We start from the raw sequence: 72,089 nt of genomic DNA on the forward strand, positions 1-72,089 counted from the left end.
GACCATCATGCCCTCGCGGGGCTTCTAAGCAATTATGGGCAAGATAAGGTACCTTCCCGAGGAAGCATCTAGCACCCAAGCCAATGGACTGCGCGTTGAACAATGGTTACAGTATGTGTAAAAAGAAAAGATAACAAGGGAAATGCCTGGCAGGGTCCAGAGGTGCATTTAATCGGACATGGGATTCCATATTTTACACCATAGAGTATGTGAACATAAAAACAGAATACAATCAAGCGCTTAGTGTTTACATAAAGGGCCCTAACTGAAGATATGAAACGCAAGCAAGTCCCTCTCCGCCAAATAAGATCATATATCGTCGTTAGGGCCGCCCTGGTGAATCCTCTGAATGAAAAAAGCACAGAGTTGGCAACCTAAACCCGCCGCTCTAGTCCGAATAGGAACTTCCGTCCAACGAGAACCTTTTGACAACAAAAATAAATTAATTCAGTACTGCATAGTCCGCAATTTCAATTAGATAAACACGAAGATTAAGATAGGCGCATGTATCACCTGTCGATGCGAACCCAGATAGTCAGCTCCGTGCACGGTTGAAACCAGCTCAACGACCACTCTAGTTCCGACGCTTTGGCGGCGCCCGGCGTCGTCGTGCTGTTCGCCAGAATAGTGGCCGTTTGGTTGGGGCCCATGAAACCGATCTCAGAGCGATTAGGTGATGGCTTGCCGTGCGACGACATACTCACCTTGTACTCCGGCCACACGCACGCCGCCGACCTAACGCACTCAACGCATAGGCTGGCCATGATACGTCTCCGACGTATCGATAATTTCTTATGTTCTATGCCATATTATTGATGATACCTACATGTTTTATGCACACTTTATGTCATATTTGTGCATTTTCTGGAACTAACCTATTAACAAGATGCCGAAGTGCCGATTGATGTTTTCTCGCTGTTTTTGGTTTCAGAAATCCTAGTAACGAAATATTCTCGGAATTGGACGAAATCAAAGCCCAGGGGCCTATTTTTCCACGGAGCTTCCAGAAGTACGAAGACGAGACGAAGAGGGGCCACGGGGTGGCCAAACCCTAGGGCAGCGCGGCCCCACCCCCGGCCGCGCCGGCCTATGGTGTGGGCCCCCGTGCCGCCTCTTGACTTGCCCTTCCGCCTACTTAAAGCCTCCGTGACGAAACCCCCGGTACCGAGAGCCACGATACGGAAAACCTTACTGAGACGCCGTCGCCGCCGATCCCATCTCGGGGGATCCAGGAGATCGCCTCCGGCACCCTGCCGGAGAGGGGATTCATCTCCCGGAGGACTCTACACCGCCATGGTCGCCTCCGGAGTGATGAGTGAGTAGTCTACCCCTGGACTATGGGTCCATAGCAGTAGCTAGATGGTTGTCTTCTCCCCATTGTGCTTCATTGTCGGATCTTGTGAGCTGCCTAACATGATCAAGATCATCTATCGGTAATTCTATATGTTGTGTTTGTCGGGATCCGATGGATAGAGAATACTATGTCATGTTAATTATCAAGTTATTATACATGTGTTGTTTATGATCTTGCATGCTCTCCGTTTCTAGTAGAGGCTCTGGCCAAGTTTTTACTTTTAACTCCAAGAGGGAGTACTTATGCTCGATAGTGGGTTCATGCCTGCATTGACACACGGGACGAGTGACAGAAAGTTCTAAGGTTGTGTTGTGCTGTTGCCACTAGGGATAAAACATTGATGCTATGTTCGAGGATGTAGTTATTGATTACATTACGCACCATACTTAATGCAATTGTCTGTTGCTTTGCAACTTAATACTGGAGGGTTCGGATGATAACCTGAAGGTGGACTTTTTAGGCATAGATGCAGTTGGATGGCGGTCTATGTACTTTGTCGTAATGCCCAATTAAATCTCACTATACTTATCATGTCATGTATGTGCATTATTATGCCCTCTCTATTTGTCAATTGCCCGACTGTAATTTGTTCACCCAACATGCTTTTATCTTATGGGAGAGACACCTCTAGTGAGCTGTGGACCCCGGTCCATTCTTTTAATACCGAAATACAAATCTGCTGCAATACTTGTTTTACTTGTTTTCTCTGCAAACAATCATCTTCCACACAATACGGTTAATCCTTTGTTACAGCAAGCCGGTGAGATTGACAACCTCACTGTTTCGTTGGGGCAAAGTACTTTGGTTGTGTTGTGCGGGTTCCACGTTGGCGCCGGAATCTCCGGTGTTGCGCCACACTACATCCCGCCGCCATCAACCTTCAACGTGCTTCTTGGCTCCTCCTGGTTCGATAAACCTTGGTTTCTTTCCGAGGGAAAACTTGCTGCTGTGCGCATCATACCTTCCTCTTGGGGTTGCCCAACGAACGTGTGAAATACACGCCATCAAGCATATTTTCACGGCGCCGTTGCCGGGGAGATCAAGACACGCTGCAAGGGGAGTCTCCACTTCTCAATCTCTTTACTTTGTTTTTGTCTTGCTTTATTTTATTTACTACTTTGTTTGCTGCAATATATCAAAACACAAAAAAATTAGTTGCTAGTTTTACTTTATTTACTGTCTTGTTTGCTATATCGAAAACACAAAAAAATTAGTTTACTTGCATTTACTTTATCTAGTTTGCCTTATTTGCTATCGTTAAAATGAGTAATCCCGAAGTTGAAGTTTGTTCATTTAAACAACAAGGGGGAGAATGTTTAAAAGATGCTTGGTATAGAATTAGTGATGCCCATAATAGGTGCACTAAGAAACACTCCACTACTATTCTACTCAGGAATTTTTATGTTGGTATCTCTAGCTGGAATAGATATGTTCTTGATTGTCTCGCGGAGGTAACTTCCTAGGTGCTCCCGCTTTAGAAGCTAGCTGCGTTATTGAGAGTTTATTTGGAACACCACCTGTTAATGAAACTAAAAGTGAAACCTCCCTTGAGGATGTGATGAAAAAATTGGAAACCATAGAGAAAAATTGTAGCGTTGAAACTAAATTGGAGATATTACTTGATAATACTGATAAACTTGATAAAATCCTAGGAGGAATTAATGAAAGGATTGCTACTCTAGAAACTTGTGCTATCCATGATAACCAAACCCATAGAATTGGTAAACTTGAAGAAGCTATGAGAAAATTGGGTTCAACTTTTTCTTCTCTTAAATTTAATGAGAAAGCTTATGTGGGTAAGGAGCAAAAATTCATGTATGTTTCTAAGGTGCCTAAACCAAAGAATTACTATAGGCATAAAATTGATAAAACTCCCAACACCGCTGGTAATGATGTTGATGCTTCGTCTCTTGATGTTACTTGAGTTACACTTTCGCGCCTAGCCGAAAGGCGTTAAAGAAAAGCGCTTATGGGAGACAACCCATGTTTTTACCTACAGTACTTTGTTTTATATTTGTGTCTTGGAAGTTGTTTACTACTGTAGCAACCTCTCCTTATCTTAGTTTTATGTTTTGTTGTGCCAAGTAAAGTCTTTGATAGAAAAGTAAGTACTAGATTTGGATTACTGCGCAGAAACAGATTTCTTTGCTGTCACGAATCTGGGTCTAATTCTCTGTAGGTAATTCAGAAAATTATGCAAATTTACGTGAGTGATCCTCAGATATGTACGCAACTTTCATTCAATTTGAGCATTTTCGTTTGAGCAAGTCTGGTGGCCTAATAAAATCCATCTTTACGGACTGTTCTGTTTTGACAGATTCTGTCTTTTATTTCGCATTGCCTCTTTTGCTATGTTGGATGAATTTCTTTGGTCCATTAATGTCCAATAGCTTTATGCAATGTCCAGAAGTGTTAAGAATGATTGTGTCACCTCTGAACATGTGAATTTTTATTATGCACTAACCCTCTAATGAGTTGTTTCGAGTTTGGTGTGGAGGAAGTTTTCAAGGATCAAGAGAGGAGTATGATGCAATATGATCAAGGAGAGTGAAAGCTCTAAGCTTGGGGATGCCCCGGTGGTTCACCCCTGCATATATTAAGAAGACTCAAGCGTCTAAGCTTGGGGATGCCCAAGGCATCCCCTTCTTCATCGACAACATTATCGGGTTCCTCCCCTGAAACTATATTTTTATTCGGCCACATCTTATGTACTTTGCTTGGAGCGTCGGTTTGTTTTTGTTTTTGTTTTGTTTGAATAAAATGGATCCTAGCATTCACTTTATGGGAGAGAGACACGCTCCGCTGTTGCATATGGACAAATATGTCCTTAGGTTCTACTCATAGTATTCATGGCGAAGTTTCTCCTTCGTTAAATTGTTATATGGTTGGAATTGGAAAATGCTACATGTAGTAACTCTAAAATGTCTTGGATAATTTGATACTTGGCAATTGTTGTGCTCATGTTTAAGCTCTTGCATCATATACTTTGCACCCATTAATGAAGAAATACTTAGAGCTTGCTAATTTGGTTTGCATATTTGGTTTCTCTAGAGTCTAGATAACATCTAGTATTGAGTTTTGAACAACAAGGAAGACGGTATGGGGTCTTATAATGTTTACCATATGTCTTTTATGTGAGTTTTGCTGTACCGTTCATCCTTGTGTTTGTTTCAAATAACCTTGCTAGCCTAAACCTTGTATCGAGAGGGAATACTTCTCATGCATCCAAAATACTTGAGCCAACCACTATGCCATTTGTGTCCACCATACCTACCTACTACATGGTATTTATCCGCCATTCCAAAGTAAATTGCTTGAGTGCTACCTTTAAAATTCCATCATTCACCTTTACAATGTATAGCTCATGGGACAAATAGCTTAAAAACTATTGTAGTATTGAATATGTACTTATGCACTTTATCTCTTATTAAGTTGCTTGTTGAGCGATAACCATGTTTACGGGGACGCCATCAACTATTCTTTGTTGGATATCATGTGAGTTGCTATGCATGTCCGTCTTGTCTGAAGCAAGAGAGATCTACCACCTTCATGGTTGGAGCATGCATGTTGTTAGAGAAGAACTTTGGGCCGCTAACTAAAGCCATGATTCATGGTGGAAGTTTCAGTTTGGACGCATATCCTCAATCTCATATGAGAATAATAATTGTTGCCACATGCTTATGCATAAAAGAGGAGTCCATTATCTGTTGTCCATGTTGTCCCGGTATGGATGTCTAAGTTGAGAATAATCAAAAGCGAGAAATCCAAAATGCGAGCTTTCTCCTTAGACCTTTGTACAGGCGGCATGGAGGTACCCCATTGTGACACTTAGTCAAAACATGTGCATTGCAAAGATCCGGTAGTCCAAGTTAATTAGGACAAGGTGCGGGCACTATTAGTATACTATGCATGAGACTTGCAACTTGTAAGATATAATGTACATAACTCATATGCTTTATTACTACCGTTGACAAAATTGTTTCATGTTTTCAAAATAAAAGCTCTAGCACAAATATAGCAATCGATGCTTTCCTCTTTGAAGGACCATTCTCTTTACTTTTATGTTGAGTCGGTTCACCTATCTCTCTCCACCTCAAGAAGCAAACACTTGTGTGAACCGTGCATTGATTCCTACATACTTGCATATTGTACTTGTTATATTACTCTATGTTGACTATTATCCATGAGATATACATGTTACAAGTTGAAAGCAACCGCTGAAACTTAATCTTCCTTTGTGTTGCTTCAATACCTTTACTTTGATTTATTGCTTTATGAGTTAACTCTTATGCAAGACTTATTAATACTTGTCTTAAAGTACTATTCATGAAAAGTCTTTGCTTTATGATTCACTTGTTTACTCATGTCATCACCATTGTTATGATCACTGCATCCACTACATATGTTTACAAATAGTATGATCAAGGTTATGATGGCATATCACTTCAGAAATTATCTTTGTTATCGTTTTACCTGCTCGGGACGAGCGAGAACTAAGCTTGGGGATGCTTGATACGTCTCCGACGTATCGATAATTTCTTATGTTCTATGCCATATTATTGATGATACCTACATGTTTTATGCACACTTTATGTCATATTTGTGCATTTTCCGGAACTAACCTATTAACAAGATGCCGAAGTGCCGATTGCTTGTTTTCTGCTGTTTTTGGTTTCAGAAATCCTAGTAACGAAATATTCTCGGAATTGGACGAAATCAAAGCCCAGGGGCCTATTTTTCCACGAAGCTTCGAGAAGTCCGAAGACGAGACGAAGAGGGGCCACGGGGTGGCCAAACCCTAGGGCGGCGCGGCCCCACCCCTGGCCGCGCCGGCCTATGGTGTGGGCCCCCGTGCCGCCTCTTGACTTGCCCTTCCGCCTACTTAAAGCCTCCGTGACGAAACCCCCGATACCGAGAGCCACGATACGGAAAACCTTACCGAGACGCCGTCGCCGCCGATCCCATCTCGGGGGATCCGAGGAGATCGCCTCCGGCACCCTGCCGGAGAGGGGATTCATCTCCCGGAGGACTCTACACCGCCATGGTCGCCTCCGGAGTGATGAGTGAGTAGTCTACCCCTGGACTATGGGTCCATAGCAGTAGCTAGATGGTTGTCTTCTCCCCATTGTGCTTCATTGTCGGATCTTGTGAGCTGCCTAACATGATCAAGATCATCTATCGGTAATTCTATATGTTGTGTTTGTCGGGATCCGATGGATAGAGAATACTATGTCATGTTAATTATCAAGTTATTATACATGTGTTGTTTATGATCTTGCATGCTCTCCGTTTCTAGTAGAGGCTCGGCCAAGTTTTTACTTTTAACTCCAAGAGGGAGTACTTATGCTCGATAGTGGGTTCATGCCCGCATTGACACCGGGACGAGTGACGGAAAGTTCTAAGGTTGTGTTGTGCTGTTGCCACTAGGGATAAAACATTGATGCTATGTTCGAGGATGTAGTTATTGATTACATTACGCACCATACTTAATGCAATTGTCTCGTTGCTTTGCAACTTAATACTGGAGGGGTTCGGATGATAACCTCGAAGGTGGACTTTTTAGGCATAGATGCGGTTGGATGGCGGTCTATGTACTTTGTCGTAATGCCCAATTAAATCTCACTATACTTATCATGTCATGTATGTGCATTATTATGCCCTCTCTATTTGTCAATTGCCCGACTGTAATTTGTTCACCCAACATGCTTTTATCTTATGGGAGAGACACCTCTAGTGAACTGTGGACCCCGGTCCATTCTTTTAATACTTGAAATACAAATTTGCTGCAATACTTGTTTTACTCGTTTTCTCTGCAAACAATCATCTTCCACACAATACGGTTAATCCTTTGTTACGAGCAAGCCGGTGAGATTGACAACCTCACCTGTTTCGTTGGGGCAAAGTACTTTGGTTGTGTTGTGCAGGTTCCACGTTGGCGCCGGAATCTCTGGTGTTGCGCCACACTACATCCCGCCGCCATCAACCTTCAACGTGCTTCTTGGCTCCTCCTGGTTCGATAAACCTTGGTTTCTTTATGAGGGAAAACTTGCTGCTGTGCGCATCATACCTTCCTCTTGGGGTTGCCCAACGAACGTGTGAAATACACGCCATCAGGCCAGCACGGATCCATTCTCCGGATGGACTTGCGTATATGTGTGCGAGACGAACACGGTACCATCGTTCCCGTAGAAGATGACCGGACGTCTTGGCTCTGGCGGTGCCAGCACCTGGATGATGAACTCCATCGCGGTGCCATACGGGATCATGTCCACACAAATCGAATGGATTTCTCTGAGGTGGGCGATGAGCGCTGCTGGCGAGGCGGCGAAGTCGCAGCCTGCCTCTGTGCAGTCGCACGGGCCGTGAGGGCACGCGAGCTCGTGGTCGTGGAACCCGTTGTAGGCTACCACGCTCCCGCACCCGTCGTGGGGGCACTCCATCCTCTTTAATCTGCTTTGAAGAGGATATTGATGGGGAGGGGAGGGGAGGGGAGGGGTGAGTGGAGAAGAACGATGGTGGTGGCTTTATTAATTCGGGCCTCACCGTCCCACCAGTTTGGCTAAAAAAGGTGACGCTGAATGTTTCACTGTCTATGTTTTCACACGCAGTACACCTTATATGATGGCCAAAAATGGGATATGAAGATTTTCTCGAATTATCAAAAAAATAGATTTATGTTTGACATATGTGTGATGTTACTCAAAATTGAACTACATATTACGAATGGACATTCGGCAGTTTTGAGGGAAGAAAATGAATTTTAAATATTGAAATACTTTGAGTGTCTGTGTGAAGCCTTGCACTAAGATCATAGAAATTTCCATAACCCTTGTACGGATGGTGGGTCCTAAAAGTTGAAGTAATTTGACTGCAACAAAAAGAACTTCAATGAAAATAAAAATGTGGACTAGCTTGTGTCGTCATATGAGATATAGATGCTATAAAAATAACAAACTACAATCCTAAGGGTGATTTATATAAATCAAGTTTGATTTCTTGCTTTCATGTATGAGTTAATTTATTAACATGGCTTTCTACCCCCCCCACCCACCCCCACACACACTCTCTCTCTCAAATGGGGGTGAGAGGAGAAGAAGGATGTTCGTAACTCAGGCCTCACCATCCTACCAGACTTTGGTCGATGCCCAAGACATCCATGACCTAAAAAGCTGATGTTGACTATTTCATAGTCTACATTTTCACAAGCATTATACCATATATATTGGCCAAAATGTGATATGTAGATTTTCTCGAATTGTACCGTATTTGGATTCATGTTTGACGTATGAGCGGTTTTACTCAAAATTCAACTACATGTTCAAATTTCTAGGTCGGAAAATTTGAATGAAGAAAATATAGTTTAAATATTGAAATAAGTGTGTGTATATATATATATATATATATATATATATATATATATATATATGTGTGTGTGTGTGTGTGTGTGTGTGTGTGTTTTGTGCACTACGATACGTAAAATTGTCATTACCATTTTACGAATGTGGTGGGTCCTAGAATATTGAAGCTAATTCAAAAAAAAAGTGCTAGCTTGAGTCATCGTATGAGATAAAATTGCTATACAAATAACAAACTTACAACCTTAAGGTAATTTAAAAAAGATTTATTTTCTTGCTTACACATGTGTGGTCATGGTGATTGCATTGTATATTAGTATGAACTTACTAATAATTATCCCAAATTTTGGCAGCAATGTGCATCTTACCGTTCACATATATTTTATTCAACTTCATTTCACACAAAAATAGATTCTAATTTATTAGTGTAAAATAAGAGCTTTATGTGAGCTTTATTGTGAAGTGGCTACCTGAGAGAAGGCCAAATTTTCAAGGTAACAATTTCGAAACATGACATACTTCATAAGATGACCATTCAGGTGATATATATGTTGATTATTTCTCGAGTTTGTAATATATGTGGACTTATGTTGAGTTTTAACCAATTTTGGTCAATTTAAAATTGCATGTTGTTTAAAGTTCGGCATGAGTTTTGGTAGAAAATATGCAGATTTTACCATGGTAGGGTGTTATGCTCCATGCATGGCAAAACTACAAAGAAAAGATGAACAATTTGTACGAATGGCGAAGCCGGTGAATTTGAAGCAAATTGAATGCAACCAAAGGAAATTCATTAAAACTAAAAAAAGATGAAGAGTTCACGAGGAAATGGTATGGCGATTTGAAAAGAAAATGAATCACTACATATGTGAATCTGGTCATAATAAACGAAAATGCCAAGTAGAGTTTCCAATTTTGTTCATAAAAATAGATCAAATTTGAACTAGATTTGTGGTGTAGATTGGTCATAGAAACCGCTATAAGCCATCGCAATGTACGGAAGTGAATGATTCTAGGCATCCATATTTTAATTACTTCATGTAATGTAATTGAACAAGCTAGATTGGGTATTGCCCCATGAAATTGTACCACACATGCCAACAATAGTAAACCTGATTGCTTCCAAGTACGCCAACATTATGTGGCTTGATTAAATGTGCATTAAACTTAAAATGCATGTTTATTTATTTTGTTTTAGTAGTCGTATGACAGTGAAGGATCCAGAGTTGCATTATTCGGCAAATTGGTTTACATATTACATAGACTAATTCATGGTAAACATAAAATACATCCAATCCCACAACATTTTTAGATAAAGGTCTAAGTAGTAAAGATTGGAACATCAATCAGGTCCTTCCCCACCGAAGTAGATGACCACCTCCAACACTACGGCCGTCCTGACAAGAACCATCAGCAAAACGTCTCTTTTAGCCCTTGTACTGAGTACTTTGAAGCCGGAAGCCCCAGACACACCCTTCCTGTTACGGTGATGGAGCAATATAAACATCAAAAGAAGAGGCAGAATAAGATCTCCTACTCAGGGACACTTGGTGGACGCCGAGATATAGGTCACTAGCTGTGCACGGAGATCCTCTTCTCCTTGCTAATCGCCCTGTCACAAGAAAAACAAATTAATTCAGCATTACTTAAATACGCATTAGCATCGTCCCAATAAGATTGAGGGTAGTGTTATGTTCACTCACTCCTTATCGATGCGCAAATAGATATTCAGCTGCTTCGATGATTCATTGCCGCACAGGTACCGCGACGGCACCGAGAGGAACGAAGTGACATCTCCCAAAGAAACTGTGCCCGGAGTCGGGCTGCTCGTCGGCTCTAATACCGCCTCCACCACGTCAAACAAGTGTTCCCCGGTAAGCTTACGCGGCCCCGGCATCGGCGGGCCGTTCGCCCACATCGTCACCCTATACCGGGGCAAGTTGCACGCCGCCGAACTAACGCACACGAAGGATACCGCGGTGTCCATGCCGCAAGGGTGGATGTGCAAGGCGAACACTGCGCCATTCGTCCCGTAGCGGATGAACTATCATTTTGGCGAGCCCGGTGCCGACACCTTCAGATGAATCAATCTGAAGTCCTCGTCATACGGGAACCTATCCACAACGGTCAAGTGGGCTTCTCTGAGGTGTAGGATGAACGGTACCTGCGAATCGGCGAATTCGCAGCCGGGGTGCGTGCAGAAGCAAGTGCCGTGTGGGCACACCATCATGTGGTTGTCTTCCTCGTTGTAAGGGAACTCCCTCCCGCACCAGTCGTTGATGCACTGGATCGTCGGCTTCAGAGGCTGCTTCTTCGGCACAGGCAACTCCATAGTCTAAGATCTGATGAGGGATCGGAAAGGGGCGCGGGGGGTTGTGGCGGCGGCGCGAACGAGGGGGAAGCAGTGAGAAGCTGAGAACTGAGATGGGAGATTGATGTTTATGGAGATTGATGTTTCTTTATAGAGGGCTCTTCTTTTAACTGGAGCCTCTAGACTGGTGGACACATGACCTGTACTCACTGAAGTGTGGGACCTCACGCATGGGAACCACACGTAAGTGACAGACCAGTTGGTGTACTCGGGTGATTATTATAATGTATTACTACTCCATAGTTTCCTATGGATCCAAGGGTAGGAAAGCCAAGTTATCTCATTTAAAAGAGATTATTTTTTCCATGAAGCCAAGTTAACTCATCAATCAATTGGTATATTTTGGTTATATTCATACTTTTACTTGAAACTAGTTGGTCATGCCATTCTACTACTCGCTTAAAACTTTTACTGCGGGAAGGGAGGGGGGTGATGCTACCCTGAGTTTGTGGGACCCAAAAAAAACTCGGAAATACGAGCGATGCATCAAAAGGAAACATATTCATCCCCCTCCCCCAGTGATTTGACCTAGATTTGAAATCAAGGCACACGTGATTCAAAAAAGGCAATCTAAAAACATGGATTATTCATCATTTTGTACATATATATAGGGAAAATACCAAACATGCCGTACCAGTGTTTTAGAGAAGAACCCTCAATTAGATTGGCACCATGTTGGACTTCGTTGTAACATCCCAAATTTCAATAAAAAGAAAGAAGAAGAATTCCGGAGATCAAAATTTCAAACCAACAAAAACTTTTCTTTTGCATATAGTACCCTGCATAGGACTTGTGCATTTGAGTGATATGCCATGATGATTGTTAATATGTGTTTGTGCTATGCTCTAAAACCATAAGGTGATCATGTGAAGATCACCAACCAAATAAATCAAAAAGAGCAAGAAATCAAATAAAAGAAAAACCCTAAAACCCTCACATATGCTCTATGGCATTTTTTATAAATTTTGACCCTAGACCATTTGGCCTTCACCATTAGTTGAATAATATTACTAAACACTTATTACAACTTTTGGAATCAAAGTTTCACAAATCAAATGGTTTTCAAATGAAAAACTTGCTCACATATGATAATGGCCAAAACTGCCATTTACAATCTGGTCACCACTTTGAGCCCTTGTAATTCGAAATTTTCCAACTAAACTTTGTCAACTCTTTGCACCTCATCCAAGTCAACATCAAGGTGAACACTTTTTGTAAAGATCACCATGCCAAATTATTTCTAGATCAATAGCTATGCTCATCCAAACTTGCAACTTTTTGTTAAGTTCAACAATCCCACACTTGTCAACTTTTGCAATTCTTTGAATTCAAAAATTCCACCACCACACTCCATCACCTCTGGTCATTTCTAACTCAATGAAACCCTCACTTTTCAAAACTTGCAACCCTTTGAATTGAACCAAATTTGGACAAATTTTCACAATTTCCAAATAGGGAACTATTTGACACTATTTGAAATAGTGATCTAACCTAACCCTAACTACCCCATTAGCTCCCTACCGGTCCCCTTGTCCCCTCTCTCACTTAAACCCCCACAGCAACCCTAGGGAGGCAAGCCCTAGCTTGCATGGCATGGCCATGCCGGCCATGTCGAGCCACCCCTCTCTCCCTTGCTCTCCAACCCTGGCCACCATGCCATTGCCTGCCACCTCACTCTACTGGAGCTACTGGAGCACGCCGTGGTCGAGGAGGAAGCCTGCCCTAGCCGGACTAGCTCGCGCCCGTGGTGGCCACGCCATGCCGCTCGCGTCGCGCGTGGCGCGCCGCAGACACACACTTGCCACGTGCAACGCCACCGCCTCGAGCACCCCCTGGACCCCCTGCGAGCACGTTGAGCACCTGCGTGACACCGCGACGCCGCCCGACACGCGCGCAGCCCAGACCCGTGCCCGCCGCCGCCGGAGATGGCGACACGATCCCGTCAACGCCGCGGCAGACACGGACGCAACACGACCAAACCAGCCACCGCCCGACCGTGTCGTTGCCACCTACAGATTCGCCTGGACGAGGAGAACGTCGTAGCACCCTCGCCTAGCCCAACCGCTCGCCGGAATCGCCGCGCCATGGTCGACTTCTTCACGGCCCCGCAGCACCCTCGCTCGCCTATAAATAGAGACCTCCCCTCGTCGATCTGAGCACCCCATCACCTTCCTCTCTTCTCACTCGACCACCAGAGCCACTCCACCGTCAACATTACCCACTGACGCCACCCAATCGAAGCCTCACTGCCCGTGATCGCCGCCGAAGCTCGCCGTCGATTGGAGCCGCCCCAGGACAAGCCGCCGGTACCAGGAGCTCCGCCGTCGTCCACATCTACCCCGAGCACACTGCCAAGCCTTGCTGGAGCCACGGTGAGCGCTCCCACCCCCTAATGCCGCCGCGCCAGTGAGCTCCTCTCGCCGGAGAAGAGGATGGCCCTGTGCCGTCCGATTCGCTTCTAATCCAACGCGCCAGATTAGCTCATACCGTTTCGGGTTTGAATAGCCGCCGACATGCGGGACCCACCCTCGTCAGCACGCCGCGCGTCTGTGGACCGTGGCTGCGCTGGACTGGGCCGTTTTAATTCGAAGTGGCCCAGTTTAGTTTTCCCGCCGGCCCTATTAATTCAAATTTCGTTTTAATCCAATTTCAATCTTTTTCAATACTGCCCAAACTTTGAAATCCATAGATTCAAATTGGCTTAACCAAATTCAGTGAATTTTATATGGTTGGAAAGCTATGAAAAAAGATCTCCACAATGCCACTGGTCCCTTGTCAAGTTTAGGTGTAGATTTAATCTGATAAAAAGAAGAAGGCAGGGACTTTTTCCTATTCAAATAATTCTTAAAAATCAACCAAAATAGATATTTAGTTCTTTCCAACTCCAGTAGCTCACATTTGACTTACACTAAATGTTTCTGCAAGAAAATGGTGTGGTCACTTTGCATGATCATGCCCTAGATTAATTAGTGGACAATATGGCTATTTTCTCTAAGTGATATTGTCCAAAACTATTATGCAAATTATATGAGGTGTTATACTTCATTTAAATCTTGTCCCAAATGAATTCATGTGATGTTTGGACCCCTGACCAAACTCACCTATATGAAATACTTGGAGATTTAAATCATTGGTAGGATTGATAAATAGTATGAGGTGGTCTACCTCATTTAAATCATTTTCTCAAATGATGATAATTAATGGTTGACTTAGGTCAATACAAATTCATGTATGATTGTTTGAGAAATTAAATCTTAAGAAGATTTCAGTGAGAGGAAATTATTTCTCAAGAACAATATGGAAACTATCATTTACATATGTAATGGGAGGAAATTATTTTTCCTCAAGTAACACAACCAATGCACCCTAATTGAATTACTTGTGTGCTTAGAATAGTTGTGTGCATATATGTGATGTTTGGAATAGCCATTGAATTAGTGAGTGATTATACTCGTATTCAAATTTAGACGCTAGCACCGGAGAATACCAAGAGGAGGAAGGATTCTACCAGGAGGAAGAGGAGGAGCCCCTTGAGAACTATCAAGGCAAGCTAATATTCTTGCAAAGTGCAAAGCCCCTTGGGGCATGGCACCATGATTCTTACCTTTCTTACCATAAGCCTATCCCAAGTTTCTACCTTACAAAGCTTTACTTATTTATTCAAAGAGTTACTTTTATAGTTAACTTTGGTCAAAATTTAAAGAGGTTACTAGAGTAGCAAAGTGAGTCTCAAGCTAGCCAAGCAAGATTAGCACCCCTCATGATTAGTGCTAGTGCTAAATATTAAAACTTGAATACTCTAGATGGGAACATATGACTTTGAAACAAGTTTGAAACCTTGGAATGATGAAGTCATTTCATTGAATGATTTTTGAAGGTGAATATGACCAAGAGAAGATGGTGATTGTTGATATAAAACTGATGTTGGTTTGAATGCGATACCTTTCCAATATTGAGTACCCCCACAATACCCGATTATGGGTAGGGCTTAACTGGAAGTTTATGCATCTTAGTATGGGTTCCCTCCGAACACACATCATAGGGGTTATGCTCGAGGCTGCCTCCGTTGTTGAGAAATGATGTGAATTGAGGTGAATTGTACGGCCAAGCCCTCGTGCAGTTCCCGGGTTGACGAGTTGGTCTTCACCGGGAGGCCAAGCTCATGGGGAGAGGTGCTCATACTAGGATTTGTAAGTGAAAGGTTATGGTTGATGATCCGCGTATCGTGTTACGATGATTCGGGGAAATCCCGACGGATGAAATCAAATGTTGTGGCACAAGTGTGCAACCTCTCGCAGAGTGTAAATCTATTCGAATAGCCGCGTCCACGGTTACGGACGGTTGGAAAGGCCATACCGTGTCCAAGTGTCAAACCTTTTGAAAATGTTGGTGAAATGAATGGTGAATTGGTGACTTGACTTTGAATCGCAACAATGTTGTGGGAATGACACTAATGTTCCCACTTGAGTTAGTCTAGCACTTAAATAAGTTTTCTCAAATACTTATGAACCAAAATTGGCTTTATGCAAATAAACTAGAGCTTAGCACCCCTTACTAGAAATGTCTAGCACTTACACTAGTATTAGTTTGGAAGTACTTGAAGTACTTACGGCTTTGTCCCTGGCTATTCAAATGGCCGGAGTATGAAGATGAACAGAACTACCAAGGAGATGACCAGCAGGACGCCAACGACAACTAAGAGTCTTCCGACGTCAAACGTTGGCCTGTGGACTAGAGAGTCCTTGTATCTTACGCTTCCGCTATGAACTTGTGTTTGTTTGTTGATCAATAGATCAACTATTTGTGTAATATGGATCATGTGGTTCAAGTTGTAAGACAATATGGTTTGTAATAAATGATGACTATGATATTCAGCTATTATGCCTCGCAAGAACAATATTCCTGGGATTGCGATGAATGACATAATAGGCATCCGGACTTAAAAATCCGGGTGTTGACAAGTTGGTATCAGAGCCATTGTTTGAACTTAGAAGACCCTAGTTAGAATGGACTTTCATAAAAACTTAACTTTGAAATCAAACCAAGAAGATAATTATGAAAATCTACTTACATTCTTGCCTTTGAGACTTTTTCGAAATTTGAATCATGCTCTTTCTTATTCGAATCTACTTAAAATTTTGCCACACTTGTTCACTCTCTAACTTACTTATCCAATTCGCTTTTAGATGGAGCCGAATGAACCCATCAACACGAAGTTCTATCAGCTTGGGAACGGTGGAAGCCTCGTGTTTGAGCACGACCTCACCGTTGTCTCCGCCTTTCTTGGGCGCCTTCACCCTGAGTTCCACGGGGTTCAGGTGAACGATCAGCCCGGTGGCGAGTTGCAGTGGATCATCACTGCAGATCTGAGAGGCACGATGGAGTCTCCCAACTCGGAGAGGATCCTGTTCTCGTTCCGTGAGAGCAACTGGCTAGATGGACTTGCACGTGCCCTTCAGGAGGCACTTGCGCGTCTTTGTGGTCAGAATGTGGTACGCCTGCTTGCGTCCCGCTTCGCTCACCTGGTGAGGCGTGATGCCTCAGGAGTGCCCATGACTCTGCAGTCGCACCCGGAGTTGCGGCACCACTCCGAGCACCTAGATTTCAAGTAGTATCACACGCAGCAGGATCTGGACAACGCTCGGGCGTACGCCAACCAGATGCACCTCGCTCTGGCAACCCATGCGGATGCCATCAAGATGCTCTCCAAGGATCGCAACAAGCTTCGCCTGCAGCGTGCCAAGAGGGATGCGACGATTAAGCGCCTTCGCGCAAAGATCGCATCTTTGGAGGCCACGGTCCAGGACCAGGAGGACCAGCTGAGGGATATGGAGGAGGATGACGAAGGTATCGACCTTCAGGGAGGAGGAGCCTTCCTGAGCGACGACGACAACTTTGAGGAGGACGAGTTCACTGAGGAGGAGGACTACGCTTTCCTGGAGCCAGGACCTGACGACGTCATTCAGATCGACGTTGAGGACGAGGGTAGTAACACTTGAGCACTGATGTAGGTGTGAGTTGTATCCCGCCCCTTGTATCGTAGCATGTTGAATGGTTCTTAAAACCATGGGAAGTGTTAAGTGTCAAGTGTTAGTTTGTAATGTGTGTTGAATGAATGAATGAATGTTGTGTTTGTCATGAAAAGACTTCAAGTTACAAATTTTATGAACTAACTCAAAATAAACCATATAAATTTCCCTCTTATCTCATTATCTTCTCTATGATCAGATGGCCCCTCCCAATCGCAACAACAACGATGCGATGATGCAACTGCTGCAAACCCTGCTTGCTGACAGGGAGACAGAAAGAGTTGAACGCCAAGCCAACATCGCAGCCTTGCAGAACCTTGCCAATCAAGGCCATGGAAATCATGACCACCCCGGTTCAAAGCTCAAGAACTTTCATAACACCAACCCTCCGGTGTTTAGCAAGACGGAAGAACCCCTCGACGCCGACGACTGGCTCCAGTCTATGGAGAATAACTTGGAAGTAGCCGGAGTGGAAGCAAATGAGATGGTGCTGTTTGGAACCCACTATCTTGCCGGACCAGCCCGAGCCTGGTGGACTAGCACCCGTGCCATGAACGGAGGTCAGTTCATGACTTGGGCAGATTTCAAGCTCAAGTTCAGCAAGTACCATGTACCCCCGGGTCTTATCAAGAAGATGAGGGATGAGTTCCGCGAACAGAAGCAAGGTCGCATGACGGTGGTAGAATACCGCGACAGGTTCCTTACACTGTCAAGGTACGCCCCCGATGAGACCGACACCACCGAGAAGAGGCACGAGAGATTCCTGAACGGACTGCATGATGAGATGCAGACTGTCCTCGTCAACATCCCCTTCGCCGACCTTGAAGCCCTTGTCGACTCCGCCATCCAGATGGAAGGCAAGCTGAACCAAGCCAATGAGAACCGCAAACGCCGCATGATGCACCAGAGTGGGCCTAGCAACGCCCCGAAGTATCGCCCCAGCTCAAGCGGAGGTTTCACTCCGAGAAACAACAACAAACCCCAGATGCAGAACTCGCGCCCCGGTTATCAGAACCGGAGTGGAGGAAACCCCAGGCCAGGAGGCCCCAACAACAACAACAACAACAACAACAACAACAACAACACCAACACCGCTCCAAGGACCGGAAGCAACGCCATCCCCGTCGCCTCCAAGGACAAGTCCACCATCACTTGTTATGAGTGTGGTGTAGTGGGACACTACTCCAACGAGTGTCCCAAGAGGCTCGCCAAGCTCGCAGGAAACACCGCTGCACCTGCTCAGCAGCAACGCCGTGTCTCCACCGGCAAGAAGTTCGCCCCCAACAACCCCAATAACCGCAACGGCCGTCTCTACCACATGAGCGCCGAAGAAGCCCAGGAAGCACCAGATGTTGTACTGGGTATGTTTTCTGTCAACCACACCCCTGCCAGAGTGTTGTTTGATTCCGGAGCATCTCATTCTTTTGTCACCGAAGACTTTGCATCAACAAGTAAAATTCAACCTCTCGGTTTGAAGCATGTTATGATAGTTCAAATCCCCGGATCAACCACCAAAGCCAGAAAATTTTGCAAAAATGTACCCATCATAATACATGAGGTAGAATTCTATGCCAATCTCATCATTCTGGGAACCAAAGGTTTGGAAGTCGTACTAGGAATGGACTGGATGTCAAAACACCTGTTATCACCAGAATTTGACCGGGTCAGAGGTGGGCCGCTATCAAGATGGGCTTAAAGATTATATACGGAAGAAATACGTGAATCGGCCTTGTGTACCAAGTTTGGGCTAGTTTGCCCGTGTATCTGTACCATAGTAGGATACGTGTCGATTAGAAGATAGAGTTTTACCCGTGCACGGTTTGGTGCACGCCTAAATTAGAAAGTCCCCTGGACTATAAATATGTATCTAGGGTTTATGGAATAAACAACAACCAACTTTCAACACAATCAATCTTGGCGCATCGCCAACTCCTTCGTCTCGAGGGTTTCTCCGGTAAGCACCATGCTGCCTAGATCGCATCTTGCGATCTAGGCAGCATAAGCTTATTCACGTTGTTCATGCGTTGCTCGTACTGAAGCCTTTTTGATGGCGAGCAACGTAGTTATCTTAGATGTGTTAGGGTTAGCATTGTTCTTCGTATCATATGCTGTCGTAGTGCAACCCTTATGCATCTAGCCGCCCTTACGCCTATCTTAGGTGTAGGGGCGGCACCCCGCTTGATCATTGTTTAGTAGATCCGATCCGTTACGGTTGCTCCTTGTTCTTCAAGGATTAGTTTAATATCCGAAATAGTTAGGCCTTACAAAGGGTTGGAGGATCCAGCGGCGTGTAGGGTGTAGTTTGCTGGCCCTAGACAGGATGTTCCAGGGATCAACCTCGTGTTGGTTTTTAGGCCCTGTCTAGGATCGGCTTACGATCACCGTACGCGAGCGCGAGGCCCAGTCGTGAGTAGGATGATCCGATTATGCGGTGAAAATCCTAAATCGTCGTAGATCGCATTAGCTTTACCTTGATCAAGCAGGACCACCATATATTCGGACACCTTGTACGAATCATGGGTGGATCGGCTCTTCGAGCCGATTCACAGGACAACCTGAGAGCCGATCGAGGTTCGTATTTAACGTTTACGTGTATGCCCTGCAGGAAACTAAGCGAGGCATCATCCAACACCTTCCTGACCAGGTATAGGTCAGGTGGCACGCCCTGCGACAGCATCGGACGTGTGACCAGAAGGCTTTGCGGGCTGTCGCTCTGAGGGACTAGGGCCAGCCGCAGCCCTGAGTTGTTCCCGGCTCTACGGTGTTGCCAGTCGCTGCCCGCCGGTGGGTTTCTGACCGCAACAACACCATGGTTTGATAGACTGTGCCAAGAAAGCCATCACCATGACTAGCAGCACCGGTATCCTAGTAGAACATGTCTCTGAAAAACTACCCAGAAAATTCACCTGTAACCAAAGTGTAGCCAAGCCAACTCTGCATCAAATCAAGGTCGTTTGTCGATACCCTGATGTGTTTCCAGATGATCTACCCGGTATGCCCCCGGATCGGGATATCGAGTTTATCATCGAGTTAATCCCCGGAACCGGACCTATAGCGCAGAGAGCCTATAGCATGAACCCAGCAGAGCTTGTGGAGCTGAAGAAACAGATAGATGATATGTTAGCCAAAGGTCTGATTCGACCTAGTGCATCCCCCTGGAGATCACCCGTGCTGTTTGTGGACAAGAAGGATGGTGCCACCCGGTTATGTACGGACTACCGTAAGCTTAACGATGTCACCATCAAGAACAAATACCCCCTACCCAAGATAGAAGACTTGTTTGATCAGCTAACCGGAGCCAAAGTTTTCTCAAAGATAGATCTTAGAACTGGTTATCATCAGCTGAAAATTCGAGCCACTGATATTCCAAAGACTTCCTTCACCACCAGATATGGGTTGTATGAGTACAACGTCATGTCATTCGGATTAAGCAATGCCCCAGCTTATTTCATGAACCTCATGAATAAGATCTTCATGAACTTTCTGGACAAGTTTGTCGTTGTCTTCATCGACGACATTCTTATCTACTCCAAGTCCGAAGAGGAACATGAACAGCATTTGGAGACTGTCCTAGAAACCCTTAGACACCACCAGTTGTATGCCAAGTTCAGCAAATGTGAGTTTTGGCTTAAGGAAGTAGGATTCCTGGGACATATCTTGTCTGCAGGAGGAATTGCCGAAGATCCCGCAAAAATTAAAACTGTTATGGAATGGCAAGCCCCCACCACCCAAATCGAGGTCCGCGCTTTTCTTGGATTAGCCGGATATTACCGCAGATTTGTAGAAGGCTTTTCGAGCATCGCTCGGCCAATGACCCAACTGTTGAAGAAGGACAAGAAGTTTGAGTGGACTGACAAATGTGAAGAGAGCTTCCAACAGCTCAAGAGTAGACTGACCTCAGCCCCAATCCTGATCATGCCTGACATCACTAAGCCCTTTGACGTATATTGCGACGCCTCCAAGATTGGTCTTGGATGTGTGCTTATGCAAGAAGGCAAGGCCATATCCTACCTTTCAAGACAATTGAAGCAACATGAGAAGAATTATCCAACCCATGACCTCGAACTTGCAGCCGTTGTCTTAGCCTTGAAAGTTTGGCGTCATTACCTCATGGGTAATCGATGCGAGATCTACTCCGACCACAAAAGCCTGAAATATATCTTCACCCAGAAGGAGCTGAACATGAGGCAGCGCAGATGGATCGAATTGATCAAGGATTATGACATGGAGATTCACTACCACCCCGGCAAGGCCAATGTGGTAGCGGATGCTTTGAGTCGACTGACGTGTCGGTTGAACTCCATGATCGCAATCGAGCAACCCAGCCTGTTTCAAGAGTTTGAACAGTTTAGACTTGAACTTGTTAGTGAAGGATTCCTAGCCAGCATTGAACTTCAACCCACCTTGATCAGCCAGATTAAAGAAGCCCAGATAGGAAATGGCAGCATCGACGGAATCAAGAAACAGATTTCCGCAGGAAAGGCACCAGGATTCACCGTAGATGAGGCTGGAGTTCTTTGGTACAAAGGACGCCTCTGCGTACCATCGGACTCAGACTTAAAGCAAGTCATCCTGCAAGAGGCCCATGACACCCTTTACTCAATCCACCCCGGAGGTACCAAGATGTATCAAGACCTGAAGGAGCAATTCTGGTGGCATGGAATGAAGAGGGAGATCGGAAGCTACATCACCAAGTGTGATATCTGCCAGAGAGTCAAGGCAGAACATCAGCGACCCGCAGGACTGCTACAGCCTCTGCAGATTCCAGAATGGAAGTGGGACTCCGTAGGAATGTGTAACACCTCAAATTTCAAATAAAGGAAGAAGAACAAATCCAATTATCCAAATTTGAGAACCAACAAAAACTTTTCAAAATTCATATAGTGCCCTGCATAGGACTTGTGCATTTTGAGTGCTATGCCATGATGAGTGTTATTTTGTGTATGTAATAAACTCCACAACCCTAGAGTGATCCCATGATGATCACCAAACAAATAAATGAAAAAGAGAAAGAAATCAAATAAGAATAAAACCCTAAAAACCCTAACATATGACATATGATATTTTTACAAACTTTGACCCTAGACCCAATTAGTCTTCACCACTAGTGGTAATAGGTTATTAAATAGTTATTACAACTTTGAGAATCAAAGAAACCTCAATTAAATCAAAGCTAAGAATTAAAACTTGCTCACATAAGATAATGGTCAGTTTTGACAATCACAATCTGGTCATCACTTTGAGCCGCTCTATTTCAAAATTTCTAAACCAAACACCTCCAACTCTTTGCATGCCATCCAACTATACAGCACAATGAACAACTTTTGTAAAATGGACCATACCAAATTCATCTTGGATCAAGAGCTAGGATCAAGCAAAGTAGAGACTTTTTAACAAAAACAAGATCATCACATTTTTGAAATTGATCAAACCAGACCACTCCTTGATCAATTCTTGGCTCAATTCAGTGCATTGGACCTTCCTCTACTTAGCCCATGCAAAAACACACCATGGACACGACCAGAACATGGCCGGCCATGGCCATGCCGGCCACGTCGCCCTCGACGCTCACCCTCTCTCCCCGCCTCCCCAGCCTAAGCAACCTTGTCAAACGCGTCGCCCACGACCCCGGAAGATCGCCCGTACCCGCCGTTGAACGAGAGGACGACGCCACGACCCGCCATCGCCGCGCCCCAGCACGCTCCAGGTACGCCGCCAACGGCATGGCGACGTCACCAGTGCACGGACACGTCCACGCGGCGCTCGCCAGATCTCGCCGTACCCGACCATATCCGCGCGCCGTAGTACTTCTCTCGCCACGCGGAGCTTGCCGGACATGCTCGCGTCACCCCCTAGCGCCTACCGCCGCCGGAGAGGAAGCTTCCTTCCGCCACGGCCGCGACAAGTACACGCACGGCCCCGACCATCGTACGCCTCGCATTAACTCGCCATGGACGCTCGCGGATTCGCCGTACCCTTGCGATCGTCGCTGCGTCACCGCCTAGCCCTCTAGCTCGCCGGAGACGTCGCGCCCACGACGACTTGCTCACTGCCCCGCAGCACCCCATCCCTCCTATAAATAGAGCACTCCCCGGACCAAACCAAGCACACCACCATGACCACCTCTCACCACCGCTCGCCTCGCACCGCTAGCCACCTCAATCGTCGCCGGAGCAAGCTCAATCGAGCGATCGGAGCCGCGGAAGCCCCGGTGAAATCGCCGTCGATCCAGGCCGCCTCGAGCTTCGCCATCGCTACGGGCTGCCTCGCCGTCGTCTACACCTTCGTCAAGCCCACCGCCAACCCTAGCCGGAGCCACGGTGAGCTCGCCGACCCCCTACCGCCGCCGCCGCACGCCGGGTTCTCGTCGGAGACGACGATGAACGCGAGCCGTTGATCCGTGTTCTAATCCAACGCACCACCTCGCCCCATACCGTTTCGGTGACGCCGAGTCACCGACGCGCGGACCCCACCCCGTCGGCACGCTGCGCGTCTCGTGGACCGTGGTTGGGCTGAACCGGGTTGGTTTGGGCCGTTTTTAAACCTTTAGGCCCACTTAGCTTTCCCGCGTAGCCCAAGTAATTCAAATTCGAATTATCCAAATCCATTTAATCTCAATACTGGTTCCAACTTTGAAATTCAATAGATTGAAATTGGCTAAACCAAATTTGATGAACCTTATATTGTTGGAAAGCTAGGAAAAAGACCTAACTAATGCCACTGGCCCCATGGTCAGATTCTTGGTAGAATAAATGTGATAAAAATAACAAGACAGGGACTTTTACTTATTCAAATAATTATTAAAAATCAACCAAAATAGATATTAAATTAATTCCAACTCTAGTAGCTCACATATGACTTACACTAATTGTTTCTGCAAGAAAATGGTGTGGTCACTTTGCATGATCATGCCCTAGTTTAATTAATGGATCATTTGACTAGTTTAACTAGTTGATATTATCCAAAACTATTAAAGTAAATCATGTGAAGTTGTATACTTCATTTAAACTTGTCTCACATGAATTCATGGGATGTTTGGACCCCTGGTTTCAAACTCTCTTATATGAATTACTTGGGATTTAAATCAAATGTAGTGTTATTTAAATAGTATGAGGTGGTCTACCTCATTTAAATCATTTTCTCCAATAATGATGATGAATGGTTGACTTGGGTCAACCTAGGATTCAAGTATTGCTGTGGAGAAATTAAATCTTAAGAAGATTCAATGAGGGGAAATTATTTCTCAAACACCATATGAACCCTACTTCTCACATAGGAATAAGAGGAAATCATTTTTCCTCAAGTCACCCAACAATACACTTATTTATTTTATGTGTGTGCTTAGTATAGTTTGTGTGAAGTAATAATGTGTGTAGAATAGCCTTTGAGCTTGTTTGGTGATTATACTTCGTATTCAAATTTAGACGCTAGCACCGGAGATTATCAAGAGGAAGGAGAATTCTACCCGGAAGAAGAAGGAGAAAACCTAGAGAACTACCAAGGCAAGATAATACTCTTGTAAAGTGCAAAGCTCACCTTGAGCAAGGCACCATGATACTTACTTTTCTTTAAGCCTATCTTATGTGTACACCATACAAGTTCTACTTGTTGTGTTTTCCAAAGATAAACTAAAATTGGGATAGAGAACAAGATTACTAGATGAGTAGAGATAGCAAAGCAAGGTAGCACCCCTCATGATTAGTGCTAGTGCTAAAGTACTAAAATTTGACTATATTAGATGGGAGCATGTGAATGGTTGATTTTGAAACCTTGGAATGATGAAGCATTCCATTGAAGAGTTTGAAGTTGAATGTGAACAAGAGAAGATGGTGATTTTTGATAAAACCCGATATTGGTTTGAATGCGATACCTTTCCAATTTTTGAGTACCCCCACAATACCCGATTATGGGTAGGGCTTAACTGGAAGTTTATAGATTTTAGTATGAGTTCCCTCCGAACACACATCATAGGGGTTATGCCGAGGCTGCCTCCGTTGTTGAGAAAGGATGTGAATTGAAGTGAAATTGTACGGCCAAGCCCCGTGCAGCTCCCAGGTTAACAGTTGGTTTTCACTGGGAGGCCAAGCTCATGGGGAGAGGTGCTCATACTAGGATGTGTAAGTGAAAGGTTATGGTTGATGATCCGCGTACTGTGATACGGTGACTCGGAGTTATTCCGACGGATGAAATCAAATGTTGTGGCACAAGTGTGCAACCTCTGCAGAGTGTAAATCTATTCGAATAGCCGTGTCCACGGTTACGGACGGTTGGAAAGGCCATACAGTTTCCGGTGTCAGATTTTTGAAAGCTTTAGTAAATATGAATGGTGACTTGGTGACTCTTGGGTATTGAACCAATGATGTGGGAATGACACTAATGTTCCCACTTATGTTAGTTAGCACATGATCCAAGCTTGTGAACTAAAATATGGCTTATGCAAGTTAAATTAGAACTTAGTTTCTTTAATAGGCATTTTACAATAGTATTAGTTTGCAAGTACTTGAAGTACTTACGGCTTTGTCCCTGGCTATTCAAATGGCCAGAGTATGAGGAGGAACAGAACTATCACGAGGATGACCAGCAGGACGCCTACGACAACTAGGGGTTTCTGACGTCAAATGTTGGCCTCGTGGACTAGAGAGTCCCGTTACTATTACGCTTCCGCTATGTATGAACTTATGTATGTTGTTGATTGTGAGATCAACTATTTGTGTAATATGAATCATGTGATTCAAGATTGTAAGACATTATGGCTTGTAATAAATAATGATCGTGATATTCGACTATTATGCCTCGCAACAACATTATCCTGGGATTGCGATGAATGACATAATAGGCATCTGGACTTAAAAATCCGGGTGTTGACAAGTTGGTATCAGAGCCATTGTTTGACCTTAGAAAACCTTAGTTAGAATGGGCGTTCATAAAAAAAACATAACTTTGAAATACAAAGGAAAAGGTTATTTATGAAAAGTTCTTCATATTCTTGTCTTGGAGGCTTTTTCAAAACTTGATAAAAACATGCTCTTTCTTATTATGTCTACCTAAAACTGTGCCACACTTGATCAAATGTCTAACTTACTCTCCTAATTCACTTTCAGATGGAGCCCAACGCACCCGTCAACACCAAGTTTTACCAACTTGGTAACGGAGGCAGCTTGATCTTCGAGCACGATCTCACCGCGGTCTCGAACTTTCGGGGCGCCTCCAGCCCGAGTTCCATGGGATCCAGATGGATGATCAGCCTGGCGGAGAGCTACAGTGGATCATTACTGTGGATCTGAGGGGGAACATGGAGTCTCCTACCACGGACAGGATCCTGTTCTCCTTCCGTGAGAGCAACTGGCTCGATGGACTGGCACGCGGCCTGCAGGAGGCACTGGCTCGCCTTTGCGGACAGAACACGGCACGCCTGCTTGCGTCCCGTTTCGCTCACCTAGTGAAGCGTGATGCCAACGGAGTACCTATGGCTCTGCAGTCCCACCCTGAGCTGAGGCATCACGCCGAGCATCTAGACTTCATGCTGTATCACACTCAGCTGGATCTGGATAACACCCGGATGTATGCGAACCAAACTCACCTCGCCCTGGCTACGCATGGAGATGCCATCAAGCATCTGTCCCGGTGCCGCAACAAGCTTCGCCTGAAGTGCGCGAAGAAGGATGTCACCATTACACGCCTTCGCGCACAGATAGCATCACTTGAGGCCACCGTCAAGGCCCAGGAGGAGCAGCTGATGGAGATAGAGGAAGACGAGGTCGGTATCGATATTCAGGGAGGAGATGCCTTCCTGAGTAACGACGACGATTTCGAGGAGGACGAGTTCACGGAGGAGGAGGACTACGAGTTCTTGGAGCCAGGACCTGATGATGTTGTTCCCATTGACATCAAGGATGAGGGTAGTCACACTTGAGCACTGATGTAGGTGTGAGTTGTATCCCGTCCCGTGTATCGTAGCATGAAGGATTCTTAAAGTCCTGGGTATGAGTGTGTTTTTCATTCCTTGTATCGTAGTCTGAAAAAAAAAATGGTTCTTAAAACCATGGGATGAATGATATGTAGTTTGTAATGTGTTATGTGGAATGAATGAATGTTTGTGTGTGTCATCCAAAGCATTCAATTTTTTTTTTTAAGTCTTGAACTCATTCAAAATAAACCATAAAAATTCCCTCTTATCTTATAATCTCCTGTATGTTCAGATGGCCCCTCCCAATCGCAACAACAACGATGCTATGATGCAACTGCTGCAAACCCTGCCGGCGACAGGGAGACCGAAAGAGCTGAACGTCAAGCCAACATCACCGCACCGCAAAACCTTGCAAACCAAGGCCATGGAAACCATGATCATCCCGGATCCAAGCTCAAGAACTTTCGAATACCAACCCTCCGGTGTTCAAGCAAGACGGAGGAACCCCTCGATGCCGATGACCGGCTTCAAACCATGGAAAACAATCTGGAGGTAGCGGGAGTAGAACCCAACGAGATGGTCCTGTTTGCCACTCATTACCTCGCAGGACCTGCCCGAGCCTCGGTGGATTAGCACACGTGCCATGAATGGAGGTCGGCTCATGACTTGGGCAGATTTCAAGCTCAAGTTCAAGCAAGTACCATGTACCCCCGGGTCTTATCAAGAAGATGAGGGATGAGTTCCGTGAATTGAAGCAAGGTCGCATGACGGTGGTAGAATACCGCGACAGGTTCCTTACCCTCGTCAAGGTACGCCCCGATGAGACCGACACCACCGAGAAGAGGCAGGAGAGATTCCCGAACGGACCGCATGATGAGATGCAGATCGTTCTCGTCAACATCCCCTTCACCGACCTCGAAGCCCTTGTTGACTCCGCCATCCAGATGGAAGGCAAGCTGAACCAAGCCAACGAGAACCGCAAACGTTGCATGATGCACCAGAGTGGGCCCAACAATGCCCCGAAGTATCGCCTCAGCTCAAGCGGAGGTTTCACTCCGAGGAACAACAACAAGCCCCCTATGCAGAACTCGCGCCCCGGTTATCAGAACCGGAGTGGAGGAAACTCTAGGCCAGGAGGCCACACCAACAACTACAACAACAACAACAACTTCAACCGCGCTCCGCCCAGAGCTCCCAACAACAACAACAACACCAACACCGCTCCAAGGACTGGAAGCAACGCCGTTCCTGTCGCCACCAAGGACAAGTCCACTATCACCTGCTATGAGTGCGGAGTGGTGGGGCACTACTCCAACGAGTGTCCCAAGAGACTCGCCAAGCTCGCCGGCAATACCGCTGCACCCGCTCAGCAGCAACGCCGCGTTTCCACAGAAAGAAGTTCGCCCCCAACAACCCCAATAACCGCAACGGCCGTCTCTTCCACATGAATGCCGAAGAAGCCCAGGAAGCACCGGATGTTGTACTCGGGTATGTTTCCTGTCAACTCGACACTCGCCGAGTGTTGTTTGATTCCGGAGCATCTCATTCTTTTGTCACCGAAGACTTTGCATCAACAAGTAAAATTCAACCCTCGGTTTGAAACATGTCATGATAGTTCAAATCCCCGGATCAACCACTAAAGCCAGAAAATTTTGTAAAAATGTACCCATCGAATTCATGAAGTAGAGTTCTATGCCAATTTGATAATTTTGGGAACCAAAGGTTTGGAAGTAGTACTCGGGAATGGATTGGATGGCGAAACATCATGGAATGATTGACCGTGCCAAGAAAGCCATCACCATGACCAGTAGCACCGGTATCTTAGTGGAACATGTCTCCGAACTCGCTCCCTAGAAAGTTTACTTGCAACCGGAGCGTAGCCAAGCCAACTCGGATCAAATCAGTGGTCGTTTGTCGATATCCCGATGTGTTCCTGGATGGTTTACCCGGTATGCCCCCGCACCGGGATATCGAGTTTATCATTGAGTTAATTCCCGGAACCGGACCTATAGCCCGGAGAGCCTACAAGCATGAACCCAGCAGAGCTAGTAGAGCTGAAGAAGCAACCGGATGAACTCGTTAGCCAAAGGTCTGATTAGACCAAGTGCGTCACCTTGGAGATCCCCCGTTTTGTTTGTGGATAAGAAGGATGGTGCCGATCGTTTATGTACGGACTATCGTAAACTTAACGATGTCACCATCAAGAACAAATACCCTTTGCCGAAGATAGAAGATTTGTTTGATCAGCCGACCGGAGCCATAGTGTTCTCAAAGATTGACCTCGGGATCGGGATATCACCAACTGAAGATCCGAGCGTCGGACATTCCCAAAACTCGCCTTTACTACTAGATATGGATTGTACGAGTACAATGTCATGTCATTTGGATTAACCAATGCCCTCGCTTATTTCATGAATCTCATGAATAAGATCTTCATGAACTTCCTGGATAAGTTTGTTGTCGTTTTCATCGATGACATCCTAATCTACTCCAAATCCGAGGAAGAACATGAACAACACCTAGAAGCTGTCCTAGAGACCCTGAGAGAGCATAAACTGTATGCTAAGTTCAGCAAATGTGAGTTTTGGTTAAAGGAAGTTGGATTCCTGGGACATATCTTGTCTGCAGGAGGAATTGCCGTAGACCCCGCCAAGATCAAGACCGTTGCAGAATGGAAAGCCCCAACCACCCAGACCGAGGTCCGTGCTTTTCTTGGATTAGCCGGATACTACCGCAGATTTGTAGAAGGCTTTTCGAGTATCGCTCGACCAATGACCCAATTGCTGAAGAAAGATAAGAAGTTCGAATGGACGGACAAATGTGAAGAGAGTTTTCAACAACTCAAGCTTAGACCGACCACAGCCCCAATTCCGATCATGCCGTACATCACCAAACCCTTTGATGTTTATCGCGATGCATCCAAGATTGGTCTCGGATGTGTGCTTATGCAAGAAGGCAAAGTGATCTCTTATTTGTCCCGGCAATCGAAGCAAGCATGAGCAGAATTACCCCACCCATGACCTCGAACTCGCAGCCGTAGTTTTAGCACTCGAAGGTGTGGCGTCATTACCTCATGGGTAATCGCTGCGAGATCTATTCGGATCACAAGAGCCCGAAGTATATCTTTACCCGTAAGGAGCTGAACATGAGACAAAGGAGATGGTTAGAACTGATTAAGGATTATGATATGGAGATCCACTACCACCCCGGCAAGGCCAATGTGGTAGCGGATGCGTTGAGTAGACCGCCGTGTCGGCTGAATTCAATGATAGCAGAAGAACAACCCAGCTTGTACCAAGAGTTTGAACAGTTTAGAATGGAGCTAGTCAGTGAAGGATTCTTAGCTAGCATGGAGCTACAACCTACCTTGATGGGACAGATCAAGGAAGCTCAGAAGGGAAATGCCAGCATTGATGGAATCAAGACCCCGATAGTCGCAGGAAAAGCCCCAGGATTCACTGTAGATGAAGCCGGAGTTCTTTGGTACAAAGGACGTCTCTGCGTACCATCGGACTCAGACCTGAAGCAAGTCATTCTGAAGGAAGCCCATGACACCTTATACTCTATTCACCCCGGAGGTACCAAGATGTACCAAGATTTGAAGGAACAATTTTGGTGGCATGGAATGAAGAGGGAGATCGGAAGCTACATCGCCAAGTGTGATATCTGTCAGCGAGTCAAGGCTGAACATCAGCGACCCGCAGGATTGCTGCAACCATTGCAGATTCCGGAATGGAAGAGGGACTCGGTAGGAATGGACTTTATCACTGGTTTACCCAAATCCAGCAAAGGCAATGATTCTATATGGGTAGTGGTGGATAGATTGACCAAAGTAGCCCATTTCATCGCCGTCAAGACCACCTACCAAGGACCAAAGTTAGCTGAGCTGTACATCTCCGGAATAGTCGCCCGCACGGAACCCCGAAGTCGATAGTGTCGGATAGAGGATCCCAGTTCACCTCAAGATTCCGGCAGAAAGTGCATGAAGGACTAGGAACCCGTCTCGAACTTCAAGCACCGCCTATCACCCGCAGACCGATGGACAGACTGAGAGAGTCAACCAGATACTAGAGGACATGTTGAGAGCATGCGTACTGGAGTACGGATCCAAGTGGGAAGATTGCCTGCCTTACGCAGAATTCTCCTACAACAACAGTTATCAAGCCAGCCTACAGATGGCCCCCTTTGAAGCTTTGTACGGAAGGAAGTGCCGTACCCCCCTGAACTGGTCGGAAGTCGGAGAAAGCCAAGTCTTTGGACCTGATGTTCTTCGTGAAGCCGAAGAGAAGGTGCACAAGATCCGAGAGTACCTCAAGACCGCTCGGTCCCGACAGAAGAGTTACGCCGACAAGAGACGCCGAGAGATGACCTTCGAGATCGGAGATTTTGTCTATCTCAAGGTATCCCCCCTGAAAGGAATGCAGAGATTTCAGCTGAAAGGAAAGCTTGCCCCTAGATATGTCGGACCTTTCAAAGTTCTGAGTCGCCGAGGCGAAGTATCCTATCAATTAGAGTTACCCGAAGAAATGTCGGCCGTGCACGACGTATTTCACATCTCACTCCCGCGGAAGTGCCCGGAAGTCCCCGAGAAGACGGAAGTGTTCAAAAACATCGATCACCGTTCGGTGGATATCAACCAAGACCCGACATACCGCGAAGTACCGATTCGCATCTTGGAAGAAGCATACAGAACCACTCGCACCCGAAGCATCAAGTTTCTGAAGATACAGTGGAGCAACCATACCGAAGATGAAGCCACTTGGGAGCGAGAGGAAGATATGAAGAAGGAGTACCCAGATCTCTTTAGTACCTAATTTTCTTTTAGATCTCGGGACGAGATCTTTTGTAAGGGGGAAGGGTTTGTAACACCTCAAATTTCAAATAAAGGAAGAAGAACAAATCCAATTATCCAAATTTGAGAACCAACAAAAACTTTTCAAAATTCATATAGTGCCCTGCATAGGACTTGTGCATTTTGAGTGCTATGCCATGATGAGTGTTATTTTGTGTATGTAATAAACTCCACAACCCTAGAGTGATCCCATGATGATCACCAAACAAATAAATGAAAAAGAGAAAGAAATCAAATAAGAATAAAACCCTAAAAACCCTAACATATGACATATGATATTTTTACAAACTTTGACCCTAGACCCAATTAGTCTTCACCACTAGTGGTAATAGGTTATTAAATAGTTATTACAACTTTGAGAATCAAAGAAACCTCAATTAAATCAAAGCTAAGAATTAAAACTTGCTCACATAAGATAATGGTCAGCTTTGACAATCACAATCTGGTCATCACTTTGAGCCGCTCTATTTCAAAATTTCTAAACCAAACACCTCCAACTCTTTGCATGCCATCCAACTATACAGCACAATGAACAACTTTTGTAAAATGGACCATACCAAATTCATCTTGGATCAAGAGCTAGGATCAAGCAAAGTAGAGACTTTTTAACAAAAACAAGATCATCACATTTTTGAAATTGATCAAACCAGACCACTCCTTGATCAATTCTTGGCTCAATTCAGTGCATTGGACCTTCCTCTACTTAGCCCATGCAAAAACACACCATGGACACGACCAGAACATGGCCGGCCATGGCCATGCCGGCCACGTCGCCCCTCGACGCTCACCCCTCTCTCCCTGCCTCCCCAGCCTAAGCAACCTTGTCAAACGCGTCGCCCACGATCCCAGAAGATCGCCCGTACCCGCCGTTGAACGAGAGGACGACGCCACGACCCGCCATCGCCGCGCCCAGTACGCTCCAGGTACGCCGCCAACGGCATGGCGACGTCACCCGTGCACGGACACGTCCACGCGGCGCTCGCCAGATCTCGCCGTACCCGACCATATCCGCGCGCCGTAGTACTTCTCTCGCCACGCGGAGCTTGCCGGACATGCTCGCGTCACCCCCTAGCGCCTACCGCCGCCGGAGAGGAAGCTTCCTTCCGCCACGGGCCGCGACAGTACACGCACGGCCCCGACCATCGTACGCCTCGCATTAACTCGCCATGGACGCTCGCGGATTCGCCGTACCCTTGCGATCGTCGCTGCGTCACCGCCTAGCCCTCTAGCTCGCCGGAGACGTCGCGCCCACGACGACTTGCTCACTGCCCCGCAGCACCCCATCCCTCCTATAAATAGAGCACTCCCCGGACCAAACCAAGCACACCACCATGACCACCTCTCACCACCGCTCGCCTCGCACCGCTAGCCACCTCAATCGTCGCCGGAGCAAGCTCAATCGAGCGATCGGAGCCGCGGAAGCCCCGGTGAAATCGCCGTCGATCCAGGCCGCCTCGAGCTTCGCCACTGCTACAGGCTGCCTCGCCGTCGTCTACACCTTCGTCAAGCCCACTGCCAACCCTAGCTGGAGCCACGGTGAGCTCGCCGACCCCCTACCGCCGCCGCCGCACGTCGGGTTCTCGTCGGAGACGACGATGAACGCGAGCCGTTGATCCGTGTTCTAATCCAACGCACCACCTCGCCCCATACCGTTTCGGTGACGCTGAGTCACTGACGCGCGGACCCCACCCTGTCAGCACGCTGCGCGTCTGTGGACCGTGGTTGGGCTGAACTGGGTTGGTTTGGGCCGTTTTTAAACCTTTAGGCCCACTTAGCTTTCCCGCGTAGCCCAGTAATTCAAATTCGAATTATCCAAATCCATTTAATCTCAATACTGGTTCCAACTTTGAAATTCAATAGATTGAAATTGGCTAAACCAAATTTGATGAACCTTATATTGTTGGAAAGCTAGGAAAAAGACCTAACTAATGCCACTGGCCCCATGGTCAGATTCTTGGTAGAATAAATGTGATAAAAATAACAAGACAGGGACTTTTACTTATTCAAATAATTATTAAAAATCAACCAAAATAGATATTAAATTAATTCCAACTCTAGTAGCTCACATATGACTTACACTAATTGTTTCTGCAAGAAAATGGTGTGGTCACTTTGCATGATCATGCCCTAGTTTAATTAATGGATCATTTGACTAGTTTAACTAGTTGATATTATCCAAAACTATTAAAGTAAATCATGTGAAGTTGTATACTTCATTTAAACTTGTCTCACATGAATTCATGGGATGTTTGGACCCCTGGTTTCAAACTCTCTTATATGAATTACTTGGGATTTAAATCAAATGTAGTGTTATTTAAATAGTATGAGGTGGTCTACCTCATTTAAATCATTTTCTCCAATAATGATGATGAATGGTTGACTTGGGTCAACCTAGGATTCAAGTATTGCTGTGGAGAAATTAAATCTTAAGAAGATTCAATGAGGGGAAATTATTTCTCAAACACCATATGAACCCTACTTCTCACATAGGAATAAGAGGAAATCATTTTTCCTCAAGTCACCCAACAATACACTTATTTATTTTATGTGTGTGCTTAGTATAGTTTGTGTGAAGTAATAATGTGTGTAGAATAGCCTTTGAGCTTGTTTGGTGATTATACTTCGTATTCAAATTTAGACGCTAGCACCGGAGATTATCAAGAGGAAGGAGAATTCTACCCTGAAGAAGAAGGAGAAAACCTAGAGAACTACCAAGGCAAGATAATACTCTTGTAAAGTGCAAAGCTCACCTTGAGCAAGGCACCATGATACTTACTTTTCTTTAAGCCTATCTTATGTGTACACCATACAAGTTCTACTTGTTGTGTTTTCCAAAGATAAACTAAAATTGGGATAGAGAACAAGATTACTAGATGAGTAGAGATAGCAAAGCAAGGTAGCACCCCTCATGATTAGTGCTAGTGCTAAAGTACTAAAATTTGACTATATTAGATGGGAGCATGTGAATGGTTGATTTTGAAACCTTGGAATGATGAAGCATTCCATTGAAGAGTTTGAAGTTGAATGTGAACAAGAGAAGATGGTGATTTTTGATAAAACCCGATATTGGTTTGAATGCGATACCTTTCCAATTTTTGAGTACCCCCACAATACCTGATTATGGGTAGGGCTTAACTGGAAGTTTATAGATTTTAGTATGAGTTCCCTCTGAACACACATCATAGGGGTTATGCCGAGGCTGCCTCCGTTGTTGAGAAAGGATGTGAATTGAAGTGAAATTGTACGGCCAAGCCCTGTGCAGTTCCCAGGTTAACAGTTGGTTTTCACTGGGAGGCCAAGCTCATGGGGAGAGGTGCTCATACTAGGATGTGTAAGTGAAAGGTTATGGTTGATGATCCGCGTACTCGTGATACGGTGACTCGGAGTTATTCCGACGGATGAAATCAAATGTTGTGGCACAAGTGTGCAACCTCTGCAGAGTGTAAATCTATTCGAATAGCCGTGTCCACGGTTACGGACGGTTGGAAAGGCCATACAGTTTCCGGTGTCAGATTTTTGAAAGCTTTAGTAAATATGAATGGTGACTTGGTGACTCTTGGGTATTGAACCAATGATGTGGGAATGACACTAATGTTCCCACTTATGTTAGTTAGCACATGATCCAAGCTTGTGAACTAAAATATGGCTTATGCAAGTTAAATTAGAACTTAGTTTCTTTAATAGGCATTTTACAATAGTATTAGTTTGCAAGTACTTGAAGTACTTACGGCTTTGTCCCTGGCTATTCAAATGGCCAGAGTATGAGGAGGAACAGAACTATCACGAGGATGACCAGCAGGACGCCTACGACAACTAGGGGTTTCGACGTCAAATGTTGGCCTCGTGGACTAGAGAGTCCCGTTACTATTACGCTTCCGCTATGTATGAACTTATGTATGTTGTTGATTGTGAGATCAACTATTTGTGTAATATGAATCATGTGATTCAAGATTGTAAGACATTATGGCTTGTAATAAATAATGACTGTGATATTCGACTATTATGCCTCGCAACAACATTATCCTGGGATTGCGATGAATGACATAATAGGCATCTGGACTTAAAAATCCGGGTGTTGACAGAATGGACTTTATCACCGGTTTGCCCAAATCCAACAAAGGCAATGATTCCATATGGGTAGTTGTCGATAGACTGACCAAGGTAGCTCATTTCATCGCTGTCAAGACCACATACCAAGGCCCAAAGTTAGCTGAACTGTACATCTCCAGAATAGTCGCCCTGGACGGAACCCCGAAGTCGATAGTGTCAGATAGAGGATCACAATTCACCTCAAGATTCTGGCAGAAAATGCACGAAGGACTAGGAACCCGTCTGAATTTCAGCACAGCCTATCACCCTCAGACTGACGGACAGACTGAGAGAGTCAACCAGATACTGGAAGACATGTTGAGAGCATGTGTACTGGAGTACGAATCCAAGTGGGAAGACTGCTTGCCTTATGCAGAATTCTCTTACAACAACAGCTATCAAGCCAGCCTGCAGATGGCCCCCTTTGAAGCCTTGTACGGAAGGAAATGTCGTACCCCTCTGAATTGGTCAGAAGTCGGAGAAAGCCAAGTCTTTGGCCCAGATGTTCTTCGTGAAGCCGAAGATAAGGTACACAAGATCCGCGAGTACCTCAAGACGGCACAATCAAGACAGAAGAGTTACGCCAACAAGAGACGCCGGGAGATGACCTTCGAGATCGGAGACTTCGTCCATCTCAAGGTATCCCCCCTGAAAGGAATGCAGAGATTCCAGCTGAAAGGAAAGCTCGCACCCCGATCTGTCGGACCCTTCAAAGTTCTGAGTCGCCGAGGCGAAGTATCATATCAACTGGAGTTGCCGGAAGAAATGTTGGCTGTGCACGACGTGTTTCACATCTCACTCCTCCGGAAGTGCCTTGAAGTCCCTGAGAAGACCGAAGTGTTCAAGAACATCGATCATCGATCAGTAGATATCAACCAGGACTTGACATACCGCGAAGTGCCAATTCTCATCCTGGAGGAAGCTTACAGAACCACCCGCACCCGAAGCATCAAGTTCCTGAAGATTCAGTGGAGCAACCATACTGAGGATGAAGCTACTTGGGAACGCGAACTTCATGAAGAAGGAGTACCAGATCTCTTTAGTGCCTAACTTTATTTTAGATCTCGGGACGAGATCTTTTGTAAGGGGGAAGGGTTTGTAACATCTCAAATTTCAATAAAAAGAAAGAAGAAGAATTCCAGAGATCAAAATTTCAAACAAACAAAAACTTTTCTTTTGCATATAGTACCCTGCATAGGACTTGTGCATTTGAGTGATATGCCATGATGATTGTTAATATGTTTTTGTGCTATGCTCTAAAACCATAAGGTGATCATGTGAAGTTCACCAACCAAATAAATCAAAAAGAGCAAGAAATCAAATAAAAGAAAAACCCTAAAACCCTCACATATGCTCTATGGCATTTTTTATAAATTTTGACCCTAGACCATTTGGCCTTCACCATTAGTTGAATAATGTTACTAAACACTTATTACAACTTTTGGAATCAAAGTTTCACAAATCAAATGGTTTTCAAATGCAAAACTTGCTCACATATGATAATGGCCAAAACTGCCATTTACAATCTGGTCACCACTTTGAGCCCTTTCAATTCGAAATTTTCCAACTAAACTGTGTCAACTCTTTGCACCTCATCCAAGTCAACATCAAGGTGAACACTTTTTGTAAAGATCACCATGCCAAATTATTTCTAGATCAATAGCTATGCTCATCCAAACTTGCAACTTTTTGTTAAGTTCAACAATCCCACAATTGTCAACTTTTGCAATTCTTTGAATTCAAAAATTCCACCACCACACTCTAGCACCTCTGGTCATTTCTAACTCAATGAAACCCTCACTTTTAAAAACTTGCAACCCTTTGAATTGAACCAAATTTGGACAAATTTTCACAATTTCCAAATAGGGAACTATTTGACACTATTTGAAATAGTGATCTAACCTAACCCTAACTACCCCATTAGCTCCCTACTGGTCCCCTTGTCCCCTCTCTCACTTAAACCCCCACAGCAACCCTAGGGAGGCAAGCCCTAGCTTGCATGGCATGGCCATGTCGGCCATGTCGAGCCACCCCTCTCTCCCTTGCTCTCCAACCCTGGCCACCATGCCATTGCCTGCCACCTCACTCTACTGGAGCTACTGGAGCACGCCGTGGTCGAGGAGGAAGCCTGCCCTAGCCAGACTAGCTCGCGCCCGTGGTGGGCACGCCATGCCGCTCGCGTCGCGCGTGGCGCGTCACAGATGCACACTGGCCACGTGCAACGCCACCACCTCGGGCAAGCCCTGGACCCCCTGTGAGCACGTTGAGCACCTGCGTGACACCGCGACGCCGCCCGACACGCGCACAGCCCACACCCGTGCCCGCCGCCGCCGGAGACGGCGACACGATCCCGTTAACGCCGCGACAGACACGGACGCAACGCGACCAAACCAGCCACCGCCCGACCGTGCCGTTGCCACCTACAGATTCGCCTGGACGAGGAGAACGTCGTAGCACCCTCGCCTAGCCCAACCGCTCGCCGGAATTGCCGCGCCATGGTCGACTTATTCATGGCCCCGCAGCACCCTCGCTCGCCTATAAAAAGAGACCTCCCCTCGTCGATCTGAGAACACCATCGCCTTCCTCTCTTCTCACTCGACCACCACAGCCACTCCACCGTCGACATTACCCACTGACGCCACCCAATCGAAGCCTCACTGCCCGTGATCGCCGCCGAAGCTCGCCGTCGATTGGAGCCGCCCCAGGACAAGCCGCCGGTACCAGGAGCTCCGCCGTCGTCCACATCTACCCCGAGCACACTGCCATGCCTTGCTGGACCCACGGTGAGCGCCCCCACCCCCTAGTGCCGCCGCTCCAGTGAGCTCCTCTCGCCGGAGAAGACGATGGCCATGTGCCGTCCGATTCGCTTCTAATCCAACGCGCCAGATTAGCTCATACCGTTTCGGGTTTGAATAGCCGCTGACATGCGGGACCCGCCCTGTCAGCATGCCGCGCGTCTGTGGACCGTGGCTGGGCTGGACTGGGCCGTTTTAATTCGAAGTGGCCCAGTTTAGTTTTCCCGCCGGCACTATTAATTCAAATTTCGTTTTAATCCAATTTCAATCTTTTTCAATACTGCCCAAACTTTGAAAATCCATAGATTCAAATTGGCTTAACCAAATTCAGTGAATTTTATATGGTTGGAAAGCTATGAAAAAGATCTACACAATGCCACTGGTCCCTTGTCAAGTTTAGGTGTAGATTCAATCTGATAAAAAGAAGAAGGCAGGGACTTTTTCCTATTCAAATAATTCTTAAAAATCAACCAAAATAGATATTTAGTTCTTTCCAACTCCAGTAGCTCACATTTGACTTACACTAATTGTTTCTGCAAGAAAATGGTGTGGTCACTTTGCATGATCATGCCCTAGATTAATTAGTGGACAATATGGCTATTTTCTCTAAGTGATATTGTACAAAACTATTATGCAAATTATATGAGGTGTTATACTTCATTTAAATCTTGTCCCAAATGAATTCATGTGATGTTTGGACCCCTGGAAAAACTCACCTATATGAAATACTTGGAGATTTAAATCATTGGTAGGATTGATAAATAGTATGAGGTGGTCTACCTCATTTAAATCATTTTCTCAAATGATGATAATGAATGGTTGACTTAGGTCAATAAAATTCATGTATGATTGTTTGAGAAATTAAATCTTAAGAAGATTTCAATGAGAGGAAATTATTTCTCAAGAACAATATGGAAACTATCATTTACATATGTAATGGGAGGAAATTATTTTTCCTCAAGTAACACAACCAATGCACCCTAATTGAATTACTTGTGTGCTTAGAATAGTTGTGTGCATATATGTGATGTTTGGAATAGCCATTGAATTAGTGAGTGATTATACTCGTATTCAAATTTAGACGCTAGCACCGGAGAATACCAAGAGGAGGAAGGATTCTACCAGGAGGAAGAGGAGGAGCCCCTTGAGAACTATCAAGGAAAGCTAATATTCTTGCAAAGTGCAAAGCCCCTTGGGGCATGGCACCATGATTCTTACCTTTCTTACCATAAGCCTATCCCAAGTTTCTACCTTACAAAGCTTTACCTTTTTATTCAAAGAGTTACTTTTATAGTTAACTTTGGTCTAAATTTAAAAGAGGTTACTAGAGTAGCAAAGTGAGTCTCAAGCTAGCCAAGCAAGATTAGCACCCCTCATGATTAGTGCTAGTACTAAATATTAAAACTTGACTACTCTACATGGGAACATATGACTTTGAAACAAGTTTGAAACCTTGGAATGATGAAGTCATTTCATTGAATGATTTTTGAAGGTGAATATGACCAAGAGAAGATGGTGATTGTTGATATAAAACTGATGTTGGTTTGAATGCGATACCTTTCCAATATTGAGTACCCCCACAATACCTGATTATGGGTAGGGCTTAACTGGAAGTTTATGCATCTTAGTATGGGTTCCCTCTGAACACACATCATAGGGGTTATGCCGAGGCTGCCTCCGTTGTTGAGAAATGATGTGAATTGAGGTGAATTGTACGGCCAAGCCTCGTGCGGTTCCCGAGGTTGACGAGTTGGTCTTCACCGGGAGGCCAAGCTCATGGGGAGAGGTGCTCATACTAGGATTTGTAAGTGAAAGGTTATGGTTGATGATCCGCGTATCGTGTTACGATGATTCGGGGAAATCCCGACGGATGAAATCAAATGTTGTGGCACAAGTGTGCAACCTCTGCAGAGTATAAATCTATTCGAATAGCCGCGTCCACGGTTACGGACGGTTGGAAAGGCCATACTGTGTCCAATGTCAAACCTTTTGAAAATGTTGGTGAAATGAATGGTGAATTGGTGACTTGACTTTGAATCGCAACAATGTTGTGGGAATGGCACTAATGTTCCCACTTGAGTTAGTCTAGCACTTGAATAAGTTTTCTCAAATACTTATGAACCAAAATTGGCTTTATGCAAATAAACTAGAGCTTAGCACCCCTTACTAGAAATGTCTAGCACTTACACTAGTATTAGTTTGCAAGTACTTGAAGTACTTACGGCTTTGTCCCTGGCTATTCAAATGGCCAGAGTATGAAGATGAACAGAACTACCAAGGAGATGACCAGCAGGACGCCTACGACAACTAAGAGTCTTCCGACGTCAAACGTTAGCCTGTGGACTAGAGAGTCCTTGTATCTTACGCTTCCGCTATGAACTTGTGTTTGTTCGTTGATGAATAGATCAACTATTTGTGTAATATGGATCATGTGATTCAAGTTGTAAGACAATATGGTTTGTAATAAATGATGACTATGATATTCAGCTATTATGCCTCGCAACAACAATATTCCTGGGATTGCGATGAATAACATAATAGGCATCCGGACTTAAAAATCCGGGTGTTGACATTCGTCCAACTAAATTTCCTCCCACATGCATGTGAGCTTGATACCACTACACAAGAACCATGCCAAACTTTTGAATCATGGCCCAATTTTATGTATATATTTGAACTTTTCATCATGCACACATGAATACTTTGCAAAATATGTGCATTTTGGGTTGTCGCCCGTAAATGTATTTTTGCTTGTCTGCCACCAATCAAGTTTTCATTTGCGGGGAAACATGCATGACAGGATGACCGTTTCCAAGGTTTTATGAATTATCGCAATGTGCATCCATATATATACAATATCTTGGTCTAAATCAGATAAAATGCAAATTTGATACAGTGTGTAGATGAAGTACAGATCAAACAAATAATTTTAAAAATACATGGGTGTGTGACCTGAATGTGTGGATCGAGCCAAGTACATTTTATATAATAATGGCCAAACACATGCACCGCACCCTCTTACTAGAACAAATTAAAACAAGCAGGGAGAGAGCATCGTGAGATTGCTCGACGTAGCTAAATTTCAAAACAAGCCGAATTAATAAGTTATTGTGGGGCTTGATAGAAAAGATCGAAACAAAGCATGCATAGTCATATCATTTGTGGTTTACATAATACCTCTATGAACAATACCAAATAAACATGGCATATATACTCTTCTATTTTTTAAGACAAGAACCCTGCATATTTTTTTTGCACCATGTGTTTGAGGCCTCGCTTCCCCAGAAGTGTGTGTGGGAGCATTGGATGCTACGAGAAAACAATGCCAAACATTTGAATCGCATGACTCATTTTTTGGTAGTGATATATAGGTTTATGGTTTGTATACAAGGCTTAGTGTTAGGGTCTAGGGGTTTAATATAATTAGGGTTTAGGGTTTATAGAGATTGACATCATCTGTTTCATTTCACATTTGTGATGTACAATACTACATACCTAAGTAAAATCGATCATTCTTAGTCACTCCAAAATGAAGCTCGTGGTCGGGAGGTTTTGGAATTTACATGTTTGAAACCCAATAATACCACTTCTCTTCATGCTTGACTTCATAATTAATTAAGACAGAGTTTAGGGTTAGGGGGTAGATACATGATTTTTCTGGTTTGAATATGTCTAGATCGACCTTTGTACGTTTATCAACTTGAATGTTTAATGTATAACATAAGAAGACTATGTGCTTTGGTTTTTCATTTTTTATTTTTTTTGAATTTTTATGCCCATTTGAATTTTGGTCAAATCCTAGGTTAATTTGACCAAGAGTTAAACACGTTTAAAACATGAATATGAAAAAGTAAGCATGTATCCTTCTTAATTAGTCACTCCAAAATGAAGCTCGTGGGAGGTTTTTGAATATCCATGTTTGAAACCCAATACCACTTCTCTTCATGCTTGACTTCATAACACAGAGTTTAGGGTTAGGTGGTAGATACATGATTTTTCTGGTTTGAATATGTCTAGATCGACCTTTGTACGTTTATTATCAACTTGAATGCTTACTGTATAACATAAGAAGACAATGTGCTTTGGTTTTTCATTATCTTTTGAATTTTTTTTTAATTTTTATGCCCATTTGAATCTTGGTCAAATTCTAGGTTTGACCAAGATTTGAACAAGTTTAAATCATGAATATAAAAAATTAAGAATCTATCCTTCTTAATCACTCCAAAACTCTTGGGACGGTTTTTGAAATTTCCATGTTTGAAACCAAAAACCACTTCTCTTCATGCATGCTTGACTTCATAAGACAGAGTTTAGGGTTAGGGGTAGATATATACATGATTTTCTGTTTGAATATGTCTAGACCTTGTTTATCAACTTGAATGCTTTACTATATATATGACATAAGAATGCTATGTCCTTTGTTTTTTCATTCTCTTGATTTTTTTCTGAATTTTTATGCCCATTTGAATCTTTTGGTCAAATCCTAGGTTTGACCAATATTTAAACAAGTTTAAAACAAGAAAATGAAAAGGTAATCATGGATCCTTCTTAGTCACTCTAAACTGAAGCTTTTGGGATGTTCTTGAAATTTCCATGTTTGAAACCCAAAACGACTTCTCTTCATGCTTGACTTCATAAGACATAATTTAGGGGTTAGGGGTAGCTACATGATTTGTCTAGTTTGAATATGTCTAGACCTTGTTTATCAAATTGAATGCTTACTACATGACATAAGAAGACTATGTACTTTGGTTTTTCATTTTCTGTTTTTATTTTATTTTCTGCCCATTTGAATCTTGGTCAAATCCTAGATTTGACCATGATTTAAACAAGTTTAAACACATGAATATGAAAATGTAACTCTTGGGAGGTTTTTTGAAATTTCCATGTTTGAAACCAAAAACCACTTTTCTTCATGCTTGACTTTCATAAAATCGACCGAGATTAGGATTAGGGGGTAGATACATGATTTGTCTGGTTTGAATACGTCCAAACATTGTTTATCAACTTGAATGCTTACTATATGACATAAGAAGACTATATGCTTTTAAAATTCAAACATATGGTAAGCATTATTATGTCATATAGTAAGCATTCAAGTTGATAAACAAGGTTTGGACATATTCAAACCAGACAAATCATGTATCTACCACCAAACCCTAAACTCGGTCGATTTTATGAAAGTCTAGCATGAAGAGAAGTGGTTTTTGGTTTCAAACATGGAAATTTCAAAAAACCTCCCAAGAGTTACATTTTGGAGTGACTTAAGAAGGATAGATGATTAACTTTTCATATTCGTGTTTTAAACTTGTTTAAATCATGGTCAGACACCTAGGATTTGACCAAGATTCAAATGGGTAGAAAATTTAAAAAAATCAAAAAAATGGAAAACCAAAGTATATAGTCTTCTTATGTCATGTAGTAAGCATTCAAGTTGATAAACAAGGTCTAGACATATTCAAACCAGGAAAATCATGTATCTACCCCTAACCCTAGCTAAACTCTGTCTTATGAAGTCAAGCATGCATGAAGAGAAGTGGTTTTTGGTTTCAACCGTTTAAGCCAAAAGCCCCTTTTCAAATATTTCAAACTTATTCAAATTTGGTTCAAATTTGAAAGACATACAAGTTATAGCACACATAGTGCATACATTTTCACACATACTGCACTTGATGCTAACCCTATAGTTTGAGGCCATTAGGATGAGGTCGAAAAAATTCTTGGATTAGAATCGTGTTGTTCGAACCCCGTAGTTGGATTTTTTTTGAACCTTGATCTGTAGAACTGGGCAAAACCCTAGTTTAACCTATTTAATTGTAGATTCGTATATCGATTTTTCTACAGTACCTTTTTATTATTACTATGCAGCACATGTGTGTTTGCCCGTCGAGTGAAACTCGGAGGAAGAGGGATCGCTCGGAAGGAGAGAAGAAGGGAGAGCATTATGGTGTCTCCCCTTTTTCGGGTGATGATGTTGACTGTTATGCCGGGTTTGTCAGTGAGCAGGACGTGCGAGCGAGCCAGTCGGGCGAGGCCGAGAATGAGAGAGATTTGTTTTTTTTTGTGAGAGGGACAACCGAAGGATCCTGAAGGACCCAGAGACGTCCAATACGCATCCTGATGCGTCTTCTCTTGACAAAGAAGATGGCTGGGAGTTTGCGTACCTATTGCACGTGACTTGTGCTCACTGAAGTGTGGGACCTCACGTGTGGGCACCACACGTAAGTGACAGACCTGTTGGTGTAAAAACTCGATTGATTATCATAGTGCATTAGAACAAAGTTTCCTATGGATTCAAAGGGTAGGAAATCCAAGTTAACTCATTTACATGACATTATTTTTTCCATGAAGCAAAGTTAACATATCTATCAATTGGTACATTTTGGAGTGACTAAGAAGGATCCATGCTTACTTATTCGTTTTCACGTGTTAAATTTGTCTAAATCTTAGTCAAACCAAGGATTTGACCAAGATTCAAATGGGCAGAAAAATAAATAAAAAATTAGAAAAATGAAAAACCAAATCAAATAGTTTTCTTATGTCATATAGTAAGCATTAAAGTTCATAAACATGTTGCCAAACTATTTGAAGGGCTATTTTCTAAAACACTAGTATGGCAGTATGGTATTTTCCCTAGCTATGTAGAAAATGATGAACAATCCATGCCTTTTGATTGCCTTTTTTGAACCACCTTTGGCTTGACTTCAAATTTAGGTAGGGCAAAATCATGCGGGGAGGGGACGAGTGTTTCTTTTGGATGCATCGCTCGTATTTGCAAGTTTTTGGGGTCCCACAAATTCAGGGTAGCATCATGCCCCCCTCCCTACCTTCCCGAGCTGAAAAATGTGTTAGCCAAGTAGTAGAATGGCATGACCAACAAGTTTCAAGTAACTTGGCTTCCCTACCCTTGGAACCATAGGAAACTTTGTACTTATACAATATAATAAGCACCCCAGTTTAAATCATGAATCTGAAAAATTAAGCATCTATCCTTCTTAGTCACTCCAAAATGTAGCTCTTGGGAGGGTTTTTAAATTTCCATGTTTGAAACCAAAAACCACTTCTCTTCATGCATGCTTGACTTCATAAGACAGAGTTTAGGGTTAGGGGTAGATACATGATTTTCATGGCTTGAATATGTGTAGACCTTGTTTATCAACTTAATTGAATTCTTACTATATGACATAAGAATACTATGTGCTTACTATATGCCATAAGAAGACTAGCTATGTGATTTGACCAAGATAATTTAAACAAACGTTTAAAACATGAAAATGAAGAGGGAAGCTTGTATCCTTCTTAGTCACTTCAAAATGAAGCTCTTGGGAGGGTTTTTGAAATTTCCATGTTCGAAACCAAAAACCACATATCTTCATGCGTGCTTGACTTCATGAGGCGGAGTTTAGGGTTAGGGGTAGATACATGATTTTTCTTGTTTGAATATGTCTAGAACTTGTTTATCTACTTAATTAAATCCTTACTATATGACATAATAAGACCTTGGTTTTTCATTTTTTTGATTTTTTTGAATTGTTATGCCCATTTGAATCTTGGTCAAATTCTAGGTTTGACCAAGATTTGAACAAGTTTAAATCATGAATATGAAAAATTAAGCATCTATCCTTCTTAGTCACTCCAAAACTCTTGGTAGGGTTTTTCAAATTTCCATGTTTGAAACCAAAAACCACTGCTCTTCATGCTTGACTTCATAAGACAGAGTTTAGGGTTAGGGGTAGATACATGATTTGTCTAGTTTAAATATGTCTAGACCTTGTTTATCAATTTTAATGCTTACTATATGACATAAGAAGACTATGTGCTTTGCTTACTATATGACATAAGAAGACTATGTGATTTGACCAAGATAATTTAAACAAGTTTAAAACATGAAAATGAAAAGGGAAGCTTGTATCCTTCTTAGTCACTCGAAAATGAAGTTTTTTGGGAGGTTTTTGAAATTTCCATGTTTGAAACCCAAAACCACTTCTCTTCATGCTTGACTTCATAAACATGAAAAGGAAGACTATTTGCTAACGGAGGGAGTAAGCACTCTTGCTATCAAAAGTACCAAACGATGCATACCAAAATGATTTTTTAGAGCAATACTAGTTCAGATTATTTAATTTTATATTAGCAGGCCAAAATCGAACCCCATAGTTGCATTTTCTGAAATTGATCCGTAGTACTGGGCAGAACCCTAGTTTAACTTATTTAATACTAATAGATTCGTAGGTCGATTTTTTTTACGTTATTATTATTATTACTAGGCAGCACATGTGTTTGCCCGTCTAGTGAAACTCTTTCATTTCATTTTTATTTTCCGCAAGGTCGGGAATCGGAGGAAGAGGGATCACACGGGAGGATACGAAGGGAGAGCAGTCACGGGGCCCCACTTATTTATGTTGTCTGGATTTTTTCGGGTGATTTGACTGTTGTGCAGGGTTGTCAGTGCGCAGGGGGTGCGAGCGAGCGAGGCCGAGAATGAGAGAGATGTTTTTTTTGTTAGAGGGACAACCGAACGATCCTGAAGGACCCAGATTTCCAATACGCATCAGAGAGCAGTTTACAGCATGACACAAAATAAATAGGAAATTACGTCTAAATCCCTAAGATTTACATGGTAGACCCCAGGCTGAAAGCAAGAAATGCGATCGGGTCCTTAACAGCCACCGTCCGGATTGATCCTCGTCGCAGCCGGGCACGAACCACTTGGCGCGACCAAATCGCCATGGCTAAAGAGCCTGCACACCATGGCCTCCGAGCTGAGCTAGAAACGCCCTGCCAAACCCGGCAGCCAACGGAGGTGGATAATTGGAGAGAGAGAGAGAGAGAGAGAGTCTTGATGCATCTCTCTTGACAAAGAATATGGCTAGGAGTTTGCTTACCTAGCGTACGTGACTTGTGCTCACTGAAGTGTGGGACCTCACGCATGGGAACCACACGTAAGTGACAGACTTGTTGCTCTAATAACTCGGGTGATTATTATATTGTATTAGTACATAGTTTACTATGGATCCTTCTTAGTCACTCCAAAATGAAGCTTTTGGGAGGTTTTTGAAATTTCCATGTTTGAAACCAAAAACCACTTCTCTTCATGCATGCTTGACTTCATAAGATAGAGTTTAGCTAGGGTTAGGGGGTAGATACATGATTTTCCTGGTTTGAATATGTCTAGACCTTGTTTATCAACTTAATTGAATGCTTACTATATGACATAAGAAGACTATGTGCCTTGGTTTTTCATTTTTTGATTTTTTTTTAAAATTTTATGCCCATTTGAATCTTGGTCAACGATACGCGTAAAGCACACGCCCATTGGGAACCCCAAGTGGAAGTTGTGATGCGTACAGCAGTAAGTTTCCCTCAGTAAGAAACCAAGGTTTATCGAACCAGTAGGAGTCAAGGATCACGTGAAGGTCGTTGGTGACGGAGTGTAGTGCGGCACAACACCAGGGATTTCGGCACCAACGTGGAACCTCACAACACAATCAAAGTACTTTGCCCCAACGTAATAGTGAGGTTGTCAATCTCACCGGCTTGCTGTAAACAAAGGATTAGATGTATAGTGTGGATGATGATGTTTGTTTGCGAAGAACAGTAAAGAACAAGTATTGAAGTACATTGTATTTCAGATGTAAAAGAATGGACCGGGGTCCACAGTTTCACTAGTGGTGTCTCTCCCATAAGATAAATAGCATGTTGGGTGAACAAATTACAGTTGGGCAATTGACAAATAAAGAAGGCATAACAATGCACATACATATATCATGATGAGTACTATGAGATTTAATCAGGGCATTACGACAAAGTACATAGACCGCTATCCAACATGCATCTATGCCTAAAAAGTCCACCTTCGAGGTTATCATCCGAACCCCTTCCAGTATTAAGTTGCAACAACGAGACAATTGCATTAAGTATGGTGCGTAATGTAATCAACACAAATATCCTTAGACAAAGCATCGATGTTTTATCCCTAGTGGCAACAAGCACATCCACAACCTTAGAGGTTGCTGTCACACCCCGCATTCAATGGAGGCATGAACCCAGTATCGAGCATAAATACTCCCTCTTGGAGTCACAAGTATCAACTTGGCCAGAGCCTCTACTAGCAACGGAGAGCATGCAAGAACATAAACAACATATATGATAGATTGATAATCAACTTGAGATAGTATTCAATATTCATCGGATCCCAACAAACACAACATGTAGGATTACAAATAGATGATCTTGATCATGATAGGCAGCTCACAAGATCTAACATGATAGCACAATGAGGAGAAGACAACCATCTAGCTACTGCTATGGACCCATAGTCCAGGGGTGAACTACTCACACATCGATCCGGAGGCGATCATGGTGATGAAGAGACCTCCGGGAGATGATTCCCCTATCCGGCAGGGTGCCGGAGGCGATCTCCTGAATCCCCCGAGATGGGATTGGCGGCGGCGGCGTCTCTGTAAGGTTTTCTTTATCGTGGCTCTCGGTACTGGGGTATTCGCGACGAAGGCTTTAAGTAGGCGTAAGGGTAGGTTTAGGGGCGACACGAGGGGCCCACACGCTAGGGCCGCGCGGCTAGGGCCTGGGCCGCGCCGCCCTAGTGTGCCGCCGCCTCGTCGCCCCACTTCGTAATCTTTTCGGTCTTCTGGAAGCTTCGTGAAAAAATAAGACCCTGGGCGTTGATTTCGTCCAATTCCGAGAATATTTCCTTATTAGGATTTCTGAAACCAAAAACAGCAGAAAACAACAACTGGCTCTTCGGCATCTCGTCAATAGGTTAGTGCCGGAAAATGCATAAAAATGACATATAATGTGTATAAAACATGTGAGTATCATCATAAAAGTAGCATGGAACATAAGAAATTATAGATACGTTTGAGACGTATCAAGCATCCCCAAGCTTAGTTACTACTCGCCCTCGAGTAGGTAAACGATAACAAAGATAATTTCTGAAGTGACATGCTATCATAATCTTGATCAATACTATTGTAAAGCATATGAGATGAATGCAGCGATTCGAAGCAATGGTGCAATGAGTAAACAAATGAATCATATAGCAAAGATTTTTCATGAATAATACTTTCAAGACAAGCATCAATAAGACTTGCATAAGAGTTACTCATAAAGCAATAAATTCTTAGTAGAGGCATTGAAGCAACACAAAGGAAGATATAAGTTTCAGTAGTTGCTTTCAACTTCAACATATATATCTCATGGATAATTGTCAACACAAAGTAGTATAACAAGTGCAATAAGTAAACATGTAAGAATCAATGCACACAGTTGATACAAGTGTTTGCTTCTGAGATAGAAAGAATAGGTAAACTGACTCAACAATAAAGTAAAAGAATGGCCCTTCGCAGAGGGAAGCATGGATTACTATATTTGTGCTAGAGCTTTTCATTTTAAAAACATAGAAACAATTTTGTCAACGGTAGTAATAAATCATATGTGTTATGTATAAGATATCCTATAAGTTGCAAGCCTCATGCATAGTATACCAATAGTGCTCGCACCTTGTCCTAATTAGCTTGGATTAACATGGATTATCATTGCATAGCATATTTTTCAACCAAGTGTCACAAAGGGGTACCTCTATGCCGCATGTACAAAGGTCTAAGGAGAAAGCTCGCATTGGATTTCTCGCTTTTGATTATTCTCAACTTAGACATCCATACCGGGACAACATAGACAACAGATAATGGACTCCTCTTTAATGCATAAGCATTCAACAATAGATAAAATTCTCATAAGAGATTGAGGATTAATTGTCCAAACTGAAACTTCCACCATGGATCATGGCTTTAGTTAGCGGCCCAATGTTCTTCTCTAACAATATGCATACTCAAACCATTTGATCATAAAAATCGCCCTTACTTCAGACAAGACGAACATGCATAGCAACTCACATGATATTCAACAAAGGTAAAAGTTGATGGCGTCCCCAGAAACATGGTTACCGCTCAACAAGCAACTTATTAAGAAACTAGCAAAAGTGCCCGTGCGTTGCATCGGGAGAAAAAAAACTCAAATGCTCAGCATATCCTATCTACGCATCTCCTCAAGCTCACGTCTATATTTACATAGGAACCAGTGGGAGCCAGAAAAAGTGCTCGATACGATCGATCTACAGTTGTTTTCGTGCACGGGAAGCCTAAACCGGCCGGCGGGTGTTGGGTAATTTTTTTTGAATGAAAACGTATACAAAGCAGAACAGAACGCATTACTACGGACCAAACCACGAAAAAACTCCCTACAGGGGACACCACTGGCGGAGCTTTCTTAGGGCGGAACTGGGCCATGGCCCGCCCAGCCCAGGTGAGAAAAAATGTATACCTATGCGTCTTCGTGTAAAGTCCACTAAAGCACTAATTAACTTGGCCCGGTAAAGAGAACCAACCTCTAGTTGGATGGTTAGGAGGGAAGTGGCATCCCCAGCCCAGCAGAGTTCAAATCACAGATTTGACATTTTGATGTCTTATAAAGGCGAAATATTCTTCAGTGGAAGACGACGTTCCCATCGACAGCGAGACGCCTTTGGTGACTTCGTCAATCTCAAGAACCGTCGGATCAGTTCTTCAACGCAGTCTCTTGGAGGTGCTCATACGGGTAGGGTGTGCGTGTGTGCATTCATAGGGGTGAGTGTGTGCGCGTATGTATGAGCGTCTTTGATTGTACTGTGTTCCGAAAAAAACTTGGCCCGGTAAAAAAGAGGTTCATCTGTTTCCGATATATTAGTTGTTGTCGCATCCTTTTTCTCCGCCATTCTTCTTGAGCGCTAGGCCGCTAGCTAGGGCAACTGCCGGCCTGCCATGAGCCGGTGAGTGAGAGGCAGCAGGTGGACTGCCGAAGAGACTTGATCTGACAACCGTACAAGAGGAAGTAGCGCATGTGGGCGCCTGCCACCTAGGCCCCATCATAGATCTGCAATTCCGAGCCAAACAACAGACGCAGGCCGGCAAGCGGCCTGAAAACTTGCAGCGGTGATTGGGAGACCTAGTCTCATCTCCTCAAGTCCTCTATTTTCTAAAAAAAACTCTGGTGAGCTCGGCAGCTGCTCCAATTCTTCCAATGCGCATGACACAAGTGATAGGTTAGTCACTTTCCCAAAATCACTTCGTAGCAATATCATTTTTTTTAGAAACACAGTAAAAACGCATAAGCTCACATACACAGTGCAACTTGATCTGTACCAATACCAAATTCCCTAGGCTGTAGCAACTAAATTATCTGTTAACAATTTGGTAGCACAAATAATTAATGTGTTTTTGTTTACAAATTGCAATTTAGGTGGGCAAGGATAATCAGAGAAGAATAGATTCAATTTTGGAGCAATTCTTTGTGCTCTATTTTAGTTGGCCCGCCAGGGGACGCCATGAGACGAGGGGACTAACAGTTGATTTTCGACTCAAATTCTCTCATGCTGGTATCTCAAGCTGCAAGAATCGACTCGTGTAAGTAGTCTTTTCAAGTGGCTCACAAATAACAATGTGGCCGCCTGCTAGAGATGGGCTGCTTGACGGATGGACAGTTTTTTTTAGATGAAAGGCACTGAACGTGCCCGACTTTGAATTAACAAAGCCAACAACGGCGAGAATGATACAAAGTGCTGAACCCAGCTTACAAACCGACACCACACACCCACACGAACTACCGAAGAAGCTACTGCCGGAAGCGCGACCAAGAAGCTCAGCCAAAGCGCCTACGAGGACTCGAAGAAGAGCTGGAGTCTACAGTGTCGGGCCGGAGCTCACCCGAGAGCGAGCCATTTTCACGCGCGCCTCAACAACACTCCTCCGTCGCAGAAGCGCCACCGGAGGCCGACCACCACCGAGGACCGACCCGCGTTGCTCACAGACCGAGAAGTAGCACCGGGGAGGCTCGACCAGGGGAAGGGGGACGGAGCATGCCTTGCCGAAGATCGCCAAACGAAGCCACCTTCGCCACACAACCTTCGAGAGAGCAACTTGTTGTGGACTCCAAGACGATGTCTTCAAGAAGATCGCGACACCGGAGTGCCGCCACCGCCCGATCCGAGGATCTTGGGTTTTCACCCGGAGGCTGTAGAAAGACGGAGAGAAGCCCCATGACGCCTTCGAGGAAGGGGACGGCGTCCACAGACGTCGCCATCATGGCCCAAAAGGGCAAGGGTTTCCCCTCGGCATGGCCTCTCCTTCTTCTACACAGGGTTAGGCCGTCGAAAGTCAACCGAACCGCCGCCACAACAAGCTGCTCGCCGCGACCACGTCGCCCGCACGACCATGGCCAACGACCAGCACCAGAACCTCTGGCTCGCCCGACAACCAGCAAGGTTCCCACCGACCAAGGCCGCCGCCTTGAGACCAAACTCCTCGCGCCGCCGGACCGCAACAGAGCACCGAGAGCCACCACCTACGCAGAACATCCGCTCCCGAACAGACGACAACCGACCTCACTGGCATCTGCCCCACGCAGATCACCAGGTGAGTGAGCACCTCCACAGATCTGGGCTGCCCACAGCCACCACGACTTGTGCCGACACCAGATCTGAAGAATGGCGGAGAAGGACAGCCGCAGCGAGATCTGCGGCCAGCAACCACCCCGGCTGCCGGCATCGCAAGATCTGGCAAAGGGGACACGCAGGGGCTCGAAAGGAGGCCGGGCCCCTGCCCGGCCGGCCGAATCCACCCTAGGCCCTGCGACCTGCGCCCTCCCGGAGAACGCCCAGGCCGCGCAGAAGGTCGGCGCGCCGCCGCCCTGAGCGCCCACCGCCGCGTGCTCCGCCCGCAGCCGCTGACCCGACGGCGCCGCCCGCGCCGCCCGCAGCCGCCGCCCGGGCGCCATCGCCAAGCTCGCGAGGGGAGCCTGCTCGAGCGGGGCGCTGAGCCCTCCGCCAGCCGACCACGAGGAGGGGAGCCTCGCCGCCGCCGTCAACCACACGGGCTAGGCCCGGCGGCGACCGTCGGCGGCGGCGGGGCGAGGGGGGTGGGAGGAGGGGTTAGGGTTAGGGGAGCGGGTGAGCGGGGGAGCGGGGGAGCGGCGCCTTCGATAATTGGTCGTGGTGACGGATGGACAGTGAACAAAGGAAACAAAGTAAAGCAAACTGTTGAGATCAACCGGGGATGGTTCCATGAAATAAAATAAGTGAATGGCCTAAAATACAAATAGCTGATAGGATACAATTTTCCATCTCTCTCCCGTGGGTTTCATCCCCAAATGCATCCCGATAGGATAAGATGCCCTGACCGCGCGCAGGCGCCGTCGCCTGGAGCATGGCGCTGCAAGCCGGCACCGCCCCTTGTCCTCCCGGCCTTGTTTACTTCTCTCGTATTTTTCTTCCCAATAGGTATGGGGATGGGAGGGGATTTGGTGTTCACCCAATCCCCTCAAATACCCCTCCCCAAAAATACACTAGTATGATGGAGAGTTTTTGATTTAGGCAAAAAATGTGGGGATGGGAGGGGATGGGAGGGGATATCTCGGGATTATGTCGTTCAAAACCGGAGAAGTAAACGGACTAGTGGGGATTTTCCGGGATACGAAATAATCCCCTCCCATCCCCATAAATACCCTAGAAGTAAACAAGGCCTTAAGCCTCTAGCCTCTACATCTCGCTGTCCCCTGCTCCTTGCGCCACCTCCGGCAATAGTCGTCGCTGCTTGGCGCCTGCCCAAACTCGCAGCTGCTAGCGCCGCTCCACCAAGCGGCCGTCGCCGGAAACCATCGCCCCAACCGCCGCCTCGACAAAAATCGGGCCGCCGCCCGATGGCCAGCGCCGCTTATTGTTGCAGCCAAGCTCCAGCCCGCCTGCCCATCATCCACTGGCAATTTGCACAAAACTAACCTAAAGTTAAAAGGATTTTGAAAAATGAACTATCAGCGAAACAAATTCACGAATCTAACCCCTCCGTGTCACGCCGTAGGCTAGGGCGTGACACCCCATTGTGTGGCGCCCCAGCCTACGGCGCCACACAATGGGATGTCACGCCCTAGACCATGGCGCTGCACTTTTTTTTTGCCGCGCCCCAACCCAAGGCGTGGCACAACATTGTGCCACGCCCCAGCCAACGGCGCCACACAATGAGGTGCCACGTCATTGATACAGACGTGACACAAAAGGGTTAGATCCGTGAATTTGTTTCGCGGAAGGTTTACTTTTGAAATTTGTTTCAACATTAGGTTATTTTTATCCAAATTGCCTCATCCACTGCTCTGCCCTGCTCCCCTGCCCATCATCCTTCGGTAGGGAAGCGGTGGTGTGTAGGATACCATGCTCGGTGCGGCAGGCTAGGGCTTGGTTGCGGCGTTCGATCCAAGGCAGGCGGCAATGGCGCGTGGGCGGAGCAGGGGATCTCTGGTCATGTGGCCGCGGCCACTGAACCTCTGACCCTATGGATTGATCGAACCGTTTTTCACCTACCGGTGGCAGATGTTGTAATTTGGCCGAAAACCAAGGGCACTAAAAAAACGGACGACGGAAACCCTTTTTGCTTTATTATTACTCGGAAAATTGCCCGTGCATTGCAACGGGTTAATTTTTTTAAAACATCTTAGGTTTGAATTATATCCGACTTCAGTTGTTTCATCGTGGTTTCAGCTAAATTTTAAATCTTCTAGATATCACACTATACAACAATCCTGTCAAAAGTGAAACAACTCACCCCTTTTGACAAAGTACTATATATGAAACATACAAAAACTTCATTAGTAGATACAAATAGAGGTTGGATGTACGTGAAAAAGAGTGGAGATGTGAGTATGTGACACACATCAGCACAACTCCCAAAATGCTGTTTTGAGCAAGGAAAATGCTTGAAATCAACCGACCGATCTAGTGCCAAAGATCGGTCGCTGTGTCGCGCGTACCCCTTTTGCTGTGAACGCGGTCGCGTGCAGCTGGTTTCTTTCCCGCTTGGCTAGCTTTGCTTCCGCGCATCGCGTGCATACTAGGCTGCTTCATGTGCTCATACAGTCAAGAGTGTTGGCATATGAGTGGTCCCCGTGGATGCACATGGCTCAGTGGGCCATGCATGTTCACATCTTTGTCGGTGCATCAGTACTAGCTAGGGTTCCATGCATCTAGTACTTATATAAGCTAGCCATTGATTGCATCCAATATGAGACTATTATACGAGTGTGGCATTTGTAGCTCGGGCTACATATAGCCTTTTTTTCAAAAATTCGAAAATGGTATTTTGTAGTTTTCAAAAGTTAGGAACAAAAATTAGGTGGCCAATGATGTACTCTACGACTTAAAAAAGTAGCAATACGAAAGGCTCAGTATTTTGAGGTGTGCAAAATTTACAAATTCATGAATCTGAAAACGTGAACATGTAGATTTTGAAACCTCCAACATTTGCCAGAATTTGTTAATTTTGTGTAGCCTCTAATATAACATATTTAATTCTGAAAATTTGCACAGTGGAAAGTACATCATTGGCTACATTCAGATTTTTTCAGATTTTTTTAAACTTCAAATGTTGAATTCAAATTAAAAAAAAAATGCTACATGTAGCTCGGGCTATACTTTGAGTTTTCCACTATTATACTAGCTACGAAGTGGCAAGAAATAAACTATGGGTAATTGGGACAGTCGTTTTGTTCATTTTGCCATACGAATCAATCTTTGCGCAACCCACGAGTGACCATTTTTTTGTTGGCCTCCGGCGACACGACTTTATCATCGACGATTCCACGTACAGAGTTCACGTGTCGCCATGGAAACGTTGGCCTTCTCTAGCGTTAGTGTCGGTAGGGCTCCCGCGGCATGGGATCATGACGAGATATGCCAAATCATCGAAACTGGACCACCATGGAAGATTTTCAATGTTGCATACATGTGTTAAATTTGTAACCAAATCATATGAAATTTGTTATGAAAGCACACACGAGATGTTGTACTGTTAGCTCTCCGTTTGCTACAAGTTTTGTATTCCTCGGGTTTCTTGATGTTGTATAAGGGATTTCAGAATGTAAAAAACTTGAATAAATTTTGTTGTGAAAGCACATGCGAAATATTGTAATGTTATGCATGTTTGCTACAAGTTTTGTTCTACTCGGGTTTCTCGATGTTGTATAAGTGATTCCAGGATGTAAATAAATTGTATAATTTTTGTTGTGAAAACACACGCGAGATGTTGTAATGTTATGTGTCCGTTTGCTACAAGGTTTTTTTACTCGGGTTTCTCCATTTTTATGTGACTCCAGAATGTAAAGAACTTGTATAATTTTTGTTGTGAAAACGCACGCGAGATGTTGTAATATTATTTGTCCGTTTGCTATAAGTTTTGTTTTAGTCGGGTTTCTCGATGTTGTATAAGTTATTCCATGATGTAAAGAAATTGTATAATTTTTGTTGTGAAAGCACATGCGAGATGTTGTAATGTTATGTGTCCCTTTGCTACAAGGTTTGTTTTACTCGGGTTTCTCCATGTTTTATAAGTGACTCCAGGATGTAAAGAACATGTATAATTTTTGTTGTGAAAACGCATGCTAGATGTTGTAATGTTATTTGTCCGTTTCCTACAAATTTTATTTTACTCCGGTCTCTCGATGTTGTATAAGAGATGCCATAATGTGAAGAACTTGTATAATTTTTTGTTGTGAAAGCACATGCGAGATATTGTAATTGTTTCTGGGTGTTCCTTACATGTTGTGTTTTGTTCTGAGTTTATAATGTTGCATAATTTTAAAAAATGTAAAAAAAACTTGCACAATTGTTTTAAGAAAGCACAATGAGATGTTGCATGATTTTTTTTGCGTTTTCTACATGTCTGTGTTTCTCCCAGATTTTTCGTGATTCTAAATATTGCGGAATATGGTTGCATACCGATTTGTTTATTACTATTGTGAAATGTTGAGAGAATATTTGGCGTTTTAATTATAATTTCTTCTAAAATAATCTTGAGACAATTTGTTGTAAAGTAGTATGTGGCTACATTTTTTTCCGTGATGTGAAGCTAGTTGTGTTGTAGTGTAAAAACAAGCACAGGAGGAGCCCACCCATGCAAGCACTGCCAGGCACCTGCAAAATCTTTGGCACGATCGTGTGAGTCAAGCACATTTAGGCAGCTAGTAGCTAGCCCAAGTACGCTTCATGCACGAGCGTGCTTGCACCTGCATGCAGCGCTGCAACGCCGGACAAGACCGGACATGTGTACTGCACCTTTGAAAGCGACATGTCCAGTATTGATTCTTGAGCGTCCGATGGACGGAACGAGCGGCGGCTCTGCAACCGACCCGGGGACGGGATCGGTCGCCCGACGCCCAGCGCGACCCTTTGAGCAAGAACATGCTAAAATCGTTGTTGTTTCAGAAGGAAGCACGACGCCTGACTTTATTCCCCGTCCGCTTGCAGAACCTTTCCGAACCTCTCTGCTATTCTTCAAAGTTCAGAGTCAACCAACCTTAGTTATTCCAATCAGTAGCCTGCTCTTAATCAAATCAAAATATAGATTACAAGTATATTCGTGTCTAGAACCATCCATACGCAGCATGTACATTGAAAAGGAAATTGCATCATGAAACACATGCGCAGGCAGGACGTTGTTGCCGTAGTTGGAGGAAGAAAAAAGTAATCTGCGACTGAGAAAGTAGTGCGGACAGTTAGGCCCCCGCGTCGCTCCTCCCCTGGGCGACACGGGCGACGAAACCACCGCGCTGGCAACCACCCCTCCCCCTCCACCACCTCCTTCCCTGCTGTCGCCGGTGGTCTCCGCTGGGCAAAGTCCGCACGGAGCCGGCGGCGGCAGGACCTATTTTCTCCGGACGGCGGAGGGGTTCGCTCGCGGATTGGGGAACCCGCGGTGTCGGGTTGAAGCTCGCGGCTTGGCGGCGGGAGGATGCGGCGCACCGGCCGGCGGAGCCGATGGTCGCGGCGGAGGGGGTCTGCGGCGGCCTGGTGCGTGGCTACTGGTGGTGGCGCGCCAGCCCGATCTGGGCTTGGCTTGGGCCGCTCGGGTCGTGGTCGTTGCGGGCACTGCGTGGCTGCTGGCAGCCGGTGCTAGGGCAGGTGGTGGCGCGAGACCGTGCGGGGGCGAAGGGGCATGGCGGCGCTGGGGTGGCGGGGCGCGGCTGGGTCAGATCTGGGCCCTGCGGGCCGGCTCCAGGCGCAGGTGGCATGGGCGTCGCGGTGGTGCAGCGGCTGGCCGGCGCGGGGGCCCTGGCCGTGGTGATGTTGCAATGGTGCAGCGGCTAGGTGCTGGTGGGGGTCCAGGGAGGCGGCCCCGGGCAGCGGCGGGGTGTTGGTTGGCAAGGTGGAAGAAGGTGGTCCGGTCATGGGCACGAAGCATGATGGCGCGACAAGTCCCAGGCTAACGCCTTGTCTCGGTTGCTAGCCGGCCGGCAGCTGGCCGAGGCCGGCGATGGCGACGGCTTCGGGCGCTACTCCCTTCTTGAAGGCATCGCCGAGGTGACGTTGTGGCTTCCTGTCTAGGTATGCTCCGGGAAAATCCCTAGATCCACCGTGATCGGTCGATGGCGGCGCTCTTATGTCGTCTTCCCTCTTGAGGGCATCGATTTGGAGCTGCTTAGGTCGGAGGGACCCGTGGAAGATGGATGGTGTTGGCGTCGTGGGCTGCGTGGAGACGATGACAATGGTGAGAGGATCGGGGTTGCAGCATGTCCTTCGTCACCCCTGTCGTGATGGTGAAGTCGGAGCTGCGAGGCGACTTGTGGAAATGATGCCACTTAATTGGTGCGTGCGTCGGTGCAAAGCGTGCAACTTTCTCCTATGAAGGTCGCGGTTGAAGTCGTAGGTGCCTCCTCCTTGACGTGCTTGGGGGGTCGACTGTTTGGCATAGGCTCACTTGGGTTCCGATGTCGTTTGCGGCGAGGATCTCGGTGGCGGTTGTCTAAGGTGAAGTCGGAATCGCTGGCTCGTGGAGGAGTGACGACGATGACGCTCGACAATGGTCTTTCTTTTCGATGACGTGTGTGCTCCGTGTGGGTAGCCAGGTTCACCAGGTGCTAAGTGTATTGTTGGTTTTCAGCCGATTTTCTCCTAAAATTTAAACATTTAGGAGGCAAAGCTTTTGCCTCCGTTTCAAAAAAAAATAACTGCCGCAAAGCTCCGTAAATACGTTGAGGTAGTTAAAAACCTCATGTACCTCGCAGACGTGCAACACTTGGTAAAATATAAAGCAGAGTTTGTTGTACTGCCGCTTTCCGTTGCCCGCCAACCGCCTTTGAAGCAACACCGACCATCTCCCATGCCCGTGCACGCCGAACGGCATCTATGGTACTGAGAGAAAAACACGATCGCACGCACTGCATGCGACAGCTTGCCAGTCGGTCGCCGCGCCAACGCCAATGGAGAGGTGAATCCCAAAAAAATATGGCACGGGGAGGAACATCAGCTATCACCGGATTCTGAAAACTTAAAGAACATCAGCATCAGCAAACCAATCAAGAAATAAAAGACCAGGAGCGGAGGAACATCAGCTATCAGCGGATTCTGAAAACTAAAAGAACATCAGCATCACGTCGGGAACGCGGACAAGATGGACTGCCTTGGGAACTTCAGAATATTTTGTTGATGGTGTTGCATGATGATTCCCGACAGTGTGTTGGAGACTGCAGCGTAGTGGGATTTGGAGATTAGCTTGGCGTTGCCAGGGTCAGAGTGAAGTGTTTCGCCGGTGTACCCAAGAATCAGGATGGTGGGCGTTCCAGGACCAGGCCGCGAGAGCCGATGGTGTTGATGCAGGTGGGAGCAGGGACGCGGGGAGGTTGAGGCGGCGAGATACGCGCGGGAGGTGTGCGTGTGCCAGTCTGGCGTTGTCCGCTGATGTAGCCGCGCAGAAAACCAGGCGGAGGGCAGCCCGCGGCACTGCTCCTGGTCGTCTCGGTGGAAAGCATGAAAGGATAAGGCGCAGGCGTGGGCCAAAGTAAGTTTCAGCGAATCGTTTTCTCACTCAGCGGTGGCAACACCCGTAATTTTACAAAATAATAGGGGTAAGAAAAAACGGACCAACAAGAAACCCTTTTCCCTTTATTATTAGGTATAGATAAGAAACATAAGTACATATTCTTCACCACAATAGTTTTTAAGGCTATTTTTCCATGAGCTATATATTGCAAAGACAAAGGATAGAATTTTTAAAGGTAGCAATCAAGTAATGTACTTTGGAATGGCAGAGAAATACCATGTAGTAGGTAGGTATGGTGGACACAAGTGGCATGGTTTTTGGCTCAAGGATTTGGATGCACGAGAAGAATTCCTCTCAATACAAGGCTAGGCTAGCATGGTTGTTTGAAGCAAACTCAAGTATGAAATGGTGCAGCAAGACTCACATATGAACATATTATAAAAATTATAAGACTTTACATCGTCTCCTTGTTGTTCAAACACCTTAACCAGAAAATATCTAGACTCTAGAGATCAATCATGCAAACCAAATTTTAACAAGCTCTATGTAGTTCTTCATTAATGGGTACAAAGTACATGATGCAAGAGCTTAAACATGATCTATATGAGCACAACAATTGCCAAGTATCAAATTATTCAAGACATTATACCATTTACCACATGAGGCATTTTCCGTTTCCAACCATATAACAATGAATGAGGTAGTTCAACCTTCGCCATGAACATTAAGAATAAAGCTAAGAACATATGTGTTCATACGAAATAGCGGAGCGTGTCTCTCTCCCAAACAAAGAATGCTAGGATCCGATTTTATTCAAACAAAAACAAACAGACGCTCCAAGTAAAGCACATAAGATGTGACGGAATAAAAATATAGTTTCACTAGAGGTGACCTGATAAGTTGTCGATGAAGAAGGCATGCCTTGGGCATCCCCAAGCTTAGATGCTTGAGTCTTCTTGAAATATGCAGGGATGAACCACGGGGGCATCCCCAAGCTTAGACTTTTCACTCTTCTTGGTCATATTGTATCATCCTCCTCTCTTGACCCTTGAAAACTTCCTCCACACCAAACTCAAAACAAATTCATTAGAGGGTTAGTGCATAATTGAAAATTCATATATTCAGAGGTGACATAATCATTCTTAACACTTCTGGACATTGCACAAAGCTACTGAACGTTAATGGAACAAAGAAATCCATCAAACATAGCAAAACAGGCAATGCGAAATAAAAGGCAGAATCTGTCAAAACAGAACAGTCCGTAAAGACGAATTTTTTAGAGGCACCAGACTTGCTCAGATGAAAATTCCCAAATTGAATGAAAGTTGCGTACATATCTGAGGATCACGCACGTAAATTTGCAGATTTTAATAAATTTTCTACAGCAGGAGCGGCTTAATTTCGTGACAGCAAGAAATCTGTTCCTGCACAGTAATCCAAATCTAGTATTGACTTTACTATCAAAGACGTTACTTGGCACAACAATGCAATAAAATAAAGATAAGGAGAGGTTGCTACAGTAGTAACAACTTCCAAGACTCAAATATAAAACAAAATGCAGAAGTAAAATAATGAGTTGTCTCCCATAAGCGCTTTTCTTTAACGCCTTTCAGCTAGGCGCAGAAAGTGTGAATCAAGTATTATCAAGAGATGAAGCATAAACATCAATAGGTATCTTAGATGCTCCCCCATCCGTAGTGGTTCTAAGGGCTTTGTCAATTTTAGGCCTATAATAGTTTTTTGGCTTAGGCATTTTAGAGACATACATGAACTTTTGCTCCTTACCCACATAGGCTTTCTCCTTAAACTTAAGAGAAGAAAAAGTTGAACCCAAGGTTCCCATAGCTTCTTCAAGTTTATCAGAGTAGCACAAGTTTCTAAAACGGCAATTCTCTCATTAATTCCTCCTAGAGATTTATCAAGTTTATCAGTGCTATTAAGTAATATTCCCAATTTAGTCTCAATACTTGGAAGATCTTTCTCTATGGCCTCCAACTTTTTCATGACATCTTCAAGAGAGATTTCAATTTTAGCTTCATTAACAGGTGGTATTCCAACTAGACTCTCAATAATGCAACTAGCTTCTAAAGCAGGAGTGCCTAGGAAATTACCTCCCGCAAGAGTATCAACAACATATCTTTTCCAACTAGAGATACCAACATAAAAGTTCCTAAGTAGTATAATAGTGGAGTGTTTCTTAATGCACCTATGATGAGCATCACTAATTCTATATACCAAGCATCTTTAAAACTTTCTCCCCCTTGTTCCTTAAATGAACGAACTTCAACTTCCGGATTACTCATTTTTAGTAGTAGTAAATAAAGCAAACTAAATAAAGTAAATGCAAGTAACTAATTTTTTTGTGTTTTTAATATAGAGAACAAGACAGTAAATAAAGTAAAACTAGCAACTAATTTTTGTGTGTTTTTGATATAGAGAGCAAACAAAGCAGTAAATAAAGTAAAGTAAAGCAAGACAAAAACAAAGTAAAGAGATTGGATGTGGGAGACTCCCCTTGCAGCGTGTCTTGATCTCCCCGGCAACGGCGCCGTAAATTTAGCTTGATACGCGTAAAGCACACGCCCGTTGGGAACCCCAAGTGGAAGGTGTGATGCGTACAGCAGCAAGTTTCCCTCGGTAAGAAACCAAGGTTTATCGAACCAGTAGGAGTCAAGGATCACGTGAAGGTCGTTGGTGACGGAGTGTAGTGCGGCGCAACACCAGGGATTCCGGCGCCAACATGGAACCTGGACAACACAATCAAAGTACTTTGCCCCAACGTAACAGTGAGGTTGTCAATCTCACCGGCTTGCTGTAAACAAAGGATTAGATGTATAGTGTGGATGATGATGTTTGTTTGCGAAGAACAGTAAAGAACAATTATTGCAGTAGATTGTATTTCAGATGTAAAAGAATGGACTGGGGTCCACAGTTTCACTAGTGGTGTCTCTCCCATAAGATAAATAGCATCTTGGGTGAACAAATTACAGTTGTGCAATTGACAAATAAAGAAGGCATAACAATGCACATACATATATCATGATGAGTACTATGAGATTTAATCAGGGCATTATGACAAAGTACATAGACCGCTATCCAGCATGCATCTATGCCTAAAAAGTTCACCTTCAGGTTATCATGCGAACCCCTTCCAGTATTAAGTTGCAACAACAGACAATTGCATTAAGTATGGTGCGTAATGTAATCAACACAAATATCCTTAGACAAAGCATCGATGTTTTATCCCTAGTGGCAACAAGACATCCACAACCTTAGAGGTTGCTCGTCACTCCCAGCATTCAATGGAGGCATGAACCCACTATCGAGTATAAATACTCCCTCTTGGAGTCACAAGTATCAACTTGGCCAGAGCCTCTACTAGCAACGGAGAGCATGCAAGAACATAAACAACATATATGATAGATTGATAATCAACTTGACAAAGTATTCAATATTCATCGGATCCCAACAAACACAACATGTAGGATTACAAATAGATGATCTTGATCATGATAGGCAGCTCACAAGATCTAACATGATAGCACAATGAGGAGAACACAACCATCTAGCTACTGCTATGGACCCATAGTCCAGGGGTGAACTACTCACACATCGATCCGGAGGCGATCATGGTGATGAAGAGACCTCCGGGGGATAATTCCCCTATCCGGCAGGGTGCCGGAGGTGATCTCCTGAATCCCCCGAGATGGGATTGGCGGCGGCGTCTCTGTAAGGTTTTCCGTATCGTGGCTCTCGTTACTGGGGTATTCACGACGAAGGCTTTAAGTAGGTGGAAGGGTAGGTTTAGGGGCGACACGAGGGGCCCACACGCTAGGGCCGCGCAGCCAGGGCCTGGGCTGCGCCGCCCTAGTGTGTCACCGCCTCGTCGCCCCACTTCCCTTCGGTCTTCTGGAAGCTTCGTGGAAAAATAAGACCCTGGGCGTTGATTTCGTCCAATTCCGAGAATATTTCCTTACTAGGATTTCTGAAACCAAAAACAGCAGAAAACAACGAATCGGCTCTTCGGCATCTCGTCAATAGGTTAGTGCCGGAAAATGCATAAAAATGACATATAATGTGTATAAAACATGTGATTATCATCATAAAAGTAGCATGGAACATAAGAAATTATAGATACGTTTGAGACGTATCAGTCAAATCCTAGGTTTTTCATTCTTTTGATTTTTTTTTGAATTTTTATGCCCATTTGAACGTTTTGGTCAAATCCTAGGTTTGACCAAGATTTAAACAAGTTTAAAACATGAAAATGAAAAGGGAACCTTGTATCCTTCTTAGTCACTCTACAATGAAGTTTTTGGGAGGGTTTTTGAAATTTCCATGTTTGAAACCCAAAGCCACTTCTCTTCATGGTAGACTTCATAAGACAGAGTTTAGGGGTAGGGGTAGATACATGGTTTGTCTAGTTTGAATATGTCTAGACCTTGTTGTTTATCAAATTGAATGCTTACTACATGACATAAGAAGACTATGTACTTTGGTTTTTCATTTTCTGTTTTTTTATTTTCCGCCCATTTGAATCTTGGTCAAATCCTAGGTTTGACCATGATTTAAACAAGTTTAAAACACGAATATGAAAAATTAAGCATCTATCATTCTTAAGTCACTCCAAAATGTAACTCTTGGGAGGGTTTTTGAAATTTCCATGTTTGAAACCAAAAACCACTTCTCTTCATGCTTGACTTTCATAAAATCGACCGAGATTAGGGTTAGGGGTAGATACATGATTTGTGCTGGTTTGAATATGTCCAAACATTGTTTATCAACTTGAATGCTTACTATATGACATAAGAAGACTATATGCTTTTAAAATTCAAACATATGGTAAGCATTCTTATGTCATATAGTAAACATTCAAGTTGATAAACAAGGTTTGGACATATTCAAACCAGACTAATCTTGTATCTACCACCTAACCCTAAACTCGGTCGATTTTATGAAAGTCTAGCATGAAGAGAAGTGGTTTTTGGTTTCAAACATGGAAATTTCAAAAAACCTCCCAAGAGTTACATTTTGGAGTGACTTAAGAAGGATAGATGCTTAATTTTTCATATTCGTGTTTTAAACTTCTTTAAATCATGGTCAAACCTAGGATTTGACCAAGATTCAAATGGGTAGAAAATTTAAAAATATCAGAAAATTGAAAAACCAAAGTATATAGTCTTCTTATTTCATGTAGTAAGCATTCAAGTTGATAAACAAGTTCTAGACATATTCAAACTAGGCAAACCAGTATCTACCCCCTAACCCCTAAACTCTGTCTTATGAAGTCTAGCATGAAGAGAAGTGGTTTTGGGTTTCAAACATGGAAATTTCAAAAACCTCCCAAAATCTTCATTTTAGAGTGACTAAGAAGGATACAAGCTTCCCTTTTCATTTTCATGTTCTAACCTTGTTTAAATCTTGGCCAAACCTAGGATTTGACCAAAAGATTCAAATGGGCATAGAAATTCAGAAAAAAAATCAAAAGAATGAAAAACCAAAGGACATATCATTCTTAGGTCATATATACAGTAAGCATTCAAGTTGATAAACAAGGTCTAGACATATTCAAACCATAAAATCAAGTATATATCTACCTCTAACCCTAAACTCTGTCTTATGAAGTCTAGCATGCATGAAGAGAAGTGGTTTTTGGTTTCAAACATGGAAATTTCAAAAACCCTCCCTAGACCTACATTTTGGAGTGACTAAGAAGGATAGATGCTTAATTTTTCATATTCATGATGTAAACTTGTTTAAACCATGGTCAAACCTAGGATTTGACCAAGATTCAAATGGGCATAATTTTTAAAAAAATCAAAAAATGAAAAACCAAGGCACATAGTCTTCTTATGTCATATAGTAAGCATTCAATTAAGTTGATAAACAAGGTCTAGACATATTCAAACCAGGAAAATCATGTATCTACCCCCTAACCCTAGCTAAACTCTGTCTTATGAAGTCAAGCATGAATGAAGAGAAGTGGTTTTTGGTTTCAAACGTTTAAGCCAAAAGCCCCTTTTCAAATATTTCAAACTTATTCAAATGTGGTTCAAATTTGAAAGACATACAAGTTATAGCACACATAGTGCATACATTTTCACACATACTGCACTTGATGCTAACCCTATAGTTTGAGGCCATTTGGATGAGGTCGAAAAAATTCTTGGATTAGAATCGGGTTGTTCGAACCCCGTAGTTGGATTTTTTTTGAACCTTGATCTGTAGAACTGGGCAAAACCCTATTTTAACCTATTTAATTATAGATTCGTATATCGATTTTTCTACAGTACCTTTTTATTATTACAATGCAGCACATGTGTGTTTGCCCGTCGAGTGAAACTCGGAGGAAGAGGGATCGCTCGGAAGGAGAGAAGAAGGGAGAGCATTATGGTGCATCCCCTTTTTCGGGTGATGATGTTGACTGTTATGCAGGGTTTGTCAGTGAGCAGGACGTGCGAGCGAGCGAGTCGAGCAAGGCCGAGAATGAGAGAGATTTGTTTTTTTTGTGAGAGGGACAACCGAAGGATCCTGAAGGACCCAGAGACGTCCAGTACGCATCCTGATGCGTATTCTCTTGACAAAGAAGATGGCTAGGAGTTTGCGTACCTATTGCACGTGACTTGTGCTCACTAAAGTGTGGGACCTTGATACGTCTCCGACGTATCGATAATTTCTTATGTTCCATGCCACATTATTGATGATATCTACATGTTTTATGCACACTTTATGTCATATTTATGCATTTTCCGGCACTAACCTATTAACGAGATGCCGAAGAGCCGATTGTCTGTTTTCTGCTGTTTTTGGTTTCAGAAATCCTACAAAGGAAATATTCTCGGAATTGGACGAAATCAACGCCCAGGGGCCTATTTTTCCACGAAGCTTCCAGAAGACCGGAGGACTTACGAAGTGGGGCCACGAGGTGGCGCCACACTAGGGCGGCGCGGTCCAAGCCTTGGCCGCGCCGGCCTGTTGTGTGGGCCCCTCGTGTGGCCCCTGATGTCTACGGGAGCTTCTATTCTTGTAGACAGTGTTGGGCCTCCAAGAGCAGAGGTTTGTAGAACAGCAGCAAGTTTCCCTTAAGTGGATCACCCAAGGTTTATCGAACTCAGGGAGGAAGAGGTCAAAGATATCCCTCTCATGCAACCCTGCAACCACAAAGCAAGAAGCCTCTTGTGTCCCCAACACACCTAATAGGTGCACTAGTTCGGCGAAGAGATAGTGAAATACAGGTGGTATGAATGAATATGAGCAGTAGTAACGGCGTGTAGTTGATGGTGGTAATATGGTAATAGTAGTAACGCAGCAGTAGTAACGCAGTAAAACAGTAAACAAGCAGCGATAGCAGTATTTAGGAACAAGGCCTGGGGATTAGACTTTCACTACTGGACACTCTCAACATTGATCACATAACAGAATAGATAAATGCATACTCTACACTCTTTTGTTGGATGATGAACACATTGCGTAGGATTACACGAACCCTCAATGCCGGAGTTAACAAGCTCCACAATTCAATGTTCATATTTAAATAACCTTAGAGTGCAAGAAAGATCAACACGACTAAACCAAGTACTAACATAGCATGCACACTCTGTCACCTTCACGCTATGTAGGAGGAATAGATCACATCAATACTATCATAGCAATAGTTAACTTCACAATCTACAAGAGATCATGATCATAGCATACGCCAAGTACTAACACGGATGCACACACTTGTCACCATTACACCGTGCGGGAGGAATAAAACTACTTTAATAACATTGCTAGAGTAGCACATAGATAAATTGTGATACAAAACACATTGCAATCATAAAGAGATATAAATAAGCACTTCACTACGCCATTCATAACGGTGAGTAAGTATTCTGTGAAATATAGCCTAAGAGACCCACACGGTGCACACACTGTCACCTTTACACACGTGGGACAAGGAGTCTCCGGAGATCACATAAGTAAAACTCACTTGACTAGCACAATGACATCTAGATTACAAGCATCATCATATGAATCTCAATCATGTAAGGCAGCTCATGAGATTATTGTATTGAAGTACATAGGAGAGAGATGAACCACATAGCTACCGGTACAGCCCCAAACCTCGATGGAGAACTACTCCCTCCTCATGGGAGCAGCAGCGGTGATGAAGATGGCGGTGGAGATGGCAGCGGTGTCGATGGAGAAGCCTTCCGGGGGCACTTCCTCGCTCCGGCAGGGTGCCGGAACAGAGACTCCTGTCCCCCGGATCTTGGCTTCGCGATGGCGGCGGCTCCGGAAGGTTTTCCGTATCGTGGTTCTCCGTATCGGGGTTTTCTCGACGGAGGCTTTAAATAGGCGGAAGGGCAGCCTCGGAGGGGCACTGGGGGCCCACACCATAGGGCGGCGCGGCCCCCCTCCGGCCACGCCAGGGTGTGGTGTGGGGCCCCCAGGGCTTCCCTCTGGCGGCTCTCGGGTGTTCTGGATGGTTCCGGGAAAAATAGGAACTTGGGTCTTGATTTCGTCCGATTCCGAGAATATTTCGTTACTAGGATTTCTGAAACCAAAAACAGCAGAAAACAGGAACTGGCACTTCGGCATCTTGTTAATAGATTAGTTCCAGAAAATTCACGAATATGACATAAAGTGTGCATATAACATGTAGAAATCATCAATAATGTGGCATGGAACATAAGAAATTATCGATACGTCGGAGACGTATCAGCATCCCCAAGCTTAGTTCTGCTCGTCCCGAGCAGGTAAAACGATAACGAAGATAATTTCTGAAGTGACATGCCATCATAACCTTGATCATACTATTTGTAAACATATGTAATGAATGCAGCGATCAAAACAATGGTAATGACATGAGTAAACAAGTGAATCATAAAGTAAAGACTTTTCATGAATATTACTTCAAGACAAGCATCAATAAGTCTTGCATAAGAGTTAACTCATAAAGCAATAAATCAAAGTAAAGGTATTGAAACAACACAAAGGAAGATTAAGTTTCAGCGGTTGCTTTCAACTTATAACATGTATATCTCATGGATAATTGTCAACATAGAGTAATATAACAAGTGCAATATGCAAGTATGTAGGAATGAATGCACAGTTCACACAAGTGTTTGCTTCTTGAGGTGGAGAGAGCTAGGTGAACTGACTCAACATAAAAGTAAAAAGAATGGTCCCTCAAAGAGGAAATCATCGATTGCTATATTTGTGCTAGAGCTTTTATTTTGAAAACATGAAACAATTTTGTCAACGGTAGTAATAAAGCATATGAGTTATGAAAATTATATCTTACAAGTTGCAAGCCTCATGCATAGTATACTAATAGTGCCCGCACCTTGTCCTAATTAGCTTGGACTACCGGATCATTGCAATACATATGTTTTAACCAAGTGTCACAATGGGGTACCTCCATGCCGCCTGTACAAAGGTCTAAGGAGAAAGCTCGCATTTTGGATTTCTCGCTTTTGATTATTCTCAACTTAGACATCCATACCGGGACAACATGGACAACAGATAATGGACTCCTCTTTAATGCATAAGCATGTGGCAACAATTATTATTCTCATATGAGATTGAGGATGTGTGTCCAAAACTGAAACTTCCACCATGATTCATGGCTTTAGTTAGCGGCCCAATGTTCTTCTCTAACAATATGCATGCTCCAACCATTACGGTGGTAGATCTCTCTTACTTCAGACAAGACGGACATGCATAGCAACTCACATGATATTCAACAAAGAGTAGTTGATGGCGTCCCCAGAAACATGGTTATCGCGCAACAAGCAACTTAATAAGAGATAAAGTGCATAAGTACATATTCAATACCACAATAGTTTTTAAGGCTATTTTGTCCCATGAGATATATATTGCAAAGGTGAATGATGGAATTTTAAAGGTAGCACTCAAGCAATTTACTTTGGAATGGCGGAGAAATACCATGTAGTAGGTAGGTATGGTGGACACAAATGGCATAGTGGTTGGCTCAAGTATTTGGATGCATGAGAAGTATTCCCTCTCGATACAAGGTTTAGGCTAGCAAGGTTATTTGAAACAAACACAAGGATGAACGGTGCAGCAAAACTCACATAAAAGACATATGGTAAACATTATAAGACTCCACACCGTCTTCCTTGTTGTTCAAAACTCAATACTAGATGTTATCTAGACTCTAGAGAAACCAAATATGCAAACCAAATTAGCAAGCTCTAAGTGTTTCTTCATTAATGGGTGCAAAGCATATGATGCAAGAGCTTAAACATGAGCACAACAATTGCCAAGTATCAAATTATCCAAGACATTTTAGAATTACTACATGTAGTATTTTCCAATTCCAACCATATAACAATTTAACGAAGAAGAAACTTCGCCATGAATACTATGATAAGAGCCTAAGGACATACTTGTCCATATGCTAAAGCGGAGCGTGTCTCTCTCCCACAAAGTGAATGCTAGGATCCATTTTATTCAAACAAAACAAAAAACAAAAACAAACCGACGCTCCAAGCAAAGTGCATAAGATGTGACGGAATAAAAATATAGTTTCAGGGGAGGAACCTGATAATGTTGTCGATGAAGAAGGGGATGCCTTGGGCATCCCCAAGCTTAGACGCTTGAGTCTTCTTGATATATGCAGGGGTGAACCACCGGCGCATCCCCAAGCTTAGAGCTTTCACTCTCCTTGATCATATTGCATCATACTCCTCTCTTGATCCTTGAAAACTTCCTCCACACCAAACTCGAAACAACTCATTAGAGGGTTAGTGCATAATAAAAATTCACATGTTCAGAGGTGACACAATCATTCTTAACACTTCTGTACATTGCATAAAGCTACTGGACATTAATGGATCAAAGAAATTCATCCAACATAGCAAAAGAGGCAATGCGAAATAAAAGGCAGAATCTGTCAAAACGAACAGTCCGTAAAGATGGATTTTATTAGGCCACCAGACTTGCTCAAATAAAAATTCTGAAATTGAATGAAAGTTGCGTACATATCTGAGGATCATGCACGTAAATTGGCTTAATTTTCTGAGCTACCTACAGGGAGGTAGAGCCAGATTCGTGACAGCAAAGAAATCTGGAACTGCGCAGTAATCCAAATCTAGTACTTACTTTACTATCAAAGACTTTACTTGGCACAACAAAACATAAAACTAAGATAAGGAGAGGTTGCTACAGTAGTAAACAACTTCCAAGACACAAATATAAAACAAAGTACTGTAGCAAAATAACACATGGGTTATCTCCCAAGAAGTTCTTTCTTTATAGCCATTAAGATGGGCTCAGCAGTTTTAATGATACACTCGCAAGAAAGAGTAGTTGAAGCAAAAGAGAGCATCAAAAGGCAAATTCAAAACAACTTTAAGCCTAACATGCTTCCTATGCATAGGAATCTTGTAAGTAAACAAGTTCATGAAGAGCAAAGTAACAAGCATAGGAAGATAAAACAAGTGTAGCTTCAAAAATTTCAGCACATAGAGAGGTGT

Source organism: Lolium rigidum, chromosome 1, assembly GCF_022539505.1.
Source record: "Lolium rigidum isolate FL_2022 chromosome 1, APGP_CSIRO_Lrig_0.1, whole genome shotgun sequence".
In the NCBI taxonomy this organism is placed as follows: domain Eukaryota; kingdom Viridiplantae; phylum Streptophyta; class Magnoliopsida; order Poales; family Poaceae; genus Lolium; species Lolium rigidum.